We start from the raw sequence: 72,089 nt of genomic DNA on the forward strand, positions 1-72,089 counted from the left end.
AGTACTCCAGACAGGTAAAGGGGGAGCCAGGATATACCGGAGTTTTTGCTGGGAAAAAAAATTAGCAGAGCATCAAAAGATTACTGCTAATCACAAAGAACAAGCATCTCAAGTTAATGATTTTAGTGCTTTCTTAAAGCACTAAATCAGTTTGGGCTCATTGAAATTATTCCTTAGATGTGCATCTTAACTATCCAAGGACCAGTATTCAAAGCACAAAATGCTTCCTGTTTTAATCCATCATGAATTTCTCTCAGTGCACCATCAAGGGGTAGCTACAGACTGATGGCTTGATCTTTTTGTAGAACTGGAATTGAGGGCAACATTCTTTGTTTACTGGAAAGGCAGGGAACATTCCCTGTCCACAAGACAAAAGAAGAAGTTGGGGTGGGGAGTGGGGTGAGGGAAGTAGCTAGTTATGGGAGGTTATCAGACAAAGCATAGTAAAGGAGAGTATGGTTGTAATGCAGATTTAAGTTGGTGTTTAAATGGTCCTCTTCATTGATAAGAGTTTCTAGAAATTTTGTCATCCTTCTCTTCAGGGTACAGAGAGGGAAACACCCTTACAAATATATTTCCCTTATAAATGTAAATTTCCTTTACAAAAGGGTAATTTCTACTCAGTTTTCAGAGCTTTTCCTGTGTCTGCTGTTCCTTAAAATTAACCAGCTCAAAATAATCCATATGCCAAATAGGCATATTTTGGGATGGCATATAATATAAGCTTATATTTCTTATAATAATTCATGTATTTCTTATAACAATTCTACATGTGTGATTTCATTTGAAGAAAGAGTCCTGCTAAAGCTAAAATTTTCAAAAATGCTGTGATACTGTGACTTATACTAGGAAATATATATTTGATCTTTGATCCTGTTCCTGGCACAGAGCTCCTAAAACCCTTGGAATTTCTTAAGTGAAGGTAGGGGAGATGTTTTTGTTATGTTAATCAGGTGACTGTTGGAAAGCCCCAGAGGATGAGGGCTGGTTTCCAGTGAAGCTAACCAGGTGGCTTGAGTGTTGAAATGTTGAATCCTCCCCCAAAGCCCCCCAACCTCTTGAGGGGAGAGAGGGACTAGAGATTGAATTCAATTGCCAATGGCCAATAATTTAATCAATCATATATAAGTAATGAAGCTTCCATACAATCCCAAAAGGACGAGGTTCAAGAACTTTTGGGATCGTGAACAGGTAGAGCTTTGGGGAGAGTGGTGTGCTCAGAGAAGGCATGGAAGCTCCAAGCCCTTTCCCCACACTTTGACCTATGCATTTCTTCCATCTACCTATTCCTGAGTTATATCCTTTTATAGTAAACCAGTAATCTAGTCAGTAAAATGTCTCTCTGAGTTCTGTGAGCACTCTAGCAAGTTAGTTGAACACAAGGAGGATGTCATGGAAACTTCCTATCCGTAGCCAGTCAGTCAGAAACACAGGTAACAACCTGGCCTTGTGATTGGCATCTGAAGCTGAGGGCAGTCTTATAGGACTGAACGCTTAACTCGTGGGATCTGACTCTGTTGCCAGGTAGATAGTGTCAGGATTGAGCTGAATTGTAGGACACCCAGCTGGTGCTGGAGAATTGCTTGGATGTGGGGAAACAATGCCCTCCCCACCACCACAGTGGAATTGAGGCAAGAGATAGATGGGCCCCAGGCTGAGCAGCTGGAGTTTGTCCCCTGTGGGGGAACAGGAGAGAGGAGGAGCTGAGCCCCATCCAGATAAAAGATAAAGAGACCACATATTTCTCATTCTTGAGGTCAAGGAGACCTTACTGACTACACATGAAGAGAAGGGCTCCTCGGGGGTCAAAAGGAGATGGGGTGCCACCCTATAGTAGGTGATATCAACCTACACATGGGCCTCTTCACTAGAATCCATCTTGCCTAAGAGATGCGTGCGCACACAGGGGAGGACCCTAAGATAAACCAGGCAAAGCAAGATGATTAGACAGAGGAAACCCAGAAGAAATGCCGCATATAAGAGATTCAAGCTACCATGAGGGCACGACTCTCTCTCTGAGCTCACCTGTGTGAGTCTATTCACACGTACTCTTTTTCCTCCTAATAAACACCTTTGTTGTTTCACTACTTTCCCTCTCTTTGTGGAAATTCATTTCTACAAAGTCAACAGGCCAAGTTCTTGTCACTGGCCACTGGTCCCTGGTGGTCTAGTGGCTAGGATTCAGTGCTCTTACTGCCACGGCCTGACTTCAGTCTCTGGCCGGGGAACCGAAATCCTGCTTCAAGCCGTTGCAGGCCAAGGTCACCCAAGGTCAGACCCAGCCAGCTTAAGTGACTTGCTCAACGTCACACAGTCAGTGAAGTAAATAGATGAGAACCTAGATCTCCTGAGGCTGGATATCTAATGTGTGTCCTCCCTATTTGATCCCCATAACCTAAGAAGTAGGTCCCATATCTGCTTAGATGTGAAAATGGGATTCAGAGAAGTTAAATGATTAGGCCTAAGGCATAAAGGGTAGAGTTGGATTTTAGAATACAGGTTGTTTAAAATACTTTTCCTGCCAGTGTGGTGCACCATATGTTACACCACTGATTTGCTCATTTTTTGGTTTATTATATTCTTTCAGAATCTGATGAATGCTATGGACCACCTCCCAGAAAAGTATACTATGTGCTTGCTGAGTGTTAAATATAATGGGCATTCTGAAATTCATCCATGGGCAAAGGTCTAGGAAGAGGTTGTAGAGCCTAGGTTAGAAATAGTATCATGCTTGTAAATACTTAGCAATCTACTCTCCTCATGTACTTCTGCCATAAATATTTGTTGATATTTTCATTTATTCTAACGAGTAAGATGAAAGTGAAATAATAATGTATTGTTTTTCTAATGACATAAGGACCTTTTTGCCAAATCAGATAACAGTTTTCAAATACTGGAAAAATATTTCTCAATTCTTCGTGCTATTCACAATATAATGGCAACACTCACAACTTACTTTTAAGTTTAATCTGCATTATTAACGCTTCTCCTTCACTGTCTTGAGTCCAGACAATCAACAAAACAATAAATAAAGACCTGATTTGTAGCATTTGCCAATTTCTGTGGTACAAATACTCCCACCAGGGCAGATTTCAAGCTACCAATGTATTGAATACGGAGTTGGGATGATATGTGTAGTAGCACGTTATTATATAGAATTTATATACAATATATTATATAGTATTATATACAATAGACATAAATTCAAGAACAGATACTGTTAAAAAATAGTAATTAGAAATTGAGAGGTTTTTGTGTTTATTACCTTTGTTTTAAAATATAATTTATTTAATAAGTTAATATAACTTTTAATTATGGCTGCATTTGACAACTTGCTTATAAAATTCCTGACAATATAACAATAGGCTCTTTCATGCCAGGTGTGAGCTTGCACACAACTGGTGAGAACCCACGGTACTGTACTATTTTGCCTCCTATCTACTCTGCTTATCGTGACTTGCTTAGCTTCCTTAGCACTTGGAAGCCTCCTCCTGCAATTTTCAAGCCTACATTTTTCTTTTTTTGCTATCAAAATTACCAAACTAAAAAGAAAGGCAATATTGTTGAGCCACTTCTCTCCACCTATGATGTCCTTGGGAGGGTTAAATTCTCCATGTTCTTCAGTCTTTTTCCCCCACTTTCTGCTAATCACTTTATATTTAAATTTCACTGGGTTTCTGGCAAGTATAATTTATGCTTTTCCCATTGACCTGCTACCTAAGGCCAGATTGAGAATACTCTGTGTGAGCCTATATAGACCTGAACTTTATATAATTTGGGGGAATATTTTAAGAAAATAGAACACAAAATACAAATTCAAATAATGTACAGGTCTTTGGAAATTCCTCTGCCTAAATTCACTTGGTTTCATAATAAATTCTCCTCTCTAGCTCCTAAATTCTGTCTTGAAAATGCATGGGTAGTTGGAGGGTTGTGTGTGTGTGTGTGTGTGTGTGTGTGTGTGTGCGCGTGCGCGCACATGTACATTCATATCAACACGATGAGGAACATCCAGAGGAGAATGTGAGCTCGAGGGTGTGTTTTGGCAGGGTTGGGTCCAAGGTAACTTCACTTTCATCTGGAATCTCCCTGTTAATTTACTGGGTGATCCTCGGCAAGTTATTTGACTCCTGGAAGTCTCAGCTTTCTCAATTGTAAAATGAAGGGATTGTACTGAGTCCCTGTCAGTTTATAATGGCACTTTAACTGTATTTTAAATTGTTAAGATATACGTGTTGGGGGGACAAGTATCTCAAAATAAGTATTTGTAGAATAAAAGTAGGATCTGTTCATGCTTATCACAATGAAGGGTGGTACACCGGTGAGCAAACCATTATTTCCCATTTTAAATATTGTTGGAAAGAGTGACCTCTTGGAAGAGGGAGAACTGAATAAGAGATTGAGACTTATTTGTGTAATTTGTGTTTAAGTTCAGGCAATAGCCTCCTTTTAAACCTTTACTGCAGCTCTCCAGCTGTTTAACCCTTTATGACAGCTACCCAGCATCAGTAGCATTGTTACGCTAAATTATTTCTCCAGAAAAGGGGGTATGTCCTTCTCAGAAGAAATTTTCCAGTGGTAATCCCCTGAATTAAGTTCTGTCTCCCTCTGCTGGGCCTTTGTGTTCAACCCCAAGACTATTTTTTTCTTGTTCCCTTTGATATGCTAAGTAAGGGTTTCATAGACTTCCCAACCTTACCCTCATTGGCTATTTCTCATTCCACCTTCTTACTTTTTGCCACAATTCTCTAAGTTCCTTCAGCTGCTGACACCTTTCCCAGCCCATCTCTCTCTTCCATGTTAGAGTCCACCCACACCTTCAGTAATGACCCTATTGCCTCCATCCATGGGCTTCACCTGTGTGGAGGGCACAAGAGTGAGCTTGGGATTGTGAAGGAAGATCAAAGTGGAGCGGGTATTGCTAAGAGAGCTCTCTAAAATGGAGCTGAGAGGCCAATGAGGAAGTGCAGTTTATGCATGTCTCAGCCCAGATGGAATCTGAACTTTCACCACTTACTGTCTCAACACAGGCATCCAGAGCATCTGCCCAATGTTCCAGGAACTCATTGGACCCTTACCCTAAATAACTTGTGACAGCCTACCCCTTAAAGATAAAATATGTCCTTTTTGTATCAAAGTCAGTCATAATTCTTGTAACTTTAACAGCTGTAAAGCTTTTGCCTTTATAAGCCCCTGACTCTATTTCTTCCCTGAATACTCTTTCGGTTTTACCCAAATCTGTGTCTCCCAAATTACAATTCCTAATACCCCACATAAAACTCTTTGTTCTTTGTAGCTTTGATATTGCTTATTGTTTTACAGAATCCCAACTCACAATTTACCAAACATGTCACCTCAGCCTAATTATTTAATTTCTCTTTGTCTTGATTTCCTCAATCATCAAATACAGAGAGTAAGGGTACTTAATCCATATGTTTCTTGTAAAGATTAAATCAGTAGTCAATGTGCATTAAAGACTTAGCAGAGCACTTGCAGACAGTAAAGACTAAGTAGATGTGAGATGTTATATGTTTATACTATTATATGTCATATTATGTTATATATTTCTGTGCATACTCCAAAGGCAGGGTTTGTAGGCAATACAAACACTCTTATTCCAACAGCCCGGCTGACAAACTTTACTGAAAAGTTGAAATTTTTGGTAAAGTCAATTATTTTGCATCGTGTAAAAACCCCTCTCCTATCTATCTCCCTTCAAAAATCAAAGTTTTCTGAATTTATACCTATATTTCTATAACACTTTATAATTGAACTTATTCTTGGTTATTACTAAACATTGTCAGTTTTACCTCTTCCTTTCCTATCTGGATGCCTTTGACTTTCTTTTTTCTTGCCTTATTGCACCGAATGGGACCTTCAGTACAATGTTGAGTAGGAGTGATGAGGTGACCATTCTTGCTTTGTTCCTGATCTTAGGGAAAAACTTTAATATTCCATCCAATCTGTTGAGTGTGTGAACTGAACAAAAAGGCGGCCTGCTTACTTGACCTGAGACATGCATCTTCTGCCCTCATACATTGTCACTCCTGGTTTGTGGGCTTTTGGATTCAGACCAGAACTTATTTACACCATTGGCTCCCAATTTTCAGGACTTTGAACTTGGAAAGAATTACACCATTTTCTGGGTTCATAAGCTTGCAGACAGCAGATTGTGGAACTTCTTAGCCTCCATAATTTTTTGAGCCAATTCCTATGAATAAATCTCTTCTTACATCTATCTATATCTATATCTAATCTATCTATCTATATACTATTGGTTCTTTTTTTCTCAGAGAACTCTAAGCCAATGCCCTTCATCAAATTGAGGATGTACCCTTATACTCCTAATTTTCTGAGAGTTGTTTTTGTCATGAATGGATTTCAAATTTTGACAAATGTTTTTTCATCCTCAGTTTTTTATAGTTACAAAATAATCCTAATTAATGGACATATACGTTGTTCACAAATTTGCTGTTACAAAAAAAAATTGTGGTAAGCAGCACCATATCAATATCTTTAAGATAAATTTCCAGGAGCAGGAATATGGAAAGGGTGTTTATTTATAATTTTGATAAGTATAAACAATTGCCCTTCATAGGGATTGTACAAATGTACATTCCCTCCACCAATGTAAAAGAGTTCTCATTTCCTTTCAGGGTTGCTAACAGAGGATAATTTTATTTTATTTATTTATTTATTTATTTATTTTGCAGTATGCGGGCCTCTCACCGCTGTGGCCTCTCCCGCTGCGGAGCACAGGCTCCGGATGCGCAGGCTCAGTGGCCATGGCCCATGGGCCCAGCCGCTCCGCAGCACGTGGGATCCTCCTGGACCGGGGCACGAACCCGCGTCCCCTGCATCGGCAGGCGGACTCTCAATCACTGCGCCACCAGGGAAGCCCCTATTTTTATTTATTTTATTATATTTCATTTTTGGTCTCACTGGGTCTTTTTTGCTGCTTGCGGGCTTTCTCTAGTTGCCGCAAGCGGGGGCTACTCTCCGTTGTGGTGTGCAGGCTTCTCATTGCGGTGGCTTTAATAGAGGGTAATTTTATTTTTAATTAATTTATTTTTTAAGATTTATTTATTCAATTTATTTTTGGCTGCATCAGGTCTTAGTTGCGGCACGCGGGATCTTCATTGAGGCATGCGGGAACTTTCGTTGTGGTGCGCGGGCTCTTCATTGTGGTGTGCGGCTTCTCTCCAGTTGTGGTGTGTGGGTTTTCTCTTCTCTAGTTGTGTTGCACAGGCTCAAGGACACATGGGCACTGTAGTTGTGGCACGCGGGTTTCAGAGCGCGTGGGCTCTGTAGTTTGCGGCACGCGGGCTCTAGTTGAGGCTCAGTAGTTGTGGCACACAGGCTTAGTTGCCCTGCGGCATGTGGGATCTTAGTTACCTGGCCAGGGATTGAATCCACATCCCCTGCATTGTAAGGCAGATTCTTTACCACTGGCACCAGGGAAGTCCCAACAGAGGGTAATTTTAAACTTTAGGATTTTCCCAATCTAAATTGGTAAAAAGTGGCTTTTCAGTAAATTTATAAATTGCATCTCTTCTTATGAGTGACAGTAACTATCTTCTATTTAAGGGCCTTTTTATATTTACTCTTCCCACCTTTTGCCCTTTTCTTTTTTTACTGTGTGTGTGTGTGTGTGTTTATGATTTTCTTATTGATTTTTAGGAAATTGTTTATTATGTATCAATGTTTTTTAGCCAATTTATTCTCTTTTGACTTTGCTTTTGGTATGTGTGTAAAGGCTATATTTTAGCTTAAGTGAGTCACATTATTTCCATTATTTTTTTCTGATGAGCCTTTAGAAATGGGCCTTATGAGAAAATCTGGGAAACACTGTAATTTTACCAATTCTTTTGACAAATCATCTTGTGGAAAGATGTCCACAGTAGTAAATCTTACAATAATAGTGTGCTGATTCCTGCTAATTTTTTTTTCACAGAAAGTACTCAATATAACTTGTTTCTTCTTTCATTGGTGTGGATAGAAGGTACAATCCTCACTCACTCACAGCATACCTTTAGTATTAGAGGAGCAGTAAAGGTGAAGAAACAGAGTCACACTATTTGATGCATATGGAGTTATGATGTCCCCTTGGACTCATGGTCACCTTGAAATTATTAGTGGCTTGGTTTCAAATAGAATGTTCCATACTTCTGAGGGTATACTCGTCATTGGTATCTTAGCCCAAATCACATATGGTAGAAGGAGAGTCCCAGGGCCTCATTTTACAACCCAGACTCTCCAACTTGGGGATTTCTGAGAGCCTAATATTTTAGCCCTTACTTGGATATCAAAGTGCTGAGTTCACAGTGATAAACTCAACCAACTCTTTATTTAACTTTTATTGTCATTGCCTTCAACGTATGACACTATCTCATATGATGCTGGCACATACAATGGAAACAAAAGTTATTTTTTCTTTTAAAATTAATAGTAAAAATATAGTGTTATGACATTAATATCTTCCTTCCTTCTCTCTAACTTCTGTTTTCTATAGCTTTTTTTAACCTCAACTCAACTGACCCACTTCTTCCTTAGTTTTTTTTGGATCAGTGTCTCAGTTCCTTTTTTCTTCTTCTTAGGACATACAGGAAAATCTCTTCCTAGAGCTAATTATGTTCATGTTTGTTACATTATTGAGAAATTTATTTTAATACATCAAAAAATATATTTTTAGAACATCCCAGGAAGAATGAGTATACTGGTCAATTTCAATTACACCCGCTGCTTGAGGAAATCTACAGAGGTGGAGATACGGAGAGTAAAGTGAAGAATTTTATTCATTTATGTTTTTTGTCAAAGTTTTAAAAGTACTTAATCATAATAGTCATGATTCATTTATTGATGTTTCTATTTAACAAAGAATTGTTAAAATAAATGCATGCAAAATTATTTTCATACTCCTAGTTTTTAAAAAAGTAAATGGTTGATATAATCATTATCATCAAAGACAACTGGTGTACATCTAAGAAGGCAAGACAAACAATAATGTAAATCAATTTCTGGAAAAATAGAATGGTGGAGGCAATACAGAGCCAAAGCACAATATACCATAGCAGTATTTTTCCAGCCCCCTACTTCATATTTAGGTGCTTACAGCATCTTTAAACCTTTTCTAACTAATTTTAGTGAGGAGCAGGGCAATAAGTAAAGTCAGTGTTTGCATGTATAGTGTCTTTGCATGAATTACCCAAAGATGCCCACTTTGGTAAATAAATTACAAAAAGGCATTCACTTCTGAGTATGTAAAACATATAAAGACCCATGTCATGCATAGATTTTCCTATCTACTCCCATATGCCTGCTCAAACGGGCCATAAGTACCTTGACCCTAGCATATTACAAAATGCCTGCATGTAGTAGATGCCTAATAAAACTTGTTGATTTGAATTGACCCTATACTTTTCTTCCTCTGTCCCTCCAGCTGTTAATAATATTACTTGTCACAACCTACTGCCAATGCATTAAGTGCCAGAGATGTCAAGGTTTTCTGACTGAGTCCCCCATGAAGCCAGAGCAGCTTACAAAAACCACAAGAGACCCAATGCATTAATACATTGCTGGGAAAATGATGGATCAAAGCTGCCACCAGGATCAAAGATGCCACCAGACCCCAGGCCATGGATGTTAAATCTAGCCATCCACAGATTGGTCCCTTCTCCCTAAGTCTCAGGCATTTCTCCATAGAAGCTGTGACAATAAGAGAAACAGGCACAGGGCAGAACTCAAAGTTTTCTCTCTTCTCCATCCTGGCCCCTTGTGCGCGGATTGTTCTTTTGCACTTAGAAGAAGATTTAGAAGAATATTTTCCTGCCAACAAATTTCTGGTGAGCCATCCACAAGTGCTCCTGATATGTACAGGCTTAAAACTTAGAGGAAAAATGACTTTGAAGTTAGATATGGGTTTGAATGCCCACTCTTCTACTTACTAGCTATGAGTCTTTAATTTCCAAGCTACTTAATTTCTCTGCACCTCAATTCATTCATCAATAAAGAGAAGATAAAAATACCATTCCTAGTGGGCTGTGGGGAGAATATAGCAAATGTAAATATAAACAAATGCCTAACACAGTGCCTGGCACAGAGTTGATGCAGAGAAAATGACAGCTATTATTTATTAAAGCAACATCTGAGCAAATACATGCTACTACTGTGCTGACATATCCTACTGGTCATACAGCAGTAAAAGAAAAGGGGTGGAGGAAGGGAGTTCAGAACAGTGAATATAGTCATTAAAGGTATAGAGAAGATAGGGTGGTTATTCTAGGCAGGGAAGACCACATGAGCAAAAATGTAGAGGTCAGAGTAAAACTCTTTATTTGGGGAAAGAGTAGAGGCCATGCTGTCTGAGGCAGAGCTTCCATTTTAGATGAATGAAGAATAAATTGGTTGAATTGGAGAAGTATAGGGAGTGTGATGATTTATTGTTGCTCTACTTATCCCACTCCCATTGACTTGCAATTTAGATCACTAGATCACCATCAATGGGCTTAAAGGACTCTCAGTTTTAATTTAGCTCAGTCTGACTCAGGAGATGGTCTTGGGATTGCATCTCCAGGCAGTCACATTCTGGTGATATAAGCCTGGACTTTGCACATAACTTTTGTTCATCTATAATGAAACAATAATGCCAAACCCATAGAATTATTACAAGGATTAGAAAAGAAGATGCATGTGAGGGCCTGGAACCACAGCCTCGATCTCAGGTGTCAACGCTCAGTGACTCATCCATGACATAATCTCTGCTGCTATGGTCGTCCCTTCTGGGAACACAAAGACTTTAAGGAAAGTTTCACCATCTTTGGCTTATATGGCCAAATTTTGCAGATCTTATTATTGATCTTTCCCCTTTAGAAATTTCTTCTGTTGTGTCCTAAGAGTGAGTTTCATTTGGATTGTGAAATCTTTGTGTTTCACCTTTGGATAAAGAGGAATTGTCTCAGGTTAGCAACTGAGAGATTTCTAAGACTGAAAAACACTCTAGACGTGTTGGGACCCTGTCAGAGGAATGAGGGAGTCAGAGCAGTAACTTAGTCTAAGTATTTCTTTAATCTCGTTTCTCATGTAGATTTCCATTTTAGGTCTGGAAGCCTGGATGAGAAGGTAAAGGATGTGAGCCAGGATAAAATAGGGAGCTCCCCTTACTAGAACTTTAGAGCAGGCTTTCTGAGTTAAGTCTGTTCAGAGACCAAATTTGCTGAAAAGTCAATCATTATGAGTAACTGATCTATGAGGATCAGAGAATAGAGTTGCCAATGTGATTCAATGGAAAAACGATAGTTTTTTTGTTTGTTTGTTTGTTTGTTTTGTGGCTGTACTGTGGGTCATTGCGGGATAGATCCCTGACCAGGGACCCGTGCCCACTGCAGTGGAAGCGCAGAGTCTTAACCAATGGACCACCAGGGAAGTCCCAGAAAAGGGATAGTCTTTTTAACAAATAGTGCTGAAACAATTTGACTATGGTAAAAAGAAGCAAACAATTGTTATCACCACCACCACCACCATATCAACAAGAAAAAACAGCTCTATCCCTAGCTTGCACTATATATAAAAATTAACTAGAAATGGACTAAATGCAAGACAGAGTGGACAACACCAATGTGCATACACATTCATATACACACCTGCATGCATATACTCACACACACACAAGCTTACATATGAAAGTAGTAACTTACAGTTTTGTTGTTAGCCAGAGAGATTAAGTTTTGAGTAGAGGAATGGGATGTTGTGTTGTATTTTAGAAATTTTACCTGGCTGTTATATTATTAGTAGACTAATGGGTAAAAAGGGAAATAGAGAGAGGAAGGGAAGATTATTGTAATAATCCATGTAAGACTTGATGATGGTAGCATCAAAGAGAGTAAAAAAATGGTCAGATTCTGCATATATTTTGAAGCAGAGCTTTTAGGATTTCTTGATTGATTGACTATGCCTGGTGGAAGAAAGGAAGGATTGAAAGATAAATTCCAGAGAAAATGGAAAAAGTTGACATCAACTGGGTGGAGAAAATTGGGGAAATACTAGGTTTTAAGATCAATAGTTGTTTTTTTGTTTATTTATTTATTTTTTATTTTTCGGTACGCGGGCCTCTCACTGCTGTGGCCTCTCCCGTTGCGGAGCACAGGCTCCCAATAGTTGTTTTTTACATGTTAGATTCTAAATGCCTATTAGAAAGCCAAGTGGAGATATTTATTTATTTTTTAACTTTATTGAAAAATAATTGACAAATTGTATGTATTTAAAGTGTACAATATGATGATTTGATATACATATACATTGTAGAATGATTACCAAGATCAAGATAATTAACACATCCATCACCACACACAGGCAACATAGTTAACTAGTGTGTGTGTGCGCATGTGTGTGCATGTTTTGAGACTGCCTAAGATCTACTCTCAGCAACTTTCAATTATAAAATACCATGTTATTAACTATGGTCAACATGCTGTATATTAGATCTTTAGAATGTTTTTTTTTTGCGGGAGGGCACACCAGGCTGCTTGCGGGATCTAGTTCCCTGGTAAGGGATTGAACACGGGCCCCAGAGGTGAAAGAGCTGAGTCCTAACCACTGGACCACCAGGGAATTCCCTAGAACTTCTTTTTTTTAAACATCTTTATTGGAGTATAATTGCTTTACAATGGTGTGTTAGTTTCTGCTTTATAACAAATTGAATCAGCTATACATATACATATATCCCCATATCTCTTCCCTCTTGAGTCTCCCTCCCTCCCACCCTCCTTATCCCACCCCTCTAGGTAGTCACAAAGCACCGAGCTGATCTCCCTGTGCTATGTGGCTGCTTCCCACTAGCTATCTATTTTACACTTGGTAGTGTATATATGTCTATGCCACTCTCTCACTTCATCCAGTCTTACCCTTCCCACTCCCCGTGTCCTCAAGTCCATTCTCTAGGTCTGCGTCTTTATTCCTGTCCTGCCCCTAGGTTGTTCAGAACCATTTTTCTCTTGTTTTTAGATTCCATATATATGTGTTAGCATACAGTATTTGTTTTTCTCTTTCTGACTTACTTCACTCTATACGACAGACTCTAGGTCCATCCACCTCACTACAAATAACTCAATTTCGTTTCCTTTTATGACAGAATCATATTCCATTGTATATATGTGCCACATGTTCTTTATCCATTCATCTGTCGATGGACACTTAGGTTGCTTCCATATCCTGGCTATTGTAAACAGAGCTGCAATGAACATTGTGGTACATGACTGTTTTTGAGTTACAGTTTTCTCAGGGTATATGCCAAGAAGTGGGATTGCGGGGTCCTATGGTAGTTCTATTTATAGTTTTTTAAGGAACCTCCATACTGTTCTCCATAGTGGCTTTATCAATTTACATTCCCACCAACAGTAGAAGAGGGTTCCTGTTTCTCCACACCCTCTCCAGCATTTATTGTTTGTAGATTTTTTGATGATGACTATTCTGACTGATGTGAGGTGATAACTCATTGCAGTTTTGGTTTGCATTATTCTAATGATTAGTGATGTTGAACGTCCTTTCATGTGTTTGTTGGCAATATCTTCTTTGGAGAAATGTCTATTTAGGTCTTCTGCCCGTTTTTGGATTGGGTTGTGTTTTTTTGATATTGAGCTTCATGAGCTGCTTGTATATTTTGGAGATTAATCCTTTGTCAGTTGCTTCATTTGCAAATATTTTCTCCCATTCTGAGGGGTGTCTTTTTGTCTTGTTTATGGTTTCCATTGCTGTGCAAAAGCTTTTAAGTTTCATTAGATCCCATTTGTTAATTTTTGTTTTTGTTTCCATTTCTTTAGGAGATGGGTCAAAAAGGATCGGGATGTGATTCATGTCATACAGTGCTCTGCCTATGTTTTCCTCTAAGAGTTTTATAGCGTCTGGACTTACATTTAGGTCTTTAATCCATTTTGAGTTTATTTTTGTATATGGTATTAGGGAGCGTTCTAATTTCATCTTTTACATGTAGCTGTCCAGTTTTCTCAGCACCACTTGTTTAAGAGGCTGTCTTTCCTCCATTGTATACTCTTGCCTCCTTTATCAAAGATAAAGTGACCATTTGTGTGTGGGTTTATCTCTGGGCTTCCTATCCTGTTCCATTGATCTATATTTCTGTTTTTGTACCAGTACCGTACTGCCTTGATTACTGTAAATTTGTAGTATAGTGTGAAGTCTTGGAGACTGATTCCTCCAGCTCCGTTTTTCTCTCTCAGGATTGCTTTGGCTATTCAGGATCTTTTGTGTTTCCATACAAATTGTGAAATTTTTTGCTCTAGTTCTGTGAAAAATGCCATTGGTACTTTGATAGGCATTACATTGAATCTATAGATTGCTTTGGGTAGTAGAGTCATTTTCACAATGTTGATTCTTCCAATCCAAGAACATGGTATATCTCTCTATCTGTTTGTATCATGTTTAATTTCTTTCATCAGTGTCTTATAGTTTTCTGCAGACAGGTCTTTTGTCTCCATAGGTAGGTATATTCCTAGGTATTTTGTTCTATTTGTTGCATTGGTAAATGGGACTGTTTCCTTGATTTCTCTTTCAGATTTTTCATCATTAGTGTATAGGAATGCAAGAGATTTCTGTGCATTAATTCTCTATCCTGCTACTTTACCAAATTCATTGATTAGCTCTAGTAGTTTTCTGGTAGCATCTTTAGGATTCTCTATGTATACTATCATGTCATGTGCAAACAGTTACAGTTTTACTTCTTCTTTTCTGATTTGGATTCATTTTATTTCTTTTTCTTCTCTGATTCCTGTGGCTAATACTTCCAAAACTAGGTTGAATAATAGTGGTGAAAGTGGGCAACCTTGTCTTGTTCCTGATCTTAGAGGAAATGGTTTCAGTTGTTCACCATTGAGAATGATGTTGGCTATGGGTTTGTCATATATGGCATTTATTATGTTGAGGTAAGTTCTCCCTATGCCTACTTTCTGGAGGATTTTCATCATAAATCGGTGTTGAATTTTGTTGAAAGCTTTTTCTGCATCTGTTGACATGGTCATATGGTTTTTCACCTTCAATTTTTTAATATTGTGTATCACATTGATTGGTTTGCATGTATTGAAGAATCCTTGCATTCCTGGGATAAACCCTACTTGATCATGGTGTATGATATTTTTAATGTGCTGTTGGATTCTGTTTGCTAGTATTTTGTTGAGGATTTTTGCATCAATGTTGATCAGCGATATTAGACTGTAGTTTTCTTTTGTTGTCACATCTTTGTCTGGTTTTGGTATCAGGGTGATGGTGGCCTCGTAGAATGTGTTTGGGAATGTTCCTCCCTCTGCTATACTTTGTAAGAGTTTGAGAAGGATAGGTGTTAGCTCTTCTCTAAATGTTTGATAGAATTCACCTGTGAAGCCATCTGGTCCTAGGATTTTCTTTGTTGGCAGATTTTTAATCACACTTTCAATTTCAGTGCTTGTGATTCTTCTGTTTATGTTTTCTATTTCTTCCAGGTTCAGTCTTGGAATATTGTGTTTTTCTAAGACTTTGTCCATTTATTCCAGGTTGTCCATTTTATTGGCATATAGTTGCTTGTAGTAATTTCCCATGAGCCTTTGTATTTCTGCAGTTACTTCTCCCTTTTCATTTCTAATCCTATTTGAGTCTTCTCCCTTTTTTTCTTGAGAAATCTGGCTAATGGTTCATCAATTTTGTTTATCTTCTCAAAGAACCAACTTTTAGTTTTATTGATCTTTGCTATTGTTTCCTTCATTTCTTTTTCAGTTATTTCTGATCTATCTTTATGCTTTCTTTCCTTCTGCTAACTTTGTTTTTTGTTTGTTTGTTTGTTCTTCTTTCTCTAATTGCTTTAGGTGTAAGTTTAGGTTGTTTATTTGAGATGTTTCTTGTTTCTTGAAGTAGGATTGTAATGCTATAAGCTTCCCTCTTAGAACTGCTTTTGCTGCATCCCATAGGTTTTGGGTCGTTATGTTTTCACTGTCATTTATTTCTAGGTATTTTTTGATTTCCTCCTTGATTTCCTCAGTGACCTCTTGGCTATTAAGTTGTGTATTGTTTAGCCTCCATGTATTTGTATTTTTTACAGATATTTTCCTGTAATTGATATCTAGTCTCATAGCATTGTGGTCAGAAAAGATACTTGATATGATTTCAATTTTCTTAAATTTACCAAGGCTTGATTTGTGTGCCAAGATATGATCTATCCTGGAGAATGTTTCATGAGCACTTGAGAAGAATGTGTATTGTGTTGTTTTTGGATGGAATGTCCTATAAATATCAATTAAGTCCATCTTGTTTAATGTATCATTTAAAGTTTATGTTTCCTTATTTATTTTCATTTTGGATGATCTGTCCATTGGTAAAAGTGGGGTGTTAAAGTGCCCTATTGTGATTATGTTACTGTTGATTTCCCCTTTAATGGCTGTTAGCATTTGCCTTATATATTGAGGTGCTCCTATGTTGGGTGCATAAATATTTTCAATTGTTGTATCTTCTCCTTGGATTGATCCCTTGATCATTATGTAGTATCCTTCTTTGTCTCTTGTAGTAGTCTTTATTTTATAAAGTCTATTTTGTCTGATATGAGAATTGCTACTCCACCTTTCTTTTGATTTACATTTGCATGGAATATCTCTTCCCATCCTCTCACTTTCAGTCTGTATGTGTCCCTAGGTCTGAAGTGGGTGTCTTGTAGACAGCATATAGATAGGTCTTGTTTTTGCATGCATTCAGCAGTCTAGGTCCTTTGGTTGGAGCATTTAATCCATTTACATTTAAGGTAGTTATTGATATGTATGTTCCTATTACCATTTTCTTAATTGTTTTGAGTTTGTTGTTGTAGGTCTTTTCCTTCTCTTGTGTTTCCTGCCTAGAGGAGTTCCTTTAGCATTTGTGGTAAAGCTGGTTTGGTGGTGCTGAATTCTCTTAGCTTTTGCTTGTCTGTAAAGCTTTTAATTTCTCCATCAAATCTGAATGAGATCCTTGCTGCGTAGAGTAATCTTGGTTGTAGAATTTTCCTGTTCATCACTTTAAATATATCATGCCACTCCCTTCTGGCTTGCAGAGTTTCTGCTGAAAGATCAGATGTTAACCTTATGGGTATTCCCTTGTATGTTATTTGTTGTTTTTCCCTTGCTGCTTTTGATATTTTTTCCTTGTATTTAATTTTTGATAGTTTGATTAGTTTGTGTCTTGGCATGTTTCTCCTTGCTTTTATCCTGTATGGGACTTTCTGTGCTTCCTGGACTTGATTGACTCTCTCCTTTCCCATATTAGGGAAGTTTTCAACTATAATCTCTTCAGATATTTTCTCAGTCCCTTTCTTTTTCTCTTCTTCTCTGGGACCCCTATAATTGAAGTGTTGGTGTGTTTAATGTTGTCCCAGAGGTCTCTGAGACTGTCCTCAATTCTTTTCATTCTTTTGTCTTTATTCTGCTCTGTGGAAGTTATTTCCACTACTTTATCTTCCAGCTCACTTATCCCTTCTGCTGCCTCTGTTATTCAGCTATTGATTCCTTCTAGAGAATTTTTAATTTCATTTATTCTGTTGTTCATTATTGTTTGTTTGCTCTTTAGTTCTTCTAGGTCCTTGTTAAAAGTTTCTTGTATTTTCTCCATCTATTTCCAAAATTTTGGATCATCCTATTATCATCATTGAATTCTTTTTCAGGGTGACTGCATATTTCCTCTTCATCTCTTTGTTCTGGTGGGTTTTTACCTTGCTCCTTCATTTGCTGTGTGTTTCTCTGTCTTTTCATTTTGCTTAACTTACTGTGTTTGGGGTCTCCTTTTCACAGGCTGCAGGTTTGTAGTTCCCATTGTTTTTGTTGTCTGCCCACAGTGGCTAAGGTTGGTTCAATGGGTTGTGTAGGCTTCCTGGTGGAGGGGACTAGTGCCTGTGTTCTGGTGGATGAGGCTGGATCTTGTCTTTCTGGTGGGCAGGACCATGTCTGGTGGTGTGTTTTGGGCTGTCTGTTACGTTATGATTTTAGGCACCCTCTCTGCTAATGGGTGGGGTTGTGTTCCTGTTTTGCTAGTTGTTTGGCATAGGGTTTCCAGCACTGTAGCTTGCTGGTCGTTGAGTGGAGCTGGGTCTTAGCGTTGACATGGAGATCTCTAGGAGAGCTTTTGCTGTTTGATATTACGTGGAACCTGGAGGACTCTGGTGTCCAATGTCCTGAACTCAGCTCCCCTACTTCAGAGGCGAAGGCCTGACACCCGGCTGCAGCACGAAGACACTGTCCACCACACGGCTCAGAAGAAAAGGGAGAAAGAAAGAAAGAAAGGGAGAAAGAAAGAGAGAAAGAAAGAAAGAAATGAAAGTTATTAAAATAAAAATTAAAAGAGTTATTAAAAAATAAAAAAGTAATTAAGAAAAACTAAAGAAGGAGAGAAGAAAGCAGCCAAACCAAAAACTAAATCCACCAATGATAACAAGCACTAAAAACTATACTTAAAAAAAAAAAACACAGGGCTTCCCTGGTGGCGCAGTGGTTGAGAGTCCTCCTGCCGATGCAGGGGACACGGGTTCATGCCCCAGTCTGGGAAGGTCCTACATGCCGCGAAGCGCTAGGCCCGTGATCCATGGCCATTGAGTCTGCGCTTCCGGAGCCTGTGCTCTGCAACGGGAGAGGCCACAACAGTAAGAGGCCCGTGCACCACAAAAAAAAAAAACAAACAAACAAAGAAAAAATGGACAGACATAACCCTAGGACAAATGGTAAAAGCAAAGATATACAGACAAAATCACACAAAGAAGCATACACATACAAACTCACAAAAAGAGAAAAACAAAAATATATATATCTATATATATAAAAAAAAGGAAGAGAGCCACCAAATCAATAAACAAATCCACCAATGATTATAAACTCTAAATCCTAAACTAAGATAAACATAAAACCAGAAACAAATTAGATGCAGAAAGCAAACCCCAAGTGTACAGTTGCTCCCCATCTGGGGATGATTCATTGTCTATTCATGTATTCCAGAGAGCCAGGGTACATCAAGTTGATTGTGGGGATTTAATCCGCTGCTTCTGAGGCTGCTGGAAGAAATTTCCCTTCTCTTCTTTGTTTGCACAGCTCCTGGGGTTCAGCTTTGGATTCAGCCCGCCTCTGGGCGTAGGTCGCCTGAGGGCGTCTTTTCTTCGTTCGGACAGGTTGGGGTTAAAGTAACAGCTATTTAGGGAGCTCTGGCTCACTCAGGCCAGGGGGAGGGAGGGGTACAGGATGCGGGACGATCCTGCAGCGGCAGAGGCCGGTGTGACGTTGCAACAGCCTGAGGCGTGAAGAGTGTTCTCCTGGGGAAGTTGTCCCTGGATCCCGGGACCCTGGCAGTGGCAGGCTGCACAGGCTCCTGGGAGGGGAGGTGTGGATAGTCAGCTGTGCTCGCACACAGGCTTCTTGGTGGCGGCAGCAGCAGCCTTAGCGTCTCATGCCTGTCTCTGGGGTCCGCGCTGATAGCCGCGGCTCATGGACGTCTCTGGAGCTTGCTTAGGTGGTGCTCTGAATCTCCTCTCCTCACGCACCCTGAAATAATGGTCTCTTGCCTCTTAGGCAGTTGCAGACTTTTTCCCGGACTCTCTCCTTGCCAGCTATGGCGTACTAGCCCCCTTCAGGCTGTGTTCACGTAGCCAACCCCAGTCCTTTCACTGGGATCTGACCTCCAAAGCCCGAGCCTCAGCGCCCAGCCCCCGCCCGCCCCGGCGGGTGAGCAGACAAGCCTCTCAGGCTGGTGAGAGCTGGTCGTCACCGATCCACTGTGCGAGAATCTCTCCGCTTTTCCCTCTGCACCCCTATTGCTGTGCTCTCCTCTGTGGCTCCGAAGCTCCCACCCCCCCGTCCCCACCAGTGAAGGGGCTTCCTAGTGTGTGGAAACTTTTCCTCCTTCACAGCTCCCTCCCAGAGGTTCAGGTCCTGTCCCTATTCTTTTGTCTCTGTGTTTTCTTTTTTCTTTTGCGCTACCCAGGTACATGGGGAGTTTCTTGCCTTTTAGGAAGTCTGAGGTCTTCTGCCAGCGTTCAGTAGGTGTTCTGTAGGAGTTGTTCCCCATGTAGATGTATTTCTGATGTATTTGTGGGGAGGAAGGTGATCTCCATGTCTTACTCCTCTGCCATCTTGAAGATCTCTAGAACCTCTTTTTATAACTGAGAATTTCTGCATGAAGTTATTTAATAGGCAATTAGATATATAAAAGTCTGGAATTTAGAAGAGAGGTTCAGACTGAAGATGTAAATTTTTGATTCAGGTAAATGGTGTTTAAAGCCATGGAACTAAATAGAATCATCTTGAAGACAGGGTCAAAGACTAAGCACTGGGGCAATTAAACTTTTACAGGTCAAGAAGATGAATAGGAACTAACAAAGGAAATTGAGAAGGGATAGCTAATCAGAGGGAAGGATAGCAAATGGTGGAGTTTTGGAGATCAATGGGAGTGTTATGAAGAAAGAGCAACCAGCTGGATCAAATTATGCCAGGAAGTCAAGTAAGAGGAGAAAGGAGAATTGACTATTGGGTTTAGCATCATGGTCGTTGCCAATAACCTTAACAAAAGTAAGTTTGGTAGAGTGAAAGTGACAGCTTCATTAGACTTTGAGATTGGAGAGGGAAAGTAGAAACAGTGAGTAGAGACACATCAGGCAATTTTGCTGTAAAGAACATATAACTGGAACGGTAGTTGGAAATGAATGTGGGATCAAGAGGCTTTTGCTTTGTTTTTAAGTAGAAACTATTACAGCATGCTTGCATGCTGATAGAGTGATTCATTAAGAAAGTGTTGGGGAGTGGGAAATTTCCCCCTCTACCTCTCCTGAATTCTTGTGGCAGGACTAATAATAAAATTGACACAGGAGAAAAAGAACCAAATGTTAATTCATGCAAATGGAAGTCTCATAGAAATAGGACCTAAGAAGTGGCCACAGCTTTTATACTTTTTAGACAAAGAAACAATAAACTGGTGAAAAACTGACAGGACAAAGAAACTTAGGTTTGGAGTACTCAGTTAGTGAAGAATCTAAACAGAATTTAGGCTTAGGGTAGTAAATTTAAGAAGTAAAAGGTTTATACTGGCTTCTTGGCCTGAATTTCCTATCTCTGGTGAGAAGGGTATCCTAATACCTCCAGATGCAGGGAGAGTGCCTGTTGCGTGAGTGACTTATTTCCTGCTTTTGAGGATACAGAAAAGAGTGTCAGAGTGTCACTCTTCCATTGGCCATTTCTTAAGTAACTTAATTCAAAATAATCAATATGCTACTGAGGCACATTTTAGGGTGGCCTACCCTGGGCTCCAACAGAAGTAAAAATTGAGAGGCAGGATTGAACAGGGACAACTTTAGAACAATGTCTGAGTAGGAAAGAAGGAATTTCTTCTCCTGTACAATCAATCTGTGCAGGAATTGGCCTTAGATAGGAACAGGGAAAACCTTTTTTTATCTGAAGGGAAAGCGTAGTATATGGAGCAGGGAAGTTGGTACCTTTAGGAGTGGAGCACATAGACATTCTCTTTATGATTGCCTCTACATTCTCAGTAAAATCAGAAGCTAAGCCATCCTCTGAGACAAAGGAGTGATAAGGAGTTATCGGAAGTTGGAGGTGAAATAATCATCTGGAAGAGTAAAAGCATGTTTATAAATGTAGGAGGATTGCTGGGCAGTTCTAAGGTACCATCTGAACGAGGTGCTGACAGATTTAAAGTGAGAGAGTCAGCAGGATGTGTGTGTGTGCACGTGTACACGTTGGTGTGTTTCCAGTCACATTCTGTTGTTCAGATGCAGTCATTGAGAAAGTGATGATTTGGATTTGTTCAAGGTTTGTGTTTTGCCCTGGAAAGTTCAATTCAGGGAGAGAGGAGCAAGGACCTTGAGAGTTTTGGCAGTGGAGTAATAATGACCTTGGGCTTTGAAATCTAAGCTGAGTAAGGATCAAAGTGAGGATATGTAAGGAAGCAAGAGACGGATAAATCAATGAATTGGAGGTTCTAGGCCATTTGAGGAATTGTTGGATTAAATTAATTAACCAGTAGTAGTGGCAGTAGTAGTGGTCAAAGAGGAGAGAAATTGAAACGGAGTTCATGAGTTATTAGTAATGACATAATGTAGTATATAATTCAGGAAGTCTATGTAAAAGTAGATTGAGAGACAAGATCATGGGAGGAGAGGACGTAAAGAAATTATGAGACCATAATATTGGAAACATCACCTGTATATGTCCCAGCTATCTATTTTTGTATAACACATCTCCTCAAAACTTAGATAAAACAATGTATTATTATTATTATTTTTTATTTTGGCTGTGTTGGGTCTTCATTGCTGAGCATGGGCTTTCTCTAGTTGCAGCGAGCGGGGGCTACTCTTTGCTGTGGTGTGCGGGCTTCTCATCTGTGGTGGCTTTTATTGTGGAGCAGGGGCTCTAGGCACACCAGCTTCAGTAGTTGTGGCACACGGGCTCAGTAGTTGTGGCGCACGGGCTTAGTTGCTCCACAGCATGTGGGATCTTCCTGGACCAGGGCTCGAACCTGTGGTGGATTCTTAACCACTGTGCCAGCAGGGAAGTCCCAACAATGTATTATCTCTCACAGTACTGTGGTTAGTTCCAGGTAATAGCTGGGATTACAGTCTTCTAAACACTCAACTGTGTTTAAATCCAAGATGGCTCATTCACATGGCTGACAGTTGGTGCTGGCTGCTTGCCAGGAGCTCAGCTAGGCTGTTGACCAGAGTGCCAACATATGGTCTCTCCATGTAACTTGGACTTCTTACATCACATGTGTTGTGTTCCAAAGGCAAGTGTCCCAAGAGTGAGTGTTCCAGGAGGCAGGAAGCAGAAACTACAAAGCCAGTGAAGGGTTACACCCAAACTGGCACAGTGTTATTTCTACCATATTGTGTTAGTAGAAGCAATCTCAGGGCCCACACAGATTCAAGGGGGTGTGGGGAATAGATTCTAACTCTTGAAAGTGGTGGCAAGGTAACATTGCAGAAGAACATGTCGAATGGAAGATATTGTTGTAGCCATCTTTGGAAAATAAAATTTGCCATAGCGTGGATACTGAAATCAATAATAATAATAATAGGACTAGTGTTGGAGGGAGAGAGAGTGAGCCAGGTGTTAAAATGCTGATTAGGAAGAACAAAGAGCTATTTTGTTGTCGATATCTGCAACAAAGAGAAATAGAAGATAATGAGTTTGTTGGTATGAGCTTTAGCAAACTTGGGGTTTGAGGAAAAAGGAAGGGATAATGGTATAAAAATGGCAAGGAGGAACAAGAAGGATATCTACCTCACTCTCAGGTCAAGTGATAAAAGAGGAAAGAACTATCTACCCTTAAAGAAGGCTACAGGAAAGAGGTATTCTCAAGGGACAGCCAATCTCAGAGAAAGAAGGTAAAGATTATGTTCAGACAAGAACATGTGTGTACAATGGATTTTGCTAGTGACGAATGAAGAATTCCAGAAGATGGGGAATTCCCTGGAGGCCCAGTGGTTAGGATTCCACACTTCCACTGCACGGGTTCAATCCTTGGTCAGGGAACTGGAAATTGTGGAAGGGTGTGTGGGGTTGGAGAAGGGTGGGAGACAGAGTTAGGTTAGGGAGTATACAGTCACGAGGGAATGAGAGTCAGGAGATGATAAATAGCCTAAGAATCTTGAGATTCATTGGTGAGCAAGGAAAACAAAATTACTGAGCATGATGGAATTAAGGCATCATGATCTCTCTAAGACAAGTTGTTACATTAAAGTTGCAAGAATTGGGGACAGTATCCTTGGAGCAAAGAGAGCATTGTAAGACTTCTTCAGTTAAAGACCACTTTGGCCCCAGGAGTATGGGGATCTCTATAAGAAAAAAAAGACTTTTAATATGTCCATGGGTAAATATTATATAGCTTCTTTTCTTTTTTGTTTTTGACAAGAGTATTGAAGTATAAATGACGTTAATAAACTACAGTTCTAAAGTGTACAATTTAATAAGGGTTGTGATAGTGTGACCATCACCAAAGTCAAGATAATGAACATATCCACAACCCCAGATATTTACTCAGGTCCCTTTATAATCTCTCTCTCTAGTCCTCCCTCCCTTCATTCTTCAAGCAATCACTAATCTGCTTTCTGTCATTCCAGATTAATTTTAAATTACAAGAATTTTATGTAAATGAAGTAATACACTATGCACTCTTATTTTGTGTGTCCTTTCACACAGCATCATTATTTTGAGATTCATCCATGTTTTTAGGTGTATCAGTAGTCCACACTACGTTTATATATTCACACGTTGATAGTTATGTGGGTGGTTTCCAGATTATAGTGATTACAAATATATCTGTTATGAACATTCATGTACAAGTCTGTATGGACATATGCTCTCATTTATTTTTGGTCAATACCCAGGAATGTATAGGCTGAATCATATGGTAGATGTTTGTTTAACATTTTAAGAATCTGCCAAACTGTTTTCCAAAGTGAGTATACTATTTACATTCCCACTAGTAAAGTATGAGTGTTCTAGATTCTCAGTATTGTTATTATTCTCTCTGATGATGTCTGCTTTTTATTGGGGGGTGTGATTATGACATTTACAGTTAATGTTTTTATTGACGTAGTTAAAATGTATTCTCTTGCTAATTGTTTTCTCTTTGTCCCATATGTTATTTGTATCCCTTTTCTTCTTTTTCTCTCTCCTTTTGGATTAAGTTTATTACAACATTTTATCTCCCTTTTCTGGTTTATTAGCTGTTTTGTAACTTTATTCCTTGCTTTACTATTCATGGTGTAAACCTTTAACTTATGACAGTTTTTGTTCTAATGATGTTATATGATACAACTTTACTTATAGCATTATAGCCTTACAATTGAATATTTTCATTTCTCCCCTCCCAGCCTCTGGACTATTGTCAACTATTTATTTCTACATATGTGATAAACCCACAATTCTTTATTGTTACTTTTGATTTAACCAGATGATTGTTTAAATACATTTAAATAACAGGAAAAAAAATCTTATTTATTTACCCAAACAGTTACAATTTCTAGTGGTCTTCATTATGTTGTGTAGATCCTTATTTCCATTTGGTACTATTTTCTTTCCACCTGAGGAATATTTAACATTTCTTTAACATTTCTTGTAGTGTGCACCTGCTGTTAATGAATTATTTTAACTTTTGTATGTCTGAAAAACTCTTTTTTCTCCACTTTTGTTTTTGAAAGACATTTTTACTGGGTATAGAATTCTAAGCAACAGGTTTTTTTCTTTGAGTACTTAAAGACGTGTTCACTTGTATTCTCATGCATTTTTTCCAACAAGAAATATTCTTCCATCTTTATATTTCTCCCTCTGTGCATATATAATCTTTTTTCTCTAGCTGCTTTTACATTTTTCTGGGTTCTGGGTTCCATTAAATTTCTTGGATCTATGGATCTATAGTTTTCATCAGATTTGAAAATGTTCTACCATTTTTTCATTTTATATTTTTTTCTGTTCCTTAAGAACCCCTGCTTTCATTCAAAGTCACCACTTACACATATAATAGGACACTTCTGCTTTAATTTTTGGTACTTTTTACTCTCTTTTTCATTTTGTACAGTATGTCTTCCCATCCCTTAATCTTTTCTTCTGCAATGCTTAGGCTGTCATTAATTCCATCCAGTTTATTTTTCATCTCAAACATTATAGTTTTCATCCCTAGACGTTTGATTATTTAAAAGAAGCTTCCATGTTTCTATACTTAACATACTCAATCTTACCTGTAGCTCTTTGAACACATAAAATGTAGTCATTATAACTGTTTTTTTTTTTTGTTTTGTTGTTTTTTATTTTTTTGCGGTATGCGTGCCTCTCACTGTTGTGGCCTCTCCCATTGCGGAGCACAGGCTCTGGACGTGCAGGCTCAGCGGCCATGGCTCACGGACCCAGCTGCTCCACGGCACGTGGGATCTTCCTAGACCGGGGCACGAACCCGTGTCCCCTGCATCGGCAGGTGGACTCTCAACCACTGTGCCACCAGGGAAGCCCTATAACTGTTTTAATGTCCTAAACTACAGATTCTATCATCTGGGCTGGTTTTGATTAGTTAATTTTTTTTTTCTTTTTAGTTACGGGTCATGTTTTTCTGCCTTTTGCATTCTTGATAATTTTGATCAGGTACATTTGTGAATTTTGCCTTGGTGGATGCTTAAAATTCTTATAAATATTCTTTAGCCTTGTTCTGGGATGCACGTTCTTAGAAACAATTTTAGCCTTTGGGTCTTGCTTTTAAGCTGTGTTGACAGGACCAGTGAAGTGTTTATTTTAGAGCTATTTTTGTTGAACTACCAAGGCAAAGTCCTTTTGTGTATTCTACTTGATAACTCACTAATTATGAGGTTTTTCTAGTCTATAAATTGGAGACAGGCACTATTTTATTTCTGTGTGAACTATATAGGTACTATTTTCTCTACTCCTTTTGGATGGTTCTTTCCTGAACATTTGGTAGTTCATTATCTCCACTCCCACACACACATATATACACAATGACCAGTACTCAGCCAAAGACTCAAGGGGAACCCTCAGCTGAACTCCAGAGTTCATTATGAAATGATAACTATGGTAAGTCTAGTAATCATCTGTTCTCATACAAAGTTACTACAATATTATTGATTGTATTCCTTAATCATTTGACACTTAAAGAGTGGAAATGAGAACAATCAGGTACAGATACTGCATTTCTGAAGTTAATTGGCACAGTTTGAATGCTAATAAGGTAGGTTAGAAGCTTGGGTTATCCCAGAAGTAGCTGATAAGCATACCTTATTGGATGGTGTCATTCAGATATAATAATTCTGTGTTCCAAAAGACTTTCCCTAATGAACAAAACAGAGGCTGTGTCTAGAACATTAGTAACTAACTGTCTAAATTTCTTAAGAGGTCATTACAGATTTTATAAAACCATACTTATTTTAGTTTAAGTTAACTAGAAAAACAAAATGTATAATCCATAACACTTTTTTTTTTTTTTTTGCAGTACGCGAGCCTCTCACTGTTGTGGCCTTTCCCATTGCAGAGCACAGGCTCTGGACGCACAGGCTCAACGGCCATGGCTCACGGGCCCAGCCGCTCCGCGGCATGTGGGATCCTCCCAGACCGGGGCACGAACCTGTGTCCCCTGCATCGGCAGGTGGACTCTCAACCACTGCGCCACCAGGGAACCCAATCCATAACTCTTTAAATGAAGAACGTGTGGGCCAAGAAGTCAAACTAATTGCAAGCCATTCTGAGTCCCAGAAGGGCAATCCCTGCTCTAGAAATTGATGCAGGAGTACTAAGAAGTACTGATTGTTCTAAGAACCAATCCTTACTTAGTTACATGGATGGGCTATATGTTGTTCTTTTTCTTTTTAATTAATTAATTAATTTATTTATTTTTGGCTGTGTTGGGTCTTCATTGCCTGCCGCACACGGGCTTTCTCTAGTTGCAGCGAGCGGGGGCTACTCTTTTTTGCAGTGTGCGTGCTTCGTACTGCGGTGGCTTCTCTTGTTGAGGAGCAAGGGCTCTAGGTACATGGGCTCAGTAGTTGTGGCTCGTGGGCTCTACAGCGCAGGCTCAGTAGTTGTGGTGCATGGGCTTAGTTGCTCCACGGCATGTGGGATTTTCCCAGACCAGGGTTCGAACCAATGTCCCCTGCATTGGCAGGCAGATTCTTAAGCACTGAGCCACCAGGGGAGTCTCCTTCTTTTTTAAGTCTTTACTGAATTTTGTTACAATATTGCTTCTGTTTTATGTTTTGGTTTTTTGGCTGTGAGGCATGTGGGATCTTAGCTCCCTGACCAGGGATCAAACCCACATTCCCTGCATTGGAAGGTGAAGTCTTAACCACTGGACTACCAGGGAAGACCCTGTATGTTGTTCTTTCTCATTATCAAGACAATTCAAAGAAAAGGTCTAAAAATGCACCCTCTCATCCCAAATAATTCATTTTATTGCACAAATGCCACTGACTTTGTAGCTAATGGTCAGACCTCAGAAATAGAAACACTATTCCAGAAAATGGTGAAAGATATTTTTATATTAATCTAACATTTTACTTGTGAAAAAGTATCTGGCAGGCAAGGAAAGTCCTGTGTATTTTTTTAGGAAAAATTCTGTATCATTTTTCCCTATAATTTAAAGGATCTCTAAGACTTTGTACACATGTAAATATAAAAAAATAAAATATAATATGCACTGTAATTTTTAGAAGCTATATTTTTTACTAAACATAGGATTACTCAGTAAAAATTTGCTTAATGAATCTGCCCTAAGAATAAATTTCTTTTTGGAGGGGTTTAAATGATACAAAGTAATGACTTAGTATTGTAATAAAATTTCATAAATTTTATTAAAAGCAGATTCCATTTCTTCACATAGTTAAGTAAGTTTTGTGTTTTTTTAAGCCCATTTTATTGTATTACTTCATAAGAGTAAGTTTGCTCAGTGAGACTGTCACTGATAAAGACATGTACAAAGTTAGCACCAAACAGCTATAAATGCAGATAGCCACAACGACCTTTCCAATATGTACAAACTCCCTTTACACATACACACATATATTTACAGCTAATAAATAACATTTAAAGCGAAAGCATTGCTGATATATATAGTGAAGTCTGTAGAAGCCAGAGTTCCCAGGGGCATACACTGATTTGATTCATATTTTCTAAAGTTGATGCACCCTTGCTCAAAACCCAAATCCAGAGAATTAATGAATTAACAATAAAGGGTGATGCCAACAACATGTCGCACAACATTTTATTTTTAGAGAGAATTCATTCCAAGCTGGCTGATGTCAATCACAACATTCATCCTATTTTGTACAGGCAAAACCATATTTCTCAGATGAAGGGCTTAAGTTCTGGCACCACTGGAACAATTTCTACTCCAATATGTTCCAATACATCTCTTGATCATTTACCTTCCAAGCCACGCTGAGGAATAATCATACATGTGGGGCTTCATATGTGAATATGTGTTCAGACACCCACACACATTCACAGTTTGGATTCCCAGCAATAGCCTCTGAGATATTTGACTTCTTTATCATTTTATAATAATATATAGAAAAGCATTCTGAAAATATGAGATCTAGTTTATAAATAATTGTTCACTCACTCTTGACTAGTTGTTAAAAACAACAACTCTCATGATATTCCATGTGATTATAACAATGGAGGATCCTTTTAACTGCCCACGATGGTTTTAAGCACTGCCTATGAATATATCCTGTAACTCTTCTATTTCTTTACTTAGTAAAAACAATCCTTGTCTAAAATTTGTAAAAGTTTGCATGATGCAAAATTTGACCTTGAACACATATTTTCTTATCAAAATTAGGGAAGAAAGAGACATGCTCAAAGTCTGACTGAAGCATGGCTGAAATAAGCCTAAAATTAAATAGTAACCATCATATATTACAGGACTTCAAATCAATGAATATAATTTTAAAAATCTGATAATAAAATTATTGTTTCATTTTCTTTCTCTGTAGTTAAAATTATGTGTAAGCTGATGATAACAGGCTCATTTTAAATGCCTATCCAGGGAAATTTGTTAAAATATAATCTTGAGACAAAGCAAGAAAAGGAAGGGGAAAGACTAAGCCATAAACAGTAAAGCCTATTAAGATTTAATTGATCTCAATATTATATGTCCTTTAATTTGTAACTTTTTTATGACGCGACCAACCGCAGGGAGTATTTAAAGCTTTAGTGCTTTATCAACTCTATTCTCCTTTCCTCTCTCCAAGTCACTAGTTCCTGGTTAACTCCTGGGCTACACCCCAATGGCAAGAGAATCATTCCAAGAAAGGAGGTATTTTGACTGATAAGTAAATGGGTCCGACTCATGCCACAAAAAATCACTTTCTATATTTAGACTTGGAGAAAACTTTGAAAAGGTTATCAGTCTAGAAAATGCAGAATTCCAATTAAAATGCGAGGTTCTAATCAATTTTAGGCTATGGCTAAACTTACTATATGAAGAGGTCTGATTATTTTACCATGAGCCCAAACAATTCTTATTTCTTTCTCAAAGGACAGAAGGCAGTGCTTTTCATATCTGCTATTTTTTAATGTTGAAAGATGTGCTATTTGGCCACTCCACTCCTCAAATTGAATTAGCCACTTTTCAGTATTTGAGACTGTCTCCTAAAATAACTAACAAGGCTATAGAGCTGGGATTAATACTTAGGAAAGTCCACCTTTAACCACCCAAAGCAGTGGGCGTCTTTTGTAAAAGTTACTTCATTCTTCATAGAATTCATAGGCTGTTCTTTCTTCTGTAGATTTTCCCAGTTTCTGAGAGAAAACAGAGGAAGAACGGCAATTTATTACCTGCTTAGTGTTTTATAACCCTTCCCCCCTCCCCCCACTACCTTCATGGTGAAAAAGTAGTCACCTGGAAGTTCAGAACAAAGGTTGTGAGAATAAACTGAATCAGAGGAAGTGGCAGGCTCATAGCAATAAAAGACACTCTAATATATACTTAGCCATGTCCTGATAAGCAGTATCATTTTCAGAAGACTGAACCAAATGATTTCAAAATTTAGGAAGATTGCTTCCTTCTAAAACTTGTTAAATAAAATACCTATTTTTTCTTTCCTTGGGCATTCTAACGAGTTATATCAGAAAGTGAGAGAAAGAGAAGCTTTTATTTGATTGATTAATTTAGTCACAGAGGCGACAAACTGCAGGGGGTTATTAGTCTGATTCATAATTACCTCCTAGATAAAGATCAGATGTAAAACAAAAAAAAGCTCTCTAAATATATGTTGTTCCAGTAGTCTTATAATCAGATGAGGAATGTATCATAACTATCTCAGATAAAGTCTTATAACTTATATAAATAATATGACCAATATGACCAGAAATACTTTATAAACAGCTGGAGTTATTTCCTAATTTTTCGAGTTTTGTTTTTAAATTCACGTTATATGATTAGAGTTGTGGATGATTTGGAGAGAATGTATGCAGAGGTGTGTTTGTGTATGTTTATAGGTAACGTAAAAGCAATGTATAAAACTTCATATAGGAGCTCCTTTCAAAGAGTTAAAGCAAGTGTGAAATTGCCTCAGATTTGTGATGAGGAAAAACAAAGCAATGAAGCTCTTAGTAGAAGTCTCCACTTCGATAAATATTCAGTTATTCTCCCTGGCTCAATACCAGTAGCTACTCTCTATTTCAAGTTTATCTTGAGTGCTCTTACATTAATGTTTTCAATCCAGATGGCTTCATCTTGTCACTCAAAGTACATATGTCATAATGCCATTATGTAAAAAAATATAAATATTACATGTGCATAGAGAAAGTCTGAAAGGATATAAATTAAAATGCTAGTTGGGGGTTGTCCCTGAGTGATAGTTACAATGATTTTATTATCTTTTTGCCTATTTTCTCTAATCTATTCAAAATCCATAATTATCCATGGATAAACTATCTTATAAAATGGAAATTAAAAATAATAGAGATATTCCACATTAGGGTCTTTAATATACTTTTTTTGATTAGAAAATTCTTATTCTGTACTTTCGTCTATAAATGTAACTGGGAGAAGACAAACCAAAAGCAATTGGCTTTTCTATTTCCAGATGATGTTGTGACCAACTTTTCCCATTGTTTCTTATATCACTGGCTTCTATGATATAATATGATATGATCTAAGCTTTCCCCCTTTATACCTATAAGCCATCAGCACTTGGCTTCTGGCAGTGGAATGAGTGGAGGAATGAAAGTGGCACACTTTGGGAATTCAGGAGGGGATGGGGAAGGTCACATGTTCAGTCTCTACTTAGTACTGACACTCTGGAATGATTCAGCTGACAGCTGCCATGTGGATTAGCCTTAAAGGTCAGGTAGAAAAGAGCCAGGCAGTTGTTTTGAGATGGAAAAAAGAACCATCTCCTAAACTCTAAGTCCACTAGCTTTCCGTCTTTGGGGGTTTTGAGATGGAGGCTTGGTGGCTGCCCCTTTGGCTCTCTGTCCTGGAATCTGCTGGCACTTGGAGAATCAAGGAGGACTCGGGCTGCAGCTAATGTTCTGCTCCCCCGGGTACATCCTGGGAGGAGCTGCACTCACAGCCGCAATCACGGCTACTAACTTGTGTTGTATCCACTGCACATGGGGTCTGTAAATGGGGCAGTACAGGAAAAAGCAGAAGTGAAGATTTTGTGGTAGTTCAAGATGTAAAATAAAATCTAAAAAGTGCACCTGGGGTGAAGGGCAGAGCTGGCAGAAAGAACAGAAAGAAAAAGAAAATAGAGGAAGTACTGCCAAAAGCAAATGCACGGGTCTAATGTGTATGCAGGAGGCCTGAGAAAGGCCACCCGAAGGCTCTGATCACAAGACTCAGTCCAAGCCTTTAGTGCAGGGCTGAAGGGTAATGCATGAAGCAGCATCCCTCAGAGAGCAAGTTCAAGATACCCAGACAGGCTTAGCCCATGATGCTCACCAGCCAGACTTTCTATTCAGAGACTTGTCATGGCATTTCACAAATATCACAGGTGACTTTCCTTTCTGCAGATGAGACATCTTCTCCCTGGAACAGAAGATCACCCTGTGGAAGAAAATGGACGTGAGCACACCATATTGGAACAATAAAAATGTTCAAAAATAAATGGTTCAGTCAGGGCTGTTTGAATCCTACATAATCGTTCTGACTGTTTTGATATTTCCAATAATTACCTGTTTATACTCAGGCCATTCAGGTCAGCAACACATCCGAATCAGAGGGTTATCTGAGGGCTTAACCCACTGTCCAGCAGTAAAGCTAGTTCATCAGTACAGACAGGCACACAGACAGCACAGACAGCCTGGAACAGGCTTAAAATCACAATATTTTCACCAAAAAATGATACAAGATCAATTTTACCACTTCTTAGTGTCTGCATTAGGGAATTCACAAACTAGCCTTCACCTGGCCCTGCTGGAAAAACAAACACTCTGTATAGCCTCTCCATTCAGAACCTCTTTTCCCCCCTTTTGGTTATAAAAGAAAATGACAAAAGAGAAATACATTATCAACACTTATTTATTTATTCATTGATCATGCCTCGTGGCTTAGGGGATCTTAGTTCCCTAGCCAGGGATTGAACCCAGGCCCTCCACAGTGAAAGCACTGAGTCCTAACCACTGGACCACCAGAGAATTCCTTATCAATCCTAATTTAAAGAGTCATTTTATTTACAATAATAGTATACTACAGTTTGCAAAATCCCTGTACATTTAGTATAAAATTTTAAATCTTATGGGGCTCTCTATGCAATTCATTTTATCTATGTGGAGTGGGGTTGGGAAGAGAGGATGAGATTATCTTGGAATCTTGTCCTTCTTGAAGAGGTTAGTTTTAATCTTTGAATGTCCAAGTGGCATCTCTGAGGTTCTCTGCATAACTGTTTTGTGCTTGCAAGAATCAGTGCTAAATGAGAAGCTGAGATTCTTGACTTCTAATCTCAACTCTCACTCAATGACTGTGGCAATTCAGAGTTTAGGTTTTCTTTCCATAAAATGCAGAGATACCATTACTTCCCTAGTATGACAATAAAATAACACACCTAAAAAATGATAGGTGTAATTATCTAGGTAATGTAGTTTTAAAGACAAAGCTTACTAAAGTTTCACCTGAACATTGGAGGCTCCATAAATACTATTTCTAGGTAATAACATTAGAGTGAATGAAAATGAATGGAGAGGGGCGGAGTCGAGAGGGGCGGAGTCAAGATGGCGTACTAGGAGGACATGGAATTCGCGTCTCCTCACAACTAGGGCACCTACCAGGCACCGGTGGGGGACCACGGACACGTAAGGGGACTGGAGGAGCCCCCAGCGACCAGGTAGAAGCACGGAGAATGGGGGGAGTGAAGGGGGATGAGAAGTGGAGGCGGGATGGGACTGGTGCCCCTGAAGGGCGGCTGGGGGAGGGGAAGGGATCCCATGCTGGAAGGGGTAAATTGGGGAACCACTGGGGGGCAGAGGATCAAAAGGAAGCGTGGCCAGGTTTCCTCTGCCCACTTGGACCCCGAGGAACCTGCTGAGATCCTGGGCCTGATCCTTTACCCACCGAGGCCCCCTCCAGCCATGCTGGCCCTGAGCGAGTGGGAGGGTGAGAAGGGGGAGCAAAAACAAAGGCCGGACCTCCGGCACCCCTGAGGGGCGGCTGGCGGAGGGGAGAAGTTCCTACACCATAGGACCCACCCACGGTTAGAGGGTCCAGTGGGGTGGGGGAGACCCTGTGGGAGACGGTGGTCGTGGGACATGAAGGAATGGAAGGGAACGCAGCCAGTGCTTTCCCTGTCCACTTAGAAAATGGGAAGCCTGTTGGGCTTGCGGGCCTAATCCTCTGCCCTTGGAGCCTCCCTCCTGCCGTGCAGAACCTGAGCCCCACCCCTAAACCCCCAACCAGGGCCCCACCTCTACACTATGAGGGCCCCTCCAATGTGCTCAGCCTAAACCCCACCCACACACGCTCACTCAGGGCCTTACCTCCAAACTCCAGAACCCCACACTCCAGAGGCCCTCCTTCAAACGTGCTGCCTCTCCCCTTCTGTGCGCTTCCTAGGCAGAGGCCCCGCCCCAGGCTTGAACATCACCCCGCCTAGGTCCCGCCCCACGCTCAAGCGTCAGTCCCCCACCAGCCTAAGTACCGCCCTACCCAAAACCCCGCCCCTGCCTAACTTCCACCCCCTGCCTAAATTCCACCCCCATAGCCAAGGCTTTTTTTTTTCTGTGTGGTTTTATTTTACCTTGTTGCAGTTGTTTCAATTATAGTTTTATTTTTCCTAATATATTTTTTATCTTTCTAATTTTATTTTTTTTTATCCTTTGATATGGTACTGCTCCTTCCTTTCTTTCTGATTTCTTTTTTTGTTTTTAACCATGCCACAAAGCTTGTGAGATCTTGGTTCCCAGGCTGGAGGTCAGGCCTGAGCTCCTATGGTGGGAGCTCCGAGTCCAAACCGCTGGACTAACAGAGAACCCCAGACCCCAGGAAATATTGATTGGACTGAGGCCTCCTGGATGTCCTCATCTCAGCAACAAGACCTGGCTCTATCCAACTGCCTGCAAACTCAAGTGCTGGACGTCTCAGGCCAAACAACCAGTAAGACAGGAATACAGCACCACCCATCAAAAAGAGAGAAAAAAAAAAAAAAGAAATGACAAAAAAATATGTTACAGACAAAGGAGCAAGGTAAAAACCTATAAGACCAAATAAATGAAGATGAAATAGGCAATCTACCTGAAAAAGAATTCAGAGTAATGATAGTAAAGATGATCCAAAATCTTGGAAACAGAATGGAAAAAATACAAGAAACATTTAACAAGGATCTAGAAGAACTAAAGAGCAAAGAGTGATGAACCACACAATTACTGAAACTAAAAATACTCTAGAAGGAATCAATAGCAGAATAACTGAGGCAGAAGAACGGATAAGTGAGCTGGAAGATAAAATGGTGGAAATAACTGCCACAGAGCAGAATAAAGAAAAAACAATGAAAAGAATTGAGGACAGTCTCAGAGACCTCTGGGGCAACATTAAATGCACCAACATTTGAATTATAGAGGTCCCAGAAGAAGAAGAGAAAAAGAAAGGGGCTGAGAAAATATTTGAAGAGATTATACTTGAAAACTTCCTTAACATGGGAAAGGAAATAGTCAATCAAGTCCAGGAAGCACAGAGAGTACCATACAGAATAAACCCAAAGAGAAACACACTGAGACACATATTAATGAAACCATCAAAAATTAAATACAAAGAAAAAATATTAAAAGCAGCAAGGGTTTGTGTTAACATACAAGGCAATCCATATAAGGTTAACAACTGATTTTTCAGCAGAAACTCTGTAAGCCAGAAGGGAGTGGTAGGACATATTTAAAGTGATGAAAGGGAAAAACCTACAACCAAGATTACTCTATCCAGCAAAGATATCATTCAGATTTGACGGAGAAATTAAAACTTTTACAGACAAGCACAAGTTAAGAGAATTCAGCACCACCAAACCAGCTATATGACAAATGCTAAAGGAACTTCTCTAGGCAGGAAACACAAGAGAAGGAAAAGACCTACAAAAACAAACCCAAAACAATTAAGAAAATGGTAATAGGAACATACATATCGATAATTACCTTACACGTAAATGGATTAAATGTTACAACTAAAAGGCAAAGATTGGCTGACTGGATACAAAAACAAAACCCATATACATGCTGCTTACAAGACACCCACTTCAGACCTAGGGACACATACAGACTGAAAGTGAAAGGATGGAAAAAGATATTCCATGCAAATGGAGATCAAAAGAAAGCTGGAGTAGCAATTCTCATATCAGACAAAATAGACTTTATAACAAACACTATTACAAGAGACAAAGAAGTACACTACATAATGATCAAGGGATTAATCCAAGAAGAAGATATAACAATTATAAACATTTATGCACCCAACATAGGAGCACCTTAATACATAAGGCAAATGCTAAAAACCATGAAAGGAGAAATCGACAGTAACACGATAATAGTAGGAGACTTTTAACATCCCACTTTCACCAATGGGCAGATCATCCAAAATGAAAATAAATAAGGAAACACAAGATTTAAATGACACATTAAGCAAGATATTCTTAATTGATATATATAGGACATTCCATCCAAAAACAACAGAATACACTTTCTTCTCAAGTGCTCATGGAACATTCTGCAAGATAGACCACATTTTGGGTCAAAAATCAAGCCTTGGTAAATTTAAGAAAATTGAAACCATATCAGGTATCTTTTCTGACCACAACGCTATGAGACTAGATATCAATTACAGGAAAAAAACTAAAAATTACAAACACGTGGAGGCTAAACAATATGCTACTAAATAACCAAGAGATCACTGAAGAAATCAAAGAGGAAATTAAAAAATACCTAGAAACAAATGACAATGAAAACAAGATGACCCAAAACCAATGGGATGCAGCAAAAGCAGTTCAAAGAGGGAAGTTTATAGCAATACAATCCTACCTCAAGAGACAAGAAACATCTCAAATAAGCAACCTAACCTTACACCTAAAGCAATTAGAGAAAGAAAAACAAACAAACAAAAAAAACCCCAACGTTAGCAGAAGGAAAGAAATCATAAAGATCAGATCAGAAATACATGAAAAAGAAATGAAGGAAACACTAGCAAAGATCAATAAAACTAAAAGCCAGTTCTTTGAGAAGATAAACAAAATTATTAAACCATTAGCCAGACCTATGAAGAAAAAAAGGGAGAAGACTCAAACCAACAGAATTAGAAATGAAAAGGGAGAAGTAACAACTGACACTGCAGAAATACAAAGGATCATGAGAGATTACTACAAGCAATGATATGCCTATAAAATGGACAACCAGAAAGAAATTGAAAATTTCTTAGAAAAGCACAACCTACCGAGGCTGAACCAGGAAGAAATAGAAAATATAAACAGACCAATCACAAGCACTGAAATTTAAACTGTGATTAAAAATCTACTAACAATCAAAACCCCAGGACCAGATGGCTTCACAGGTGAATTCTATCAAACATTTAGAGAAGACCTAACACCTATCCTTCTCAAATTCTTCCAAAATATAGCTGAGGGAGGAAGACTCCCAAACTCATCCTATGAGGCCACCATCGCCCTGATACCAAAACCACACAAAGATGTCACAAAAAAAGAAAACTACAGGCCTATATCTCTGATCAACATAGATGCAAAAATCCTCAACAAAATACTAACAAACAAAATCCAATAGCACATTAAAAGGATCAAACACCATGACCAGCTGGGATTTTTCCCAGGAATGCAAGAGTTCTTCAATACATGCATATCAATCAATGTGATACACCATATTAACAAACTGAAGAATAAAAACCATATGATCAACTCAATAGATGCAGAAAAAGCTTTTGACAAAATTCAACACTCATTTATGATAAAAACCCTCCAGAAAGTAGGCTTAGAGGGAACTTACCTCAACGTAATAAAGGCCATATATGACAAACCACAGCCAACATCGTTCTCAATGGTGAAAAAATGAATCCATCTCCTCTAAGATCAGGAACAAGACAAGGTTGCCCACTCTCACCACTATTATTCAACATAGTTTTGGAAGTTTTAGCCACAGCAATCAGAGAAGAAAAAGAAATAAAAGGAATCTAAATCAGAAAAGAAGACGTGAAACTGTCACTGTTTGCAGATGACATGATACTATACATAGAGGATTCTAAAGATGCTACCAGAGTACTACTAGAGCTAATCAATGAATTTGGTAGAGTAGCAGGATACAAAATTAATGCACAGAAATCTCTTGCATTCCTATACACTAATGATGAAAAATCTGAAAGAGAAATTAAGGAAACAGTCCCATTTACCATTGCAAGAAAAAGAATAAAATACCTAGGAATAAACCTGCCTAAGGAGACAAAAGACCTGTCTGCAGAAAACTATAAGACACTGATGAAAGAAATTAAAGATGATACAAACAGATGGAGAGATATACCATGTTCTTGGATTGGAAGAATCAACATTATGAAAATGACTATACTACCCAAAGCAATCTACAGATTCAATACAATGCCTATCAAATTGCCAATGGCATTTTTCACAGAACTAGAACAAGAAATTTTACAATTTGTATGGAAGCACAAAAGACCCTGAATAGCCAGAGCTATCTTGAGAAAGAAAAATGGAGCTGGAGGAATCAGGCTCCCTGACTTCAGACTATGCTACGAAGCTACAGTAATCAAGAGAGTATGGTACTGGCACAAAAACAGAAATATAGATCAATGGAACAGGATAGAAAGCCCAGAGATAAACCCGTGCACAAATGGTCACCTTATCTTTGATAAAGGAGGCAAGAGTATACAATGGAGGAAAGGCTACCTCTTCAATAAGTGGTGCTGGGAAAACTGGACAGCTACATGGAAAAGAATGAAATTAGAACACTCCCTAACACCATACACAAAAATAAACTCAAAATGGATTAGAGACCTACATGTAAGGCCACACACTATAGAACTCTTAGAGGAAAACATAGGCAGAACACTCCATGACATAAATCACAGAAAGATCCTTTTTGACCCACCTCCTAGAGAAATGGAAATAAAAATAAACAATTGGGACCTAATGAAACTTAAAAGCTTTTGCACAACAAAGGAAACCATAAACAAGACCAAAAGACAACCCTCAGAATGGGAGATATTTGCAAACGAAACAACTGACAAAGGATTAATCTCCAAAATGTATAAGGAGCTCATGCAGCTCAATATCAAAAAAACACACAACCCAAGCCAAAAGTGGGCATTTCTCCAAAGAAGTTATACAGATTGCCAACAAACACATGAAAAGATGCTCAACATCACTAATCATTAGAGAAATGCAAATCAAAACTACAGTGAGGTTCACCTCACACCAGTCAGAATGGCCATCATCAAAAAGTCTATAAACAGTAAATGCTGGAGAGGGTGTGGAGAAAAGGGAACCCTCTTGCACAGTTGGTGAGAATGTAAGTTGATACAGCCATTATGGAGAGCAGTACGGAGTTTCCTTAAAAAACTAAAACGAGAAGTATTATATGACCCAGCAGTCCCACTACTGGGCATATACCCTGAGAAAACCATAATTCAAAAAGGGTCATGTACCACAATGTTCATTGCTGCACTATTTACAATAGCCAGGGCATGAAAGCATTCTAAGTGTCCATTGACTGATGAATGGATAAAGAAGATGTGGTACATATGTACAATGGAATATTACTCAGCCATAAATGGAAACGAAATTGAGTTATTTGTAGTGAAGTGAATGGACCTAGAGTCTGTCATACAGAGTGAAGTATGTCAGAAAGAGAAAAACAAATACCATATGCTAGCACATATATATGGAATCTAAAAAAAAAGAAAAAAAAATGGTTCTGAAGAACCTAGGGGCAGGACAGGAATAAATACACAGACGTAGAGAATGGACTTGAGGACATGCGCAGGGGGAACGGTAAGTTGGGAGAAAGTGAGAGAATAACATTAACATATATATACTACCAAATGTAAAATAGCTAGTGGGAAGCAGCCGCATAGCACAGGGAGATCAGCATAGCACAGGGAGATCAGCTTGGTGCTTTGCGACCACCTAGAGGGGTAGGATAAGGAGGGTGAGAGGGAGACACAAGAGGGAGGGGATATGGGGATATAGTATGCATATAGCTGATTCCCTTAGTTATACAGAAGAAACTAACACAACAGTGTAAAGCAATTATACTCCAATAAAGATGTTAAAGGAAAAAAGAAGAAAAAAACATGTGAGCTACCTTTGTAGGCTAGAGATTAAGGCAAAATAACCATTTAAAAAAAATGAATGGAGAAAAATAAATTTAATTACTTTTTTTGAGTCTCTCCTGCCTTTACTCTGATCTTCTCAATAGCAAAGCCGGGGCTGCTCCACCAGTTGGACCAGCTGAAGTATGAATCGCTGATCCATTTGAGTTTCAACATTAGCAATTCTCCAATATCCACCTCAGTGTAAATTAGAAAGGAGTATGTTTTATTTGTGGAAACTTCAGGCCTGAATAAAAAATCAACATATTTGGTTAGTTCTGGAAAGCACGGTTTTTTTTTTTTTTCCTTTTTCTTCCTCCTAAGATATAAATAGCTTTACTGTTTGGGGAATATTTTTCAAATGCAAAAAATGTCCAACAAAATATGCAAGATGCATGTCAATGGCATTTAGTGTATTTTAAATGATATCTACACTAATGTGTACCTTTAATGTATTCCAACTTTTATCCTAACAATATGAACTATGTAATATAATTCTTAATAGAAAAAAGTTCATAAGTCCACCATTTAGAGATATTATTTTCATTTTCATATATTCCCTTTCAATTTGTATTGATATGTGAACGTGTCCTTTGTTACAGTCATAGTGTACATAATACAATTCTCTATTCTTTCTTTGTTCACTTCATATTTTGTCTTTCACTTTTTGCCAGGTTATACCTAGTTTTCTATAATTACAGTTTTTAGAGGCTAGATTGATTTTCTTGATTTGTTAAACCACAATTCACTTAACCATTGCCTCAGTTTTGGACACTTGCTTTGCTTCTAATTTATGCCACTATATGTACCACTGCAATGAACATCTTTTGCCATATAGCTTTTTAAAAATTTTTCTGTTAAATATGTGTTTTTCTAGGTGTCCTATGCCTCTTCTGTTCCTCAGACCAATGATTAGAGCAGGTAGCAGTGCCATGATAAACCCACATGCTGGAGGTCATGTTCCGTGGCTACTCACAGGGTGAAAGGGATGTTCTCACTCTCGGCCACAGTGCCATACAGAGAGATCTCGAAGGCCTGGTTGTTGTGTGTATCATTCTCAGTCCCAGAAAAATGTATCTTTACTTGGTAATGGAAGACTGTAGAGAGAAAAGCAGAACAACCTCTGATCAGTCTTTATGGAACACTACAGCCCAAATAAGCAGGCAATTCTGAACGACAGACAGTATCTTACTAATGATCAACAGGAAGTGCTCATACATGACTATAATTATGTGTGGCTTGGAAAGATTTCTTCATGTCTGTACAGTGCTCACTACTAGAAAATTCAGAATTTGAATTCTACTCCCTTGCATTAAAGTGTGATTGTAGTGGATAGGAAGAATCCAGGTGTATCTGAATTGCTAAAGCCAACCCAGAAAGTAGTCAACTTTGATGGGGTACTAGGAAGATCAAACCAAGAGGCCAAAATTCCCATGAAGCTTTCACTATGAACTCCACCTTTCCTTGGCTGTTTTGTCCCTTAGCATCTGGAACAAGCATATTTGGTATTTTTTACTGTCACTGTATGTGACCATGTTTCTTCATGTTTCTTGGGTATGTCTGACCTCCCTACACTGTATGTAGGCTCCTTCAGTTCAGAGGGTCACGTGTACCTTCTATTCTCCACTGTCTAGCACACAGTCAGTAAATAATAGGCCCACAATAACATTATTTCATTAAGTCACCAGTGAGGCTGTAAAGACAGCCAGTTCCTAAAGTGTTCTGTATTAGAGAGAGCCTCCAGAAGCAGGTACTTAAACTTCCACACCTCCTCCTACTCTCCCCATCTCAACTAAAAACCCTGAGTAGATGGGATGCGGGAGAGGTTAAGGGATAGGAAAGGCAGCAGGCTTGCAACACAGCTGTAAAGGATGAAGAGAAAGAGTTTGGGTTAAATGGAGCCCTTGCAGGCATCGCCACAGACCAGAGCAAGGGAAGTCTGACTGCCGAAGTGTCCCCGGAGAACACTGAGGCAGGATGCTGGGGATGAGTGAGCCCTGCCCAATTCTTCAGAAGATTATGGTCTCCTCTATACCTGACACACACTTCCCTACTCTGAAAAGTCAAGGAAGCTAAGGATTCCCTCATTGCTTAAAATGTTTCCTTGAATTATAGATGCTCCAAACCTCTGGACCGCCAAATGCACCTCTAGATTCTAACAAACCACCTTAAAAATGGGTGCCTCTATCAGATATATTTTACCCTGGGAAACTGTTCTTCAATGCCATCTCTTCCCTCATACTTCCACCTGGACTCCACATAAACTAGCCTTTCTGATATTAGCCCCTCTCTCTAGATTTATCTGATTATCTCCTCTTCCTGTCTCCCTTCAATTCCTGCAGGTCTTGCTCTGAACAAGCTGCCAAGTTTGAAATTCAACTGTGAACAAATTCATGACAAAATGGGAATATCTTAGAAAGTTTGGTATAGACTTCCCTCCCAGGAATAGTTATATTTTCAAATACAGGTGGTTCTTGCCTTCACTGAAAGCAGACTTTAGGAGTTTGCAAACTTTTTCTATAAAGGGCCGGATAGTAAATAATTTAGGCTTTGTGGGACCAAATAGTCTCTGTCCCAACTACTCAGCTCTGCTGTGGAGGCATGAAAGCAGCCTTAGTCAGTACAGAAATGAATTAGTGTGGCTATATTCTAATAAAACTTTATTTACAAAAGCAGGTGGTGGGTTGGATTTGGCCCATGGGCCATAGTTTGCTGACCCTGGATGAATGGTTTCAGATTAACTTGGAGCCTGGTGCTGATGCAGTGGTCCATGCTAATGGTCACAAGTACAAAGGATGGTGGCAAGCAGGGCTGCTGCACAGAGCAGTGCAGTTGTGCCCTGGGTCTTACTGGCAATGGGAATTAGGAGCTTCAGTAAAATGGATTCGTACAACTCCTTCTCTACCAACAGAAACACAAGTGAGGGATCGGAGTTTAGCAACATCGTTTTATCATCTCTGTTGCAATGGACAGAATCAGTACATGTGATGCAACAAGCATGATAAGAAAAATAGGATCAAATCAATTTTCCTATTTACAACAGTCTCCAGCCTACCTTTGTAGGGCATCTGAGAACGAGTCTTCAGGTACATTTTGCTGCTTCTTTTGGCTCTGACTTTATTGACCTCATAGCCCAAGTTGTTGCAACGGTTCTTTCTGCAACTCAGGCAGAGCCCTTTTTCAAAGGCTTCCCTGGAATTGCACCGGTAGGCCTTACTTGGATTTTCTTCATTCAACAGAGAGTCAATGAAGAGATGAATGGAACGCTCGTGGGAGCACTTCACTAGCTGGTCCACATCTGGGGCAAAAGAGACACAAAGAACATTTCAACTCTGTGACAGTCCACAATGAGTGTTTCGTCTCGCATGTCTAAAATAGTTGAGGTGTGGTGTTAGAATAAAATGACCCCCTTGATTGTAGGTCCTATTTAAGGAGGTACTCTTGGCGGCAGCTTCTCACCTACCCCCAAGAGTGCCAAAGTTGCAAATTTATAGGGAACTTTTGATGTTTTTGCTGTCTCCATTTGTGAGTATGTTTATGAAGCTATAATAAGAGACATCCAAGATAGAAGTCGATTTCCCCCAGTTTATCACAACTTTCTCTTATATTGAAAGCATATAATACTTCTAAATGCTTCTAGAAACATAACTCTAGAAACCACATCATAAAGGGCAGGCATAATTGTTAAATTAATAGTATCTTATCATAGATATTGATACTATGTATAATTGAGGGGTGTGTCACTGCTAATGATTTTTACATTAAATGAACTATAGAAATAATCAGCAATGTCATAAACGTGCAGCTATTACCATAAGCTTTATAACAATTGAAGTTAGTAACATTATGCTGTAAATTCTATAATATATGCCCCAAACACCTGAGCATATTGACTACAGGTAGGTCCCATTGTCCACAAGGTATGCAAAGGTCCCTTAAAACAAATCATAAAATTAACACAGCTAACATGATTATTAAAGTAAATAATAAAAACTAATATTAAATTGTATTTTCTTCTTAAAAATTTGGAATATTTATTCTTAGGGATTGGCGATTTTTTTCTGATTTGTACATCTCTTTTAAAGGCTGACAAAAGAAATTTGGACTAATTAACATGTCCTTTACTTTTAGTAAAATTCAAAATAACTCTACTTGTTTTGTAGCTGTATTCAAAGTTTAGCATGTGGCCAGATAACACTTTCAAAGGCAGTGCAGTTCTCTTGTCTAAATCTCACCATTTTTTTTTCCTGTTATTACTGCAAGTGCAGTAGTTTACAATATAAGTGTAGTTTACAATATAAGATGAAATGTCTCTCTGACCACAGGAAGTACTGAGCCTCTGAGGTGGTCATGCTAAATGTGACAGACTTCTTCAAAAACATATCTTTGCTAAATGTGTTTATTCAAACTACGTACTTGTGGAGAATGGGTAGGACACTTGGTCAGTAAGAGTTAAGGTGAAAACTTACATTTAATTAACTTCTAAATTATATTTACCTCCAAGGCCTCTCTCTGCAATCACACGGATAGCTTCTGCAATGTTACATCCTGGTTGGAAAGTGCCTCCGTTAGGATAAATGTCAACATGCCCTACTGGTTTCTGAATTCCAATACTTCGGCCAGGTGACCCTCTGGTGAAGGTGTGTAAGACATCTACAAAATCCGCATCATCTGGAGAAAGGCGACCTGGGGCTTCTGCATACTCAAAGTTGGGTCCAGCTGGATCTAGGCCTTAGTGGGAAAACAAAAAGTCCTCAGAGCTTTTTAAATTCCCATTAGTTTTAGTCTCCTCCAGTATCACCTTATCATTCCATTGTTCATCATTTGAATGTAAATGGCAGCCACATAGATTCTTATTAGCACCTCCTATTCTATAGTGACTGGATTTTTAAATTACTGAGATTCATAAAAGCAGCTTAACTCCTTCTCAAATAAAATTTGAGTTTCTCAAACTAGCCATTAAATAACAATTTTCCCTCAGTATGACTTGATTCCCTTTTGTATCAATAAATTATTTCTGAGCCTGGTTAGAAGGCGTTTATATAGTGCTGGGCTCTTTCTTCCTCTCTACACAGGCCAAACAACCAATTGCTATTGGCCCAGATGACAAGACTCCTTTTTCCAAATGGCCTCTGGTGTTGGTCCTTTTTCATTTTTCCCAGTATTGATGTGAGAGGTGACATATGTGTGTGCAATAAACTATCAAAGCACAGAGCAGAGGGAGGAGGGAAATGGGTTTCTCAGAGACACCACTGGGCTCTCTGTGCTTAACTCTGCACCATTTCTCTTCTACTGCCATTAGACGGTAAGCTCATGAGAGCAAGCGTCTGTATTTTATCTTACTCCAGAAAAAGAGCCCTCCCATGAGATAACCAAATGGCCAGGTGTACCCAGAAGACTACCACTCACATATGGTTGTTTGACAAACAGTCTGATTCTCTTTCAGAAAATGACAGGCATCTCAAGTCTTTTGTTATAAGAAAACTGGCATTGCTTTCTTACCGGTAATTCTGTTGACCTTCTTATTGGTCAGACTTCCTGCAATGCCAGCAACATGGGCTCCAAGGCTATATCCCAAGAGATGCACATTGTCCAGAGGATAATTAAATTCATCCTTTGGAAGAAGAAAAGAAAAAGGTATTTGATATTTTACAGTTCTTTGCAAAATATCACTGCTAAAAGAAATAAAAGTTTAATAGTATTCCCACCAAATAAATAAATAAATAAAATACATTGTTTTGAAAATATAGGCAATACTGAAAATTAATTCTACTTATTTTAATTTCTTGTTACAGATGAGAGGAACATATACTATAGTATTGAGATTTTCTCTTTCCTTAATAACATATTTAAATTAGAAGGTTTTCCCATACATCTGAAATAGAAATGTATGGAAACATGAATTTCCATACATCTGAAAATATATGTATATGTGTATATTTATATATAGATATTTGTATATATATTGAATAGATACATACATATACAAATATATATTTAACTCATTATTCTCTACTCTAAATACCCTGCATCACTTTATTCTTTAAGGTTAGCCAAGCAATGACTTAAAATCAGAAAATATTACAGGGGAAAGGACCACAGACACGTTGAGTCCAGTCTCCTCATTCAACAGATGAGAAGTCTGAGGTCCAGGAAGGTGATCTGATTTGTCCAAATTCACTCTCCTGGTTAGCAAAAGAGTCAAGAAAAGAACTTTTATCTTTTAATGAGCAGCCAATAAACAGCTTATTTTTTACCTCCAAGCATCTGACTTAAATAATTTGGTCCTGTGAGAGTATTAGCTTCCTTTCAACCCCGAGATACTTTCCAAAGGTAATTTTCAGAGAATGGCCTCAGAGAGCCAGAGGGAGTAAAACTCCTGACTCTCAGCACCTCATATCCTACAGACTTTTCCTGCCATTTTTCCCTAGTTCATCTCCATCACTCCCTTAACCCTCAACAAAAATCTGGATCCTTAATCCACACTAAGGAATAAGTACTATTAATATTTTTGTCAAAGAGATTGATATTCTAACAGGTCAAACCCTGGATAAAATTTCCATGTGCCAGCCAACTGGGAGGGAAGGATTTGGGTGAACATGACATCTCCCCTCTGCCCTGAAATAACAAGCTTTTGTCCCTCCTGCCCACTTAGTTCTTGGTCTCAGCAAATCCATTCACCATGAAAATATCAAAGGACAGGGCAGGGCAGGACTACGCCTTATGGGCTTTATAGCTTTATCATTCTTATCATAATGATGCTTTTAGTCAGAAAATAATGTCCAGGCTTATTCTAAAGATATGAGTTGACCCAGAAAATATCTATATCTAAGTGAAAAAGAGCAACAACCAGTCATTAATTCAGCTGTAGCCAAGAGATCTGTTTTGGACATACAAGGCTCCTTCCCCCAGTCTTACCGCCATCCAGTTGATAAACTTGGCCACATCCTGTCCCACCAGTTTTGTGTACCCCGCAGACACAGGATAATGCTGCTGGGCCCGTGACAGCCAGTCCACCACAATAACGTTAGAGTCCGGTTCCCTCTTGTACAGGGCAGCCACGAGTTTTGGCACCCAACTCTCATACATTCCTGTCACCTGAAGAGGATGATACCAGCATTCTTAAAATATCCACCTACAACTTGTTATAGATATGTCAGCCCAATACACCTACATTAAATGGAAAAAAGAAACAAACCCACGGGAAGCCCATTGGCTCAGACACAAAACTCAAACCACAAGAGTATTCAGAGTCTTCTGCCTGACCCTTCTGAGGCAAATTTGTGTACCCCAAAGAAGGACTGTGTTGAGCTCAGGAATGGCAGACTGAGGTTTCAATTTTAAAAGCATATTTTATAAATTCAGTAAAACTTCAATAATTTATAGTATTAAAAGGAAAGATCAATCTGAATAAGTTAAAAATTTGCAGCAGAATTACAGACGATTTTAAAAGAAATTTAGTTAAAAAAAAAGAAATTTAGTTTAAATAATTTCAATTAGGCTAATAAGTTAATTGGGAGATGTGAATGCCCTTTATTCTTATAAAGGGTCATTTACGTACAACATTTGATGTGATAATGAAAAAAATAGTTTTAAACATACTAATCTATTCCAACAGAAGGTAACTTTGTTTAGCAATCTCCTCATACATAAGAAAATTATTAGTTTCAGTTCAGACTTTTCACAATTCTCTCAAATTCTTGATTATCACAGTGCAAATTAATGAGGCTTAATAATTGCCTTTCCCAAATTATTAGATTGGTCCTGTTTTGGAGATAAGCAGACTGCCAACTGTAATTCTTTGCTTCTTGTGGATAAAAGCCCCCAAATTCAAAGTCAAAAGACTTATGCTATCAAAGAAGAGACATTGGACATCTTTGCAAAGATGCTTACTTTAAAATAATCGAAACACACTAAAAAACTGCAGATGATAAAATTCCATGCCTTCCTGCCAGGAGCCTGTACACAGCAACAACCTACTTTAAATCCGCAAATCTATCCACTCCTAATATTACCTGAGAGCAGATCATACTGTAGCCACAGTAAAGGTTACTCAACTATGTAACCGACAGGAAAAGATTCTGAAATCCATGTTTAAGGCAGCTTTTAAGGGGAAGCTCGTAAAACCTATATTCTTCTTAGAGTAATGCCAATAGACAAAAATAAGACTCTTGAATTCCCAAACCAAGGGACTTCATTTAAAACTTTGATCTTAGATGGTGGGTTCTTTTAAATCTATGCTTCCATTTTGTTTAGTCTATTTTCTAGGCTAAAACATTAAAACATGAGCTCTCTCTTCACTCCTGACACTAACTGCACAATTTTTAACCAAATTGTTGTGCTCTGTGGAAGGAAAAAGCAAGCCTGGGACTCAGGAGATCTTGGTTCCAATCCCAGCTCTTCCACTGATTACTTCTATGAACACAGGCACTGTATTAACCTTACTAGGCTACCTATAAAACAAAGTGGTCAGAATCAGATGACCCGGAAGTTACTCTCCACCTCCAAAATTTCTTCTTGTGACCATTTGTGTTCCCAATCTACTTGCAGTGATCAAATGCCAGCTCTATAATCTATTTCCAGCATGAGGAGAAAACAAAAAAGAAAAAGCACATAGGTGATGTGAGCCCGTTAGGAACATGTTTAAGTCTTCTTTGAACATGTCTCAGTGAGGCTGCTTCAAGCCTGGGTACAGCCTGGGTCTTTGGAGGAACCAGCTGGAATGCCCACCCAGCAAAAAAACCCTAAGGAATTGGTCCTGCCTCCCTTTCTCCTCTCTTAGAGGTTGAAGGCTGGCCACCCTTTGCAGCTGCCTTTTGAGAGAGGATGATGTCATTTCTTCAGAATGCAATGTTAATCACTCCTCTCAGCCAGGGGTGAGGATATCCAACACCACAATGAGAACCCTGGACTTAAACACAAGCAGGTGGCCAAGCTCCAGGACAGCTGTGTCTGACTGCCTTCTGGCAGGTGTCCTGTGCACACTGCATGCTAAGCATTCTTTCAGGTTCGTCAGAGCTGCAGAACAAAGCTGCAGAACCTCCTCACTTCCCCTAGTCCTACGCCCTTGAGTCGCTGAGCAGCTTACCTCAGACACGGCAGGAAAATCTCATTTGCTCTCAGCCCCTGTTTTAAGTTTTTCTGTACTATCAGTGCTTCTAAATTAGGTAATCTGTCAAAGGGCAAGGAACCCAACATACTCCTACAGTGAATGATACTTTTAGTAACTGCCTAACAACCAATCTAATTCTTTCTTTTTTTAATTTAACATAAGACACTGCTATAAGTAACCCCAACAAAGGGGTGGAAAACAAGGACCCAACTTCTTCAATTCTGAAAAGGTATTATTTCCTAATTTTTTCTTCTGTGCTTCCTTAAATCAGTACCAATTTTTAAAGGCTTTGATTCTTAGGCATACAGCTGAACTTGAAGCTCTCCTTGCCACCTGCCCCAGGTGGTCCCACTGAACCAGCCAGGGAGTTGACTGAAATGGCTGAGATCGGTTATCCAGCACGGCTGGATGAGCTATAGCACATACCGACCAGCTCTGTACGATGAAACTCAGTCCCACAGCCAGTGGCCCAGCCTCTGAGCCCAGGCACTCAAAAAAGTCAGGACGTATGATGTGAAGAATATAAGTGGGCTTATTGGGCAGTAGGGCTAATGATAGAAATTGGTGCTATCTACTGATACTAGGTGAGTCGTGCCATCTTAATGTGAGAAGGAAATGTTTTTCAAATATTCTTAAATTATAAAATTCTCTCAGGGATAAGATTGAGATGCCTGAGATATTCAATTTATTTCTGTCATATAAATGCTTATTAAGCTTAAACTTTTTTGAAAAGTATTAACAGCCAAGACTACATACAACTAAAATGTCTCTAAAATCACCAAAGATTATGTTTTCCTATTTAAACCTCTTAAAATATAAAAAGATCTACGTTAGGAATTTGAATATGTAATTTTATCATAAGATATGTAATTTACTGTGTTACCTCTAGTAAATAGATGTATTTTATTAAAATAAACATCCCTGTGAATTCTGTTACTAGTTGCCTTCATCTCTATAAAAGTTATAGCAATTGTCCTAGACTGTCAATAACAAAGGCACTTATGTAGGAAAAGAAATCAGGACTGGAAGTATCAATCGTTAGCTAATTCATCTCATTAGAATTTAGTGTCTATTACCTTATTCACAAGCTCTGACACAATGGAAAGATATTATCTCTTTAACCATCAATTTTATATAAGTCCTTTTTAATAAACAGTAAAATATGCTCACTAAGGAATGAAAATATTGAAAACAAGCTAAAGTAGTTAAGTAAGAACTATACCATATAAAGTGACTAATTAGCATATCTATTCACATTCTTATCATGTCGCTGACAGTTCCCTGGCTAGCCCTCTTTAACCTCAAGTAAAGCTCCCAAAAGTTTACAACTGGAGAATGTTGAAAGTGGAGGGACGTCTAGTCTAATCTCATTGTTTTACAGATTAGTAAACTGAGGCCCAGGGATAAGAGGTATCTGGATCCACATCACAGAGCCGGAGAATGGCAAAGCAGAACCAGAACCAGCACCTCCTCCCTCCACTCCAGCTCTCTCCTCCCCCTTACAGGTTATCTTCCTTAGGAAAGGACTTTGGTGAAGTGTTGGACGAATCAGGATCATGCCAGTTTTCCATTGTCTCCTCTAAATGGTAACCTATATTCTTCTCTGTACTTGAGCAAAGGCCCAGGGGAATGGCTGGTCCAAGGTCACAGCTAGGTACCGTGGTACAATGAAGGCTGGCACTGTCCAGAGCAAGTACCCATGAACCTTTGGCTTTAGATTCCTCAGTCCCCACCCCGAGCCAGAATTGTCTTTACTCAAGTTTTAAAGCAAAGCCATCACTGGGTTCCCATCACTGGGCTCCCAACAACTGGGGCAAGACAATCAGAATGCTTGGTTCATGCCACTCAGCTCCTTCCTAAGGAGCCTTTCTTACCGTCCAGCCGTGGAGCACCATAAAGGTTTTGCTGCTGTGGTTAAATTGACAGTTAGCCACAGATTCTGTCACTCCAGGAATGAGGTGGCAAGTGTCCTCAGCTGTGTCTTCGGGGGTCCTGAGAGCAAATTTACTTTCGATGTCTATAAAATCTTTTCCTCCTGTAATTCCTGAAAAGGAAAAATTGGATAAGAGCTTAATTAGACGGTTGTTTTACTTGCTGGACTGATATGTTTTAGATTCACAAGCAAAACACCACCAATGCTATTTTTGTTTCTAAAGTTAAAAAAAAAAAAACTGAATGTGGATTGAAAGAGAATGACTGAGCCTCCAGCGGTGCTCAAAGTTGACAGAGACAGCCTTAAAATAACTGAGTTAAGTAACATTGACCTCTCCTGTGTCTTCCATCCTTTTCTTCAGCTCTTTTTTCAGTCAAGGGGTGTGTGTGTGTGGTGTATATAGTTTCAAGTAAGACAACTTCGATTTGGGAATTCCTTAATTAATCTTCTCTCAAAATATGAATTTAAGTGAGTTAGCTGAGGTTATGCTGCCAATAGTGGGAGAGAGAGTAGGGACCAGAACCCAGGTCTCTTTGGTTGTAGTTCTTCTAGAGAACACTGTCTCAGGGCGCTTGTGTTGTGTAGTTCCACTTACTTCATATATGATTTCACCCTCTTTAAATCTCTGATTACATCAAAAGATTGTCTTCCTGCAAAATATGATACAATAAGGTTTGTTTGAAGGAAGGTTGTTTCCTTTTCACTAGCATTATTTTTTTTAATTTTAGAAAGAAGAAAAGTTGGAAACATGGGGAAGTTTTTGTATGGAATCATTCCCACCAGCATGGCAAGATGCATCACTTTAAAATGTTTTTAAAAATCCTTTAGCGGGTTGTTCAGAAATATCTGTGCTATGTGTGAGTTACGGTTAATTCTTCCCCCCAGTATTTCTTTTCTCAATTTTGTCTCTACAGTCTTCCACACAAAGTCCTTGCCTAAAGTACTGTAGCAAAGGTGGTTTTGGAAAGAATCCACTTTGGTTCTTCATGGTTAATCCCAAAGTGAGTCAGGAGAGAAAGAGAACTTTGGCCTATTTTTTGACTCTCTGGACAATACTTCTGAATGTTGATAAATGTTCACAGGGTATTTGTAGGTAGTACATATAATATCACAGTGAACACTTTAAGTAAATTGTATTGCAAATAAAATCAAACTCTTTTATAAAGCAAGCACACCAAAGGGAAGTTATATTAAGAAGTTATCTAATTTTTGGTCAAGTAAAAAAGAAGTCAAAAAACCTATCCATTCACTACAAGAAGGTAGTAACTTATACATTTTAGATTTGGCTATTTAAAAGTTTCAAAAGGTAAATAACTAAGGTTGCTTAGAAATACTTCTAATTTCTTAATCTAAACCTTCTTCCTTTTCACAAAAGTTGAAAATCCATAATTTCAAATAACCTTGCAAAAGTCAGACCAAAAATTAAAATAAGAATGATATAGTACAGTGAAAGTACAGGCATTTGAATCAAACTTATTATATAACTTTCTGAGGACTGACCAGCATTCTCCTTTTTAATTATTTCCCAAAATTCCTTAAACAATAGTGTGGTTGCTTGCAAGTGATTCATTATATGTAACAAGTTGATCTCTCTCTCTCTCTCTCTCTCTGTCTCTGTCTCTGTCTCTCTCTCTCTCTCTCTCTCTCTCTCTCACACACACACACACACACACACACACATACCTCTAGCACCTAAACATACTAAGAAGATTTATTCAAATAAAAGACTGTGATAGACTATTGATATTTAAAGCTTTTTTTTCATTTCCATATAGTAAAATTTCACTTGAAATCCATTCATTAATCAAGAATATTCTCTGCCTCTCAACTCATTTGAAGATGTGGGTTTTCCTTTTCCTTCCTAACCAGAAAGCACTCTGGTGGCCTAATAATTTATTTGATGGTCGAAAAAAATTATAGATTTTTAATCTGATTCCACTTTCAGATTCTGCCCAAGAAGTTCTTTTACTGTTAGAAAGTGCTTTAGAAAATTGAAAACTAAATTAACTTTACCCTCTATATATTTGCTCTATATCAAATAACTCATGTTTCCTCTCATAACAGTCTTATTTTAACACATTCGATCAGCAAGCTTTTTAAAGCAGAAATACTCTGAACAATCTGGCAGACAGATCTTGCCCACTACCTATTTGCCAAACTGATATTTAAGATTATTGCCTTGCATAACTCCAGAGGATACCAGTCACTTTTATTCTATTTTTTCCTAGAATTGTGCAACACGGTGGCTCTGGTATTGCTGGTGGTTTTGAAATCACTAAGAATATTCTTTGAAATTATTAAGGCAGGATTCCAGTTTCCCACAACCAACCTTTTCTGTTGGGTACATCACTTGTAAAGAAAAATGATAGGAAATTCATACATTCTCAAGCAAATTTGTATTTGGAAACTTTTGTTTCACTTTTCATGGAATTTTTTTTTTTCATTTTAAGTTACAGAAAACATAATGAAGCCTTTGACAAGAAAATAATACCACTCTATATGCCACGTGATGTTTTCAATTCTCTGTTTGTTCTTTATATGAAATCATAAATGTTACTGGTGTTTAGTCAGTCTTTCCCTCTCTTTGGCGTTCTGACAGGTATTTCCACACTACTGGTGTTTCCAACCCCTCAAGGATGTCTTGGCATTCTAAAGATGAGTGTGCTTTCCAAACATCCACCAGCCCTAACACAACTGATTAGGCCAGGAAGAGTTAGGGAGAAGGATGGACCCTGATTTATGGGTCATCAATTCATTATGGGTCATTATGAGTATGTTTAGTTGACCTAATATATACACTGGGATTGCTCCTGGCTGGCAGATGAACTGATTTGGCTCAACTGTTGCTAAAAAAATTATTGTTTTTCATACATGGAAATGATATTAGTGACTCTGCCCTTAGCCCTTTAAGGGGAGAAGGACCTTTCACCAGATCCCCTTAGAAATTAAAGCCACCTTAGAATAGTGTGTGTCAGGGGAGAGGTGCATAGGTTTAACCGTTTATAAGGGCCCCTATTCTGAATTTGGCTTATCATATCAGTAACATCACACCATCAGACCTGTTCTTATCAAACACTAAGGGGAGAGATTTTGGGGCACCAGGAAAGTTACAAGTTAATGCATTTCTTGATATTATCTTTATCCCTAAATTCCTAAATAGATAGCTAAAAATCTATGTGTATAAACAAAGACAAGGAGTTATCTTAATATGGATAATAACTCACAGGAATGAAATTAGGCTGAGAAGTCAAAGCACTTTAAAGGTACATTTATAGAGGGTACATTATAGGAGGAACACTGAGCATCCCAGGAAAGAGACTCTAAAGGCAGTTCACAGTTATCAGATAAATAAGATTAACATTTATATGAAGACATGAGATACAAGAGCTCAATTATAATGCAATTCTCTTAGAAGTTTCTACTTCCTTTCTCTCTTTTTCTTTCCTCTCTCTCTCTCACACAAAAACACACACTCCTAAAGAACTTCATCAGTAATTCACCTCCTCTCTGAGGCTGATGGTCACAGTTACTGACAGCTTCTGTAGAATGCCAAAAAACAAGTGAAAAAAAACCAATGGGGGTGGGGTGGGGGGGTAATCAGTGCTGTTATCTGACTGAATTAATTGAGGTTTTCAGATATTCCAATGTAAACAATGTGCCTGACTTACCTAACAAGCTGATTTACTTTTCATTTTTATAGAAAAAAAGTGTTTGCTAAAATAGTGGCCGTAAAATGTGCAGCCCAATTTCTCTTCCCAGAATAAAGCAAAAAAGGAGGGCTGAGCTAAAAATACACTGCCTGAAAGAAAGTGAAAATTTCCCATTGTCAGTCTTCCCCAGTGCCTGACTCCCACCTTTCCATACAGCTATTCATCAATCACTCTCTTGCTGAGCTCTGCTCCCCTTGAGGTGGTACCTGCTACTTTGCTGTCATCACCCAACATGTTTAACTCAGATGTTAGCCTAGAAATTCACTATGGCCAGTCAAATAGAACTGCAGCTACTGAGCTCTTCAAATTTCCTAATGGGGCCACGCAGAGGCTGTGGTGCCTCCAAGAGCAAAGAGCTGAGGGCAGTGCCTGTGTCCTCATATTTTTCCTAGAAATCGAGAATGAATAAGTAAAGTCAGAGCCCAGAGGGGGTGCTGCTTGCCATTCCCTCACACTCGTACCTTTCTACTCTGAATTTCTTACATTCCTACCTAAATTCATTTGGAGGATAAAGGGGGCAGAAATCTGCTGTGTTGGGAGAGGCACAATATAAAGGGGAGGAGGGGAGGGGAGCAGTAGAGTGAGAGTGGGAGGGAAGGATGAGAAGGATTAATTTCAAGTCCACTTCAAAATGATTCCTCCCTTACAAAGCATTTACAGCCATGAAAAGCATGTGTTGATTAAAATCCAATTTAATTCATTAATCACTTGTATCCATTTACATCAAAGAGTAAAGAATTAGAGGGGTCTAAGAGAACGCTTTTTAGAATTTTTTATTTGAGTACAATTGCTTTACACTGTTGTGTTAGTTTCTGCTGTACAGCAAAGTCAATCAGTTATACGTATACATACACCCCCTTTTTTAGATTTCTCTTCCATCTAGGTCGCCACAGAGCATTGAGCAGACTTCCTTGTGCTATACAGTAGGTTCTCATCGGTTATCTATTTTATACATAGTAGTGTATATATGTCAATCCCAACCTCCCAATTCATCCCATCCCCACTTCCCCCCTTGGTATCCATAAGTTTGTTCTCTACATCTGGAGGGGTCTAAGAGAATTTTGAGTCTGGTCCAAACTCCTCATTTTAGAGTTGAGGAAGCAAAACCCAGAGAGGTGACCACTGACTAGCCCAGGAATTTAGCGTCCTGAATCTCTCAGGGAGTCTAGAAAAAACTCAATCTGTGGATGACACTTATTTGTGTGTGTTTTTTAGTCTAAGTAACATTACTCTGTAGTGTACTTTCTGAAATAAGAATTTGGAGTTTGTTCCAACCTTTTTCTTGGACCGTGTAAAACACTATCCAGCGGCACATGCTACTTCATGAGATGTTTAAGACTTTCTAATTGAACAACTTAGTGCTGAAATAAAACAAGCGTTTGGCAGCAACCAAAGTCAGAGACAAACTCGACTATAACGTGAACCACTGCAGACCGCGCCGCCTGAAAGCACAACCGAAGGACACCGCCCTAACTGCAAGTCCACCAAGGAAGAGAAAAGAAAACGTTGCCTCCTTGCATGACTTGCTTCAGTTGCCTTTTCAGTTGCTGCTGTGTGTTAACTGAACCAAGGTTCAAGTTACACAGGCTGCCTCTACTGTGGCAGGTCTCGGGCTGGGCGCTCACCTTCCCTGCAATAAAGAAATGCACATCCGGCCTCGAAGCCTCAACCCTGGTGAGAGGTAACTGGGGTTCAGCCAGTGGCCTCCCGGCGGCGCCCAAGAAACCCCAAGTGCTCGCGACCGCACCGCGGGGCAGGGCGCCCGGAGCCGAGCTCAGCTCGCAGGACGGTAAGGGTAGCCAAGTGCAAACCTGGCAACCCCCAAGTCAGCGGCCACAGACTGCTGGTCGTTCTGCCACGTTTTTCAGGAGGGTCAACCCTTCGCTAGGTTTGCTGGCCGCTAAGAAAAGCCGAGCGTACAAGAGTCGAAGTTAAACAGCTTCCCCGGCGCCCCAACTCTTGCAGGACGCTGCGTCCCCAGGACTCCGCGTCCCGCGTCCTCTCCTCCCACCTCCACGTGCAGAGCAAGAATGTCCTGTACTCCTAAGTGGCGGCCAACACCTCCCCCCGCGACCCGCGGCCACGGGCCAGCTTCTCCAGGAGAAGGGGCCACTTTCTAACCGCGCTCTCAATGACCGGGACTGAGCCGCGGCCAAGGCCAAGCCAGGGTCACCTTGGCTCCCTTGCCTTTCATTCCAGACCCCCCCCCCCCACCCCGAGCGAAAAGGTTGCTGCAGGTCACCGCCATCTGAGCCCTTCCTCCCGCACCCCTGGTCCCGCCCCTCACACTCTCCCCCAGCTCCCTTCCCTGCTGAGCCCAGGCGGCCGGGAACTCAGCCTCAGCCAGAGTGGAGGGGACAGCGCGGGAACGCGGGAAAGAGAGAAAGTAGAAGTGGGAGCCGCCCCAGAGAGATCGGAGGAAAAATTCCCTCCGTGGCCCTCCCAGATCCCACCCCGGTGACCCTTTCTGGGGCAAGCGCTCGGGCTAGGAGAGTCCCCGGCGCGCATCGCAACCCCTTCCTACTTCCTCCTTCCCATCTTCACAACGTGTGCAAGTGGCCGCTGAGCAGATTCTGCAAGTGGAGGGGAGTCTGCGCGCAAAACTTACTGTCAGCGGTGGCCACCCCTCCGCGGGAGACGGTCAGACTCTGAAGCCACACGCTCAGAGCCACCAGAAGCAGGGCTTTGCTCTCCATCTCGGGGCGCGTCCCTCTGTGGGAGTTACAGGGCACCCGGCTGGAGCGGGGACAGACGGATGGACCGGCTGAGTCTGAGGCGGGAGCAGGCTGGAGCAGCGGTCTGGCGCAGGGCAAGTCACCCTTTAAAGAGGAGGCAGGACAGCTAGAAGTGGCAGGTTTCCTCGGAGAAGGAGGAGGAAGAGGAGGAGGAGAAATTGAGTCTGACACTGTTTCCACTCCACGGCTGCTATGTGATTGGAAATATGCAAATAAACCTCATCACCTATTGGCTATAAAATCATAAGCTGGGGGGAGGGTCCTAAATTCACTTCCAAATAGTTGAGCAAATTGTAATGAGGATCAACCCTGCCAGCAAGAAGAGGGGGAAAGGGCAGAAAGGAAATTTTACTTTCTCTATGAGGCCTATTTGCTTTTCCTAAGGGGTCTGGCTCTCCTGGGTGCCTGGCACAAGCACCAAACACAGGTTTATGTGAAATAATCTGGAATCACCAGTTTTCCAAGGAAAGGAAGTTAAGTTGTTAAACTACCTTTGGTCAACACTGAAACCCACTCCTCTTTTGATGGATCCTGTTTGTAACTTGCAGTGTTTTTTGTTTGTTTGTTTGTTTTGTTTTTGGTTTATCCCCCCACCCCCCAAATTCTCCTGGACAATGTCAATCTAAGGACCCATGAACACACGTTGTTCTGCAGCTTGAACTTGCTCAATCTGGTATTTTAACATTGGCAAAATGGCAAGTGGCTGTGGAAAGTCCTCTTGCTCTAACTAGTTTCTAATTTCTGCCTCACGAAAATTATACCCAGTCCTCAAAATCATCAAGGAATGCAAAGATTACATTTTATCCTCAGAGGCAGAATATTGAGGCTACATAGTCTAAAACTATATTGTTATGCTAAATGAAAGAAGCCAGTCACAAAAGACACATATCCTATGATTCCATTGATATAAAATATCCACCAGTAGGCAAATCTTAGAGAGTAGATTAGTGGTTGCCTAGTGCAGGGGAATAGGGGAGGGAGGAGAATGGAGATGTTTTCGGGGAGATGGTGATGAAAATGTCTAAAATTACATTATGGTGATGGTTATACAACTGGGTAGATAAATGAAGAAAATTGACTTGTACACTTTATTTATTTATTTTTTGCGGTATGCGGGCCTCTCACTGCTGTGGCCTCTCCCATTGCGGAGCACAGGCTCCGGACGCGCAGGCTCAGCGGCCACGGCTCACGGGCCCAGCTGCTCCGCGGCATGTGGGATCTTTCCGGGGCACGAACCCATATCCCCTGCATCAGCAGGCGGACTCCCAACCACTGCGCCACCAGGGAAGCCCGACTTGGACATTTTAAATGGGCAAACTTTATGGTATGTAAATTATATCTTAATAAAGCTATTAAAAAGATGTATTGAGGTATGCAAGTAAAATACTAAGAATAACAAAATCACTTTGGATATTGCATTTTTTTGCCAAAATGCTGAGAATACTTTCAAATATCTTTTTAAATGTAAAGAATTAGAATTAGCCAGGAGGGATAATTAACTCGATACTCTCCACTTTACATCTGAGTAATGGGCTCATAAACCAAAACCTCCAATTCACTGTCTATATTGGATTATTTCTCTGAACACCTTTAATGCTTCCTTCTACTCATCCCTCCTTCCTTCCCTCTCTCTCTGCCTCTCCTCCCTCACAGACACACACACAATCTACATTTGTATGTTAGAAAGATGAAAGGCCATACAATTTAAACTAGGCTCATATTTTCAGTTTTTCTCAAAAACAAAATACCTGATAATGCCCAAATAATTCAGTTTGCTATTCTACAGAATAGAGTTCTATCTTTAAGCTACTGTGTTAAACGTCACAGCACAATTTGTCTTGTATTGCAAATATTAAACAATACAGCGCGCACATGCAGTCTATACTACAGTACATGTAAAGGAATGTTGAAATGTGCCAAGAATTAAACCCTCAGAAGGTTTCAGAAGTAGCAGAACAGACCAAGCAGCAGATGAATAATTATGATGTGGCAGTCCTCCAAAAATTCTATAGTAAATTCTAATTTTAAAAAATGACACAAGATGAGTACATTTGCATTGCCTGTGTTCAAGGTATAAATAACATATAAACAAAAGTGCAAAAATGTCTACTGTCTTATATAGAATACACAAGCAGTCTATTTTCACACATAAATATCATTTGTTAAGAGAACCAAACCAATCTGCACAGCTGTGCCTTTCAGAGAACTGCAAGAAGATTTTACGTAATTGCTAAAGGGAAGTGTGATGCTTATATGTTTAAAATGATTTTCCGGGTTAACAGACACAAAATCAGAGCAGTCAAGAGTTAGAGTAATTTTTATTTTAAATATGAAACAGATTTTGCAGTGGTCTGTACTGTTACACTGCATGTCCATCAGAGTTGTAGAGATTTCCAGGAAGAATTCACTTATAGCAGCTCAGCGTGGTAGAAAAGCAGACAGATTGGCTCCAATCCCGGGGACAAGCAGTGGGCAGGTGGGTGTGGCGGCAAGGCACTCTCTTGATTGGCTGCTCTCAGAGCATCAGATGCCTGTGTTCTCTTGCAGAGGCTCACATGATCTCCAAGTACAGACTCGCATGTGCGTTAGAGAAGTGCCTCGCCCAAACTTCAGCAAGGTTATTTGATCACGGATAGTGTGAGCCTTGACTTTTTCCATGATTGACACTTCCCTTGTAACAGACTTAAAAAGCTTCAGGTTAAAAGATACTAAGCTTTGTATAAACGTTTAACAAACAAGTACTCTTATGGTAGGACATTTGCTCCTGTTATAAGCTTAAAACTGTAAGTAAAAAGTTAAATGGGCATACCTGAAGAAACGACCAGAAACTCCAGAATTCCTCATGTAAGGAAGTTTCTTCCTTCCTTCCTTCCTTCCTTTCTTTCTTTCTTGTCTATCTTTTGTCATCTGCTATTTGCACAGGCTGGGCGCTTTCCATCCCTTTTTGCATTTAATCATTTCAAAACTTAATGATATTCCCACTGTACAGATGAGGGACTATGAAACTCAAGGAAGATTAAACAAAGGTAACCACAAATCATATGTTTTTTTTTTTTTTTTTGGAGATCCAAAGGAAGAACAAAAAATGTATTTTATGTGTGATATTTTAATGTTGTTGTAATTGCAAACCAGAAAAGGCTGGGAAGCAGATATTTTTTCTACATGCATAGTTTAGTGCAGATTTTATTTTGTGGCTGTTTTGCTAAATTAGTATGATGAAATGTCTAAGTGGGCTCTAAAAGGGCATCTGTACTGAAGTGAATATGGTCTCTATCGAAAAAATTATATTTAATGTAGAAAAAAGCATGGCTAATACAAATAAAATTTATAAATACAAAATCATAATTATAAAAAATTTAAATCTATTGACCTTAATAAAAGCAAAAACCAAGATGTTTACTAAATATTGCCACAGAAGTCTTTTCTGCTGCTACCCACCTATATCCCAGCATTAAAACGAGGGAGGAGCCCAATCTGAATCTGAACAGAGATGATATGACAGTGAGGGTGAGGATGAGGTTGAGGTTGTAGCTCTGGAATCTGGGGACTGAGGCAGTTGATAAGTGGAGATGTTGGTCTTGCAGACCTCTTCTTTTACTCATTACCCAGCAAAGCTATGTTGAAGAAATTCCAAGTAGCAGTTCAAGGGGAGATTAAACTCAGACAGAATATAGTTCTTCACTGGTAAAGTTAGGTGTTACGTTCTAAAAAAGTTAAAGTACAAATAAATGTTATATTTTGCCAATTTGCTACTGTCTCCTTCCTCCACCAGGTTTAAATAAAGGGAGCAGGTTACTTTCTTTGCTTTGGCGGCAAAGAAATTGTGGGGTGGGGGGAGAACTGCTTCAGATGACAAAAGTATGGTGTTAAATAAGCCAGATACATTTTAAGGATTTTAGTTTTCTTGAGTTGGAGGTATTCATCTCCTCCCCTCTTCCAAACACACAAGAAAACAAACCAAAAAAATGAAGAGAAATAAAAAAATCATGTGATAATATCAACATTAAAAGATTTGTCTAGGGACTTCCCTTGTGGCTCAGTGGTTAAGAATCGGCCTGCCAATGCAGCGGACACGGGTTCGAGCCCTGGTCCAGGAAGATTCCACATGCTACAGAGCAACTAAGCCTGTGCCCCACAACTACTGAGCCTGTGCTCTAGATCCCACAAGCCACAACTAGTGAGCCCGTGTGCTACAACTACTGAAGCCTGATCGCCTAGAGCCCATGCTCCACAACAAGAGAAGCCACTGCAATGAGAAGCCTACGCACCGTGATGCAGAGTAGCCCCTGCTCGCTGCAACTAGAGAAAGCCCACGCGTAGCAATGAAGACCCAATGCAGCCAAAAATAAATAAATAAATATAAATTTATTTTAAAAATAAATAAATAAATAAAAATTTATTTTAAAAATAAATAAATAAAATAAGTTTTGTCTAAATAAAGTTAATAAGAGAAATAAAAGATACGTAAGATAAATAAAAGATTGAATAAGAAAGAAAATAAAGATTACGTAAATTGTACATAAGGTGAAGGAAGGTATTGCTCTTTTCACCTCTGTGGTCCTTCCCACAGCATCAATTTTTTTAAAAAGAGAGACAAAATGAAAAAGAAAAAGACAATACATTGCAATGACATGTCCTAGAATAAGGCTTTACAGTGAGGGGGGCACATCAGAACATGACAGAGAGACAAATTCTGTCACAGAGGAACTACAACAGGTCAGGGGAGTGCAGAGAAGGATATAGGCCTTTCCTAGAAGACAGCTCATGAAAACTAAAAAGAATGTCACATACATAACCCACAGATTTATAATCCATATTTGTTTATAAGTAGTTTTTTTTTCCCTTCTCTGAAAAAAAAAAAAATCTTAAAAACTTAAGTCCATGTAGGAAATCAAAGGAGACTTTCTATGAGACTTGAATATGGAAGACCACAAATGTTTTATGCAGAGGGCTTCACATTTACCTTCAGACAAAGCATCAAAGCCCTAGATGGAAATGAGCTGAGCTTGACTTAGCGTAGACATGTTTGAAGTGCCCCCTGCTGACTTCCTGGTGATACTGTAACGTGTCAGAAAAGCCATTTTAAGAGGTTTGACTTGGAATTGACTTAACTTTAAGCTCTTATATTGTTATTTGGGGTTTTCTTGTTTCTTTTGTTAAATTATATGTAAGGTGCAGGAAGTTATTGCTCTTTTCACCTCTGTGGTACTTCCCACAGCGTCAAACTGTGCAGTGAAGTTAGGAAGCTCTTAGTCAATAGTTGTTGGGTGAATTAATAACACTGAGTAAAAGATTATCTAGTGCTAAATAGGGGAGAAAGCAGGATATTTTTTTATTTCGAATTTTCACTAGATTTAGTAATTAGGAAACTTGACTGTGCACGTACACACACACACACACGCACACACACACACACACACACACATCCTCCTTGCTATAATCTAGTTAGGCCAAATCTATCTGGGTTAGAGAAATGGAGGATAACTTCATTTGACTGGAACTTTTTGCTGGCCTCATATATTTCTCTTCTTCCTTTTAATTAACTCTTTAGTTAAAAATGTAATATACTCTTGATCAAAGTAAAACCACAAAAGACAAAATTTCAAGCACTACGAAAGTGTGTGCAGTCAAACAAAAGTCTTTCTCTGACCTCAGACTTCCAAGCCTCTACTCTCTCTCCAGGAGCAACTAGTTTCCTTTTATGTGTAACTTTCTAGAAAAGACTATGTATTTGCCTGCATAAATGTGTTTGTAAACGTGTGTACATGTATGTGTATATTCATCCACACATGCACAACTTGCTTTTTTGCAGTAATGTCAACACACTGTAAGCACTATTCTACAATTTATTCTTTCACCTAATAATGTGACTTAGAGATGAAGGCCCCCCTTTTTTTTTTCTTTTTATGGCTGTGTAAGTTGTACATCATTTATTAAACCAGACATCTATTAATAGTTATTTACGTCTTTTGGTAATATAAACCAGGTTGTAATGAACAAAGACAAATTCTTTGAAAATATTGAGTCAAAAAGTATGGCTATTTATTATTTTAATAAGTAAAGATACTTGTTCTCTAATGAAATTGCACAAATTTACATTACTACCTACAGTGTAGGAGAGTTGGGTGATTGGGGACATTCTGGCCATTGCTGTGCATTATTGAGCTATTTAATCTCTACCAACCACAAAGTGGAAAATGGTGTCTTGTTTTAATTGTCATTTAAAATAATAATCGGGAATTCCCTGGCAGTCCAGTGATTAAGATTGCACTTCCACTGCAGGGGGCATGGGTTCCATCCCAGATCCCACAAGCCATGCTGCACGCCCAAAAATAAAATAAAAAAATAATAATATCAGCTAACTCTCATATAGCACTTGCTGTGTATAATAGTTAATATCATATATTACAAATATATTACAGTAGCTTTTTTAAGATATGTCACATATATAATACATCCATTTAAGCTGTACAATTATATTGTGTTTAGTATGTTCAGAGTTGTGTAAACATAATCAATTTTAGAACATTTTAATCATGCTCAAAGAAGCTCTGTGCCCATTAGGTGTCACTCCCCTCCCCACCCTCACCCAGAGCCAGCCCTAGATTACTTTCTGTCTCCATACATTTACCTATTCTAAACATCTCATGTATATGGAATCATATAATATGTGGTTTTTGTGACCAGCTTTCTTCACTTAACATAATATTTTCAAGGTAAAGCCATGTTGAAGTATGAGTCAATACTTCATTCCTTTTTATTGCCAAATAATATTCCATTATATGAATGTAACCCAGTTTATCCATATATCAGTTGATGTATATTTGGGTTTTTCTCACTTTTTGTTTCTATGAATAAAGCTGCTATGAACATTTGTGTACAAGTTTTTGTGTGAACAATATGTTTTTAATTCTCTTAGATATACCTGGAAGTGTAGGATTGCTGGGTCATATGGTAACTAACTCTGTGTTTCAGTCTCTGAGGAACTGCCAGACTATTAAGTATCTCTTTCTTCATAGAGTTTCCAGATTTCTCTCTGAGGGTTTGTTGCCACTTCCTTGTGTTGCAAAATAGTGCTCATTTCTTGATTATTACATATTGTATATATTTATATATATATAATAGGATATTATTTACAGTCTGTCTATTGCATGAGATTGTGGTCTTGCATAGTTGGGGATGAAATCTTATTCATACCCTCTGTCTCCTTAATACCAAGCATAGAACTGGGTACCAGAGTAGGTACGCAAACATTCATGTAAACAAATGATTGAATAGAAGAAGAAAGGAAAAGTTTAAAAGGTGAAAATTGGCATATACTACAATGTGTTTACATTTATCTCAAAACGTATTTTCTATTTTCCTTGGCAAAACAGTTAAATAAAAAAGCCAGCATTAAAGGGATCAGTTGAAACCTTAAGTCTTAAAGAAGTTTATGTATGAATTGAATATGGTGGTGTGGGATATTCACAAATAAAAGGTAAAGGTAAATACAGGAAATCAGAATGAAATCAAGAGGATCCAGATCTCAGCTTGCGTTGTCATAACCATTTGTGGTTACACGGTCATGGTTTCTTACTATTATTATATGACTTAGATATGTCATAGAAACATATAATTTTTTTTTTTTTTTTTTGCGGTACGCAGACCTCTCACTGTTGGCCCCTCCCGTTGCGGAGCACAGGCTCCGGATGCACAGGCCCAGCGGCCTTGGCTCACGGGCCCAGCCGCTCCGCGGCATGTGGGATCTTCCCGGACCGGGGCACGAACCCGAGTCCCCTGCATTGGCAGGCAGACTCTCAACCACTGCGCCACCAGGGAAGCCCCAGAAACATATAATTTTATAGGTGATTTTTTTCTCCTACTTGAATGGATATTTTAGTGTAAAACTAATGGCCATTTTCATGAATATTTTGTCATCAATGATAAAGTTAGAGTACTATTTTATCAAAAAATATTTGTATGCTGTCCAATACCTTTCATTCAAGGTATTTAAATAGGCTAATAATAGTATAAAGTGTCACATATGAACAGTCTTCACAGTTGTAAAGGCTGAGGCATTATACTCAGAATTGAGAATTTGCCTGGATCTAGCCTGATTCTCAAAGAACCACCTGGGAAAACCAGCACACAAACTGATCTTCAGGATTATTTCTAAAAATACTCTGCTCTCTGCCTTCACACATCAATTACTATATTTCCTATCACTACAGAGAAATTTGATTGAGCCTTGTGTAAATTTCTACACAGCCACCTCAAGCCTACTGCACATACCCTACCCTAGAGGCATTCTTTGGACCATTTCAGGCTATAGAAAGTCAGCCCAGTTGACTTATTACCTAATAGCAATGCAATAAATCTGCCAAGACCTTGAGTCTACATTATTAACAGCTTTCTCTAGAGGTCTTGAAACAAATGTCTGCTTGACTGGTCAGGAAAAAATAAGCAGTCTCATCCGTTCAGTCTTGCCTGAATAAGGAAGGCTTTTCTACCTCAAACTTCAGCTCCGGCAGCCTCTCCAAGGAAAGTGAACCTCATTAGAATTTGATCCTAATCAAGATTAGAAGATTGAGAATAGGTGGCAAGATCCACACGGAAAGGGGAGGCGACCACAAAAGTTGGAGTTCTGGGCCTATTCCTGGTTGCTAGGACCCTGGCCCCAGGGATCTCATTGACATCATCCGTCTCATAGAGATGGAATACTCTGTTCACTTACGCACTATAGATCCTTATCCGTAAAGTGCTAAAGCTGGCTTCTATCAGCTCACTAAAGCTGATGATCTTTAGAAATTTTGCAAGCAGATTGATGACATGTGTAGCTTGAAATAAGCCACTGAGGTAGTATTTACACAACGAAAATTGGCAAACAGTACAAACTAAGGCTTTTCCCTCAAGAGAGTTGGCTGTTAAATAGTTACCAGTATACCATTTATCCCTACCCTATAACAAACTACATATAAATCAGTGGTTCTCACCCAGGAGTGATTTTTGCCCACAGGTGACGTTTGGCAATGTCTGGAGACATTTTTGATTGTCGTAAGTGGGAGGAGGGGAGAGTTGCTACTGTCACCTAGTGGGTAGAAGCCAGCGATGCTGCTAAACATCTTAATAGAACCCTACATAACAGAGAATTTTCCAGCCCCAAATGTCAATAGTTTTGAGGTTGAGAAACCTTGGTGTAAACCTTGAGGAAGTAAACCTTCCTGATAGCCAATATTCATTAAGACTAAAATGGATTTCTAGTAGCAGAACTGACCAGAATATCCCTATAAGTACTCTCTTTCCCCATTAAAATGCTCACGTGATCACCTTACAACCATTGCTAATGCTCACGTATTAACAATTAATGTTACAAGCACTTGACACCTGAACTGTTGTTGCCTCTATCTACTCATATTGGAGTCCTACCCACCTTCCAATGATTGCTTTTTCTACCTATTCCAGTGACATTCTGCTACATTCAACCAACCCCTACCCACCTATCCAACTACCTTCTTTTAAAAAAACTGCTTTATTGAGATATTATTCACATGTCATACAATTCACCCATTTAAAGTGTACAATTGGCTTTTAGTATACGCACAGGGTTCTGCAACCATCACCGCAATCAGTTCTAGAACATTTTCATTACCTCAAAAACAAACCCTAAACCTATAACCAGTCGACCCCAATTTCCCCTAAGCTTCCCAGCCCTAGGCAGCCACTAATTTACTTTCTGTTTGTATAGATTTGCTGTTCTGAATATTTAATAAAAATAGAATTATATAATATCCGTGGTCTTTTGTAATCATGGTGAATCATATGTCAGTATTTCATTCCTTTTAATGACAAATAATATTCCAATGTGTGGATGTGCCACATTTTATTTATCTATTTATCAGTCGATGGACATTTGGGTTGTTCTCACTTTTGGGCTATTTTGGATAATTCTGCTATGAACATTCGTGGATACAGATTTTTGTGTGGATATGTTTTTACCTAGGAGTAGAATAACTGAGTCCTATGGTCACCCTATGTTTAATCATTTGAGGAACTTCCAGGCTGTTTTCCAAGCTAGCTGCACAATTTTATATTCCAATCAATAATGTATGAGGATTCCAATTTCTCCACATACTCACAAACACTTTTTTTTTTTTTTTTTTTTTGCGGTACGCGGGCCTCTCACTGTTGTGGCCTCTCCCGTTGCGGAGCACAGGCTCCGGACGCGCAGGCTCAGCGGCCATGGCTCACGGGCCCAGCCGCTCCGCGGCACGTGGGATCTTCCCGGACCACGGCACGAACCCGCGTCCCCTTCATTGCCAGGCGGACTCGCAACCACTGCGCCACCAGGGAAGCCCCCACAAACACTTTTTATTATCTCTCTTTCTGATTACAGGCATCCTATTTGGTACAAAGTGATATCCCATTGTGCTTTTGATTTACATTTACCTAATAGCTGATGATATTGAGCATCCTTTTGTGTGTGTGTATGGGCCATTTGTATATCTTCTTTGGAGAAATGTGTATTTAGATCTATTAACCATTTTTTAGTTGGGTTGTTTGTCTTTTATTATTGAGTTGTAAAAGATTTTTCTGTATTCTTTTACACACTTTTTTCCCAGCTCTGTGGATTGTCTCCTCAGATTCTTGATGGTGTTTTTTTGATGCACAAAGCTTTTTTTAAAAATTTTGTTGAGGTCCAATTTATGTATATTTTCTTTTATAATGTGTGCTTTCGGTAGCATATCTAAGACACCATTGCCTACTTCAAGGTCATGAAGCTTTACCCCTGTATCCTTTTAAGAGTTTTATAGTTTGTGTTTACATTTTTTTTTTAAATTTTTTTCTTAATATTCTTTTTTTTTTTTTTCCATTTTGGCTGCTCAGCATGACATGCAGGATCTTAGTTCCTCGACGAGCGATCAAATCTATGTCCCCTCAGTGGAAGCGCCGAGTCTTAACCACTGGACCACCAGGGAAGTCCCAGAGCTTACACTTAGATCTGTAATCCATTTTGAATTTACTTTTAAGTATGCTGTGATAAACAGGGGTCCAAGTTTATTCTTCTGCCCATGGATATCCAGTGTCCCAGCACCATTTGTTGAAAAGACTGGACTTTTCCCAACCTTGTCAAAAATCAATTGACCTTAAGTGTGAAGATTTATTTCTGGATTATTGATTCTATTCCATCAATTATATCTCTATCCTTGTGCCTGTACCACATTGTCTTGATTACCATAATTTTGTAGTAAGTTTGAGATCAGGAAATGTGGGTTCTCTTTGTTCCTTTAACATTAGTTAAAAGAACATTCCAGTTCTTTTAACATTGGTTTGGTTATTCTGGATCCATTGAATCTCCACGTTATTGATTTCTAATTTCATCCCATTGTGGTCAGAGTACATATTTTGTATACTTTAAATCCTTTTAAATTTACTGAGGCTTGTTTTATGGTCCGGCATATGGGCTACCTTGTAGTATCGTCCATGTGCACTTAAGAAGAATGAATATTCTTATAATCATTGGGTGAAATGTTCAGTAGATGTCTGCATCATATATATTTTTAATTTTCTACATATTATGATATTTGACATCTGAGAAAACCTTTCTGGCTGGGAAGAGACTGCCCCTCCTTGGGCTAGCCAATTCTTAGAAATAGCAATGGACACCAAAGGGAGAATGTTTTTGATAATGCAGACCAACTAATCCAAATTCATACCTCCTAGATCTGGCCTGTCCACCCCAGGAGGCAATATTCCTTAATTGCTGTAGATTTTTAATCTTTTTCCAGAGCCCGTGTAAGTTTATTTTAGCAAAGTTTTGATTATATATTGATGATTCCATGGGGGAGCAAAGAATTAGAGCTTCCTAGTCTGCCATTTTGCTGATGTCACTCCTCACCAATGAGTTTCAACCACCATAATCAAGATATAGAATATTTCCATCACACTAGAAAGGTTCCTCATTCCTCCTTCCCAGACCAGGGAATAAATGTTCACGTTTATATCACTATAGCTTAATTTTGCCTGTTGTAGAATTGTATATAAAGGAAATCAAACAGTATGCATTCTTTCATGCCTCTTTCAATCAACCTAATATTTTTGAGATTTATGCATGTTGTTTTGTATATTAGTAATGCGTTCCTTGTTGCTGAGTAATATTTCATTGCATAAATATGAGTCCGTTTGTTTATCTAATCACCTGTTGATAGACATTTGGATTGTTTCCAGTTTTTTTTTATTACATATACAGTTTTTATGAATATTCTTGTATAAGTCTTTTTGTGTATGTATATTTTAATTTCTCTTGGGTAAATGCCTAGAAGTAGAAGAGCTAGATCATAGGGAAGTTGTATGTTTATAAGAAAGTGCCAAACTGGTTTTGAATATGGTTGCACCATTTTGCACTCCCAGCAGGTAGTTATGAGAATTCCAGTTCTTCTATATCCTCATCTACACTTGATATTGTCAGTCTTTTCAGTTTTAGATGATCAAGTGTCCATGGTGATACCACATAGTTGTAGTATTTTGTACTTTTTGGTGATTTATGATTTTTTTTAAACATCTTTATTGGAGTATAATTGCTTTACAATGATGTCTTAGTTTCTGCTATATAACAAGGTGAATCCGCTATACATATACATATATCCCCATATCTCCTCCTTCTTGTGTCTCCCTCCCTCCCACCCTCCCTATCCCACCCCTCTAGGTGGTCACAAAGTACCAAGCTGATCTCCCCGTGCTAGAGAGCGTCCCACTAGAGAGCTTCCCCACCCCGTGGCTGCTTCCCACTAGCTATCTATTTTACATTTGGTAGTGTATATATGTCCATGCCACTCTCTCACTTCGTCCCAGCTTACCCTTGCCCCTCCCCCTGTCCTCAAGTCCATTCTCTATGTCTGCATCTTTATTCCTGTCCAGCCCCTAGGTTCTTCAGAACCATTTTTTTGTTTTTTTTTTTTTAGATTCCATATATATGTGTTAGCACACGGTATTTGTTTTTCTCTTTCTGACTTACTTCACTCTGTATGACAGACTCCAGGTCCATCTGCCTCACTACAAGTAATTCAGTTTTGTTCCGTTTTATGGTTCAGTTATAGTTTATTGTATATATGTGCCACATCTTCTTTATCCATTCAACTGTCGATGGACACTTAGATTGCTTCCATGTCCAGTCTATTGTAAACAGAGCTGCAGTGAACATTGTGGTACATGACTCTTTTTGAATTACAGTTTTCTCAGGGCATATGCCCAGTAGTGGGATTGCTGGCTTGTATGGTAGTTCCATTTTTAGTTTCTTAAGAAACCTCCATACTGTTCTCCATAGTGGCTGTATCAACTTACATGCCAACCAACAGTGCAAGAGGGTTCCCTTTTCTCCACATGCTTTCCAGCATTTATTGTTTGTAGATTTTTTGATGATGGCCATTCTGACTTGTGTGAGGTGATACCTCGTTGTAGTTCTGATTTGCATTTCTCTAATGATTAGTGATGTTGAGCATCCTTTCATGTGTTTGTTGGCCACCTGTATATCTTCTTTGGAAAAATGTCTATTTAGGTCTTCAGCCCATTTTTGGATTGGGTTGTGTGTTTTTTTGATAATGAGCTACATTAGCTGCTTGTATATTTTGGAGAATAATCCTTTGTCAGTTGCTTCATTTGAAAATATTTTCTCCTATTCTAAGGGTTGTCTTTTGGTCTTGTTTATGGTTTCCTTTGTTGTGCAAAAGCTTTTAAGTTTCATTAGGTCCCATTTATTTATTTTTGTTTTTATTCCCATTTCTCTAGAAGGTGGGTCCAAAAGGATCTTGCTGTGATTTATGTCAGAGAGTGTTCTGCCTATGTTTTCCTCTAAGAGTTTTATAGTGTCTAGCCTTACATTTAGGTCTTTAATCCATTTTGAGTTTATTTTTGTGTATGGTGTTAGGGAGTGTTCTAATTTCATTCTTTTACATGTAGCTGTCCAGTTTTCCCAGCACCACTTATTGAAGAGGCTGTCTTTTCTCCACTGTATATTCTTGCCTCCTTTATCAAAGATAAGGTGACCATAGGTGCATGGGTTTATCTCTGGGCTTTCTATCCTGTTGCATTGATCTATATTTCTGTTTTTGTGCCAGTACCATACTGTCTTGATTACTGTAGCTTTGTAGTAGAGTCTGAAGTCAGGGAGCCTGATTCCTCCAGCTCCGTTTTTCTTTCTCAAGATTGCTTTGGCTATTCGAGGTCTTTTGTTTTTCCATACAAATTGTGAAATTTTTTGTTCTAGTTCTGTGAAAAATGCCTGTGGTAGTTTGATAGGGATTGCATTAAATCTGTAGATTGCTTTG

General features: G+C 39.1%; 1 protein-coding gene across 2 annotated transcripts; it reads right to left on the minus strand.

Moving 5' to 3' along the window:
* Positions 1-28,732: 28,732 nt before the first annotated feature.
* On the minus strand, positions 28,733-57,971 carry LPL (lipoprotein lipase; the record flags this gene model as incomplete). Of its 2 annotated transcripts, XM_079926933.1 has the most annotated exons (10): positions 57,660-57,971; positions 51,283-51,452; positions 47,215-47,394; positions 45,799-45,910; positions 44,794-45,027; positions 43,352-43,594; positions 41,273-41,393; positions 40,361-40,543; positions 32,440-32,544; positions 28,733-30,290 (listed from the first exon to the last, which is right to left on the minus strand). In XM_079926933.1, coding segments are annotated over exons 1-10 (1,437 nt in total). In that variant the 5' UTR covers positions 57,748-57,971. The 2 variants fall into 2 exon arrangements, with proteins under 2 accessions (XP_079783059.1, XP_079783058.1); XM_079926932.1 differs by lacking the exon at positions 28,733-30,290 and having other exon boundaries at positions 32,436-32,544.
* Between the last annotated feature and the right edge of the window lie 14,118 nt (positions 57,972-72,089).

This window comes from Stenella coeruleoalba (assembly GCF_951394435.1).
Source record: "Stenella coeruleoalba genome assembly, chromosome: 7".
NCBI lineage: Eukaryota > Metazoa > Chordata > Mammalia > Artiodactyla > Delphinidae > Stenella > Stenella coeruleoalba.